The sequence below is a fragment of the Scyliorhinus torazame genome, chromosome 5 (genome assembly GCF_047496885.1).
Source record: "Scyliorhinus torazame isolate Kashiwa2021f chromosome 5, sScyTor2.1, whole genome shotgun sequence".
Lineage (NCBI taxonomy): Eukaryota > Metazoa > Chordata > Chondrichthyes > Carcharhiniformes > Scyliorhinidae > Scyliorhinus > Scyliorhinus torazame.
Window position 1 is genome coordinate 150209032 of NC_092711.1, and position 71175 is coordinate 150280206.

The 71175-nt window shown below is 48.2% G+C and overlaps 2 protein-coding genes, 3 long non-coding RNA genes and 1 pseudogene across 5 annotated transcripts; 3 read left to right on the forward strand and 3 right to left on the reverse strand.

Moving 5' to 3' along the window:
- Positions 1 to 9687: 9687 nt before the first annotated feature.
- LOC140420089 (uncharacterized) lies at positions 9688 to 21801 on the reverse strand. Its single transcript, XR_011946182.1, has 2 exons — positions 21050 to 21801; positions 9688 to 14934 (listed from the first exon to the last, which is right to left on the reverse strand). It is a non-coding gene; the product is annotated as an uncharacterized lncRNA (long non-coding RNA).
- An 11-nt stretch (positions 21802 to 21812) lies between these two features.
- LOC140420090 (uncharacterized) lies at positions 21813 to 25176 on the forward strand. The gene is made up of 2 exons (XR_011946183.1): positions 21813 to 22055; positions 22923 to 25176. It is a non-coding gene; the product is annotated as an uncharacterized lncRNA (long non-coding RNA).
- LOC140420087 (uncharacterized) lies at positions 24036 to 34456 on the reverse strand. The gene is made up of 3 exons (XM_072504111.1): positions 34335 to 34456; positions 29341 to 31660; positions 24036 to 24137 (listed from the first exon to the last, which is right to left on the reverse strand). Exon 2 carries the CDS (start codon positions 31303 to 31305, stop codon positions 30262 to 30264), a length of 1044 nt encoding a protein of 347 aa, XP_072360212.1. The 5' UTR covers positions 31306 to 31660; positions 34335 to 34456; the 3' UTR covers positions 24036 to 24137; positions 29341 to 30261.
- Positions 34457 to 34566: 110 nt separating this feature from the next.
- LOC140420088 (uncharacterized) lies at positions 34567 to 37044 on the forward strand. The gene is made up of 2 exons (XR_011946181.1): positions 34567 to 34967; positions 36678 to 37044. It is a non-coding gene; the product is annotated as an uncharacterized lncRNA (long non-coding RNA).
- Positions 37045 to 43875: 6831 nt separating this feature from the next.
- Positions 43876 to 63385, reverse strand: LOC140420091 (uncharacterized). The gene is made up of 2 exons (XM_072504112.1): positions 63239 to 63385; positions 43876 to 51853 (listed from the first exon to the last, which is right to left on the reverse strand). The coding sequence occupies exon 2, from the start codon at positions 51521 to 51523 to the stop codon at positions 50681 to 50683; it is 843 nt and encodes a 280-aa protein (XP_072360213.1). The 5' UTR covers positions 51524 to 51853; positions 63239 to 63385; the 3' UTR covers positions 43876 to 50680.
- Positions 63386 to 67340: 3955 nt separating this feature from the next.
- LOC140420092 (josephin-2 pseudogene) lies at positions 67341 to 70093 on the forward strand (annotated as a pseudogene).
- Positions 70094 to 71175: the final 1082 nt, after the last annotated feature.

A 71175-nucleotide genomic window follows, 5' to 3' on the forward strand; every position in this document is an offset into this window, starting at 1 on the left:
CCAATCCTTTCTCTAGTTACCCTCTTGCTCCTTATATATGAATAAAAGGCTTTGGGATTTTCCTTAACCGTTAGCCAAAGATATTTCATGATCCCTTTTAGCCCTCTTTATTGCGCGTTTGAGATTTGTCCAATTTCCCGATATTCCTCCAAAGCTTCATCAGTTTTAAGTCGCCTAGATCTTATGTATGCTTCCTTTTCATCTTAGCTAGTCTCACAATTCCACCCGTCGTCCATGGTTCCCTAATCTTGCCATTTCTATCCCTCATTTTCACAGGGACATGTCTGTCCTGCACTCTAATCAACCTTTCCTTAATAGACTCCCACATTTCAAATGTGGATTTACCCTTTAACAGCTGCTCCCAATCCACATTCCCTAGCTCCTGCCGAATTTCGTTATACTTGGCCTTTCCCCAATTTAACACTCTTCCTTTAGGACCACTCTCGTCTTTGTCCATGAATATTCTAAAACTTACGGAATTGTGATCGCCATTCCCAAAGTAATCATCGACTGAAACTTGAACCACCAGGCCGGGATAATTCCCCAATACCAGGTCCTGTATGGCCCCTTTCCGAGTTGGACTATTTCCACACTGTTCTAAAAAAAACCTCTCCTGGATGCTCCTTACAAATTCTGCTCCATCTACGCCTCCAACACTACATGAGTCCCATTCAATGTTGGGGAAGTTAAAATCTCCCATCACAATCAACCTATTGCTCCTACATTTTTCTATAATCTGTCTACATATTTGTACCTCTACTTCTCGCTCGCTTTTGGGAAGCCTGTAGTAAAGTCCCAACGATGTTACTGCACCCTTCCTATTTCTTCGCTCTACCCATATTGCCTCAGTGCTCGAATCCTCCATCGTGCCCTCCTTAATCACAGCTTTGATATCATCTCTGACCAGTAATCCAACTCCTCCACCCCTTTTACCTCCCTCTCTATCCCTCCTGAAGCATCTATACCCTGGGATATTTAGTTGCCAGTCTTGCCCTTCCCTCAACCTAGTCTCAGTAATACCAATAACATCATATTCCCAGGTACTAATCCAAGCCCTAAATTCATCTGCCTTACCTGCTACATTTCTTGCATTGAAACAAATGCACCTCAGACCACCTGTCCCTTTGCGTTCATCATCTCTTCCCTGTCTACTCTTCCCCTTAGTCACATTGAGTTTATTATCTAGTACCTTACTGGCTTTAGTTGCTGCCTCTTTATTGACCTCTAACTTCCTAATCTGGTTCCCATCCTCCTGCCACATTAGTTTAAAACCTCCCAACAGTGTTAGCAAAAGCACCCCCTTGGACATTGGTTCCAGTCCTGCCCAGGTGTAGACCATCCGATTTGTAATGGTCCCACCGCCCCCAGAACCGGTTCCAATGTCCCAAAAATCTGAACCCCTCCCTCCTGCACCATCTCTCAAGCCACGTATTCATTCTGACTATTCTTGAATTTCTTCTCTGACTGTCTCGTGGCACTGGTAGCAATCCTGACATTACTACCTTTGAGGTCCTACTTGTTAACTTATCTCCTAACTCCCTAAATTCTGATTGTTGGACCTCATCCCGTTATTTACCTATATCGTTGGTGCCTATATGCACCACGACAACTGGCTGTTCACCCTCCCCCTTCAGTATGTCCTGCAGCCGATCTGAGACATCCCCGACCAGTGCACCCGGGAGGCAACATACCATTCGGGAGTCTCGTTTTCGACCACAGAAACGCCTGTCTACTCCCCTTACGATTGAATCCCCTATAACTATACCCCTGCCAGTCTTTTTCCCGCCCTTCTGTGCAGCAGAGCCAGCCACGGTGCCATGAGCCTGGCTACTACTGCCTTCTCCTGGTGAGTCATTTCCCCCAACAGTATCCAAAACGGTATACCTGTTTTGGAGGGAGATGACCGCAGGGGACACCTGCACTGCCTTCCTGCTCTTTTGCTGCCTTTTGGTCACCCATTCCCTGTCTCCCTCACCAACCCTAATCTGCGGTGTGACCAACTCACTGAACATGCTATCCACGACCTCCTCAGCATTGCGGATGCTCCAATGTGATTCCATCCACAGCTCCAGAGCCGTCACGCAGTCTAACAGGAGCTACAGCTGGACACACTTCCCGCACATGAAAGAATTAGGGGCATCAGCCGCGTCCCTGAACTCCCACATTGAGCACGGGGAGCATAACATGGGTCTGGGATCTCCTGGCATTTTTACACTTTTACCTTAACTGATTTCAAATATAATATCAAATAATGAATAAGTGAAAGGAATAAAGATTTTACTTATCAATCACAATACTTACCAACACACGAAGAGTTTAATTTCTCCCAGCTACTGCTAATTGGAGCACTTTCCTTACCAGCCAATCCGGTCACTGCTTTGCTGTGATGTCACTCTTCAAGGTAAGTTTTTAAAGAGGAAAACTTACCTTCCCGACAGACCCCTGGCCACTGCTCCCGCCGACAATCTGAAGGTCGCTTCTCTGGCAGATGTGTCCCCGCTGCTCTCCTCGCGCTCTTTTATCCTGTGTCCCCACCGCTCTCCTCGCGCTCTTTTATCCTGTGTCCCCAGCGCTCTCCTCGTGCTCTTTTATCCTGTGTCCCCGCCGCTCTCCTCGCGCTCTTTTATCCTGTGTCCCCGCCGCTCTCCTCGCGCTCTTTTATCCTGTGTCCCCAGCGCTCTCCTCGTGCTCTTTTATCCTGTGTCCCCGCTGCTCTCCTCGCGCTCTTTTATCCTGTGTCCCCGCCGCTCTCCTCGCGCTCTTTTATCCTGTGTCCCCGCCGCTCTCCTCGCGCTCTTTTATCCTGTGTCCCCGCCGCTCTCCTCGCGCTCTTTTATCCTTTGTCCCCGCCGCTCTCCTCGTGCTCTTTTATCCTGTGTCCCCGCCGCTCTCCTAGCGCTCTTTTATCCTGTGTCCCCGCCGCTCTCCTCGCGCTCTTTTATCCTGTGTCGCCGCCGCTCTCCTTGCGCTCTTTTATCCTGTGTCCCCGCCGCTCTCGGTATGGGGGGGTAAGTCCCCGCGAGTGAGGAGGGTAATGCTTGAGCGGAGCCGGGGGGAGGGCGGGCTGGCACTGCCGAACTTTAGCAATTATTACTGGGAGGCTAACATAGCCATGGTTAGGAAGTGGCTGGGGGTGGGGGGTCGGCATACTGCCCCTCTACCGTTCCCGCCGGCGCAGTACTCCACCAGTCCCATGGTGGTGGCGGCCTTGAGAGTCTGGGGGCAGTGGAGGGGGCATGTGGGAGCATCGGTCTGGTCCCCAATCTGCGACAATCACCGAGAAACATAAAAACCGACTGGAAAAGCTCCTATAGGAATGTGAAAAGGAAAAGATTAGCAAAGACCAATGTGGGTCCATTCCAGACAGAGACAGGAGAGGTTATAAAGGGAAATAAGGAAATGGCAGAGAAACTAAATAATGTCTTCACGGAGGAAGATACAGAAATTGTCCCAAAAACACGAGAGAACCAAGGGACAAGTGAGCACGAGGAACTGAAAGAGATTAGTATTAGTGAAAAAGTAGTATTGGTTGAAAGTTAATAAATTCCCAAAAGCTGCTGCTCTACATCCCAGAGTGTTGAAAGATGTGGCTGTAAAGATAGTGGACACATTGGTGATCATCTTTCAAAATTCTATAGATTCTGGAATGATTCCTGCAGATTGGAATGTGGTAAATGTAACCCCACAATTTAAGGAGGGAGAGAAAACAGGAACCACAGACCCATTCGCCTGACATCAGTAGGAGGGAAAATGCTACAATCTATTATAAAGGATGTGATAACATACGAATTAGGAGCAGGAGTCGGCCACTCGGCCCCTCGAGCCTGCTCCACCATTCAATAAGTTCACGGCTGATCTGACTTTAACCTCAACTCCACACTCCAGCCGACCACCCGATAACCTTTCACCTTCTTACTTGGCAAAAATTTATCCAGCTCTGCATTAAAAATATTCAAAGGCTCTGCTTCCACTGCCCTTTGAGGACGAAAGTTCCAAAGACTCTCAACCCTCAGAGAAAAAAAGTTTTCCTCTGCCTTAAATGGGCAAGTTTTAACTTTTAAAGTGACTGCAATTTCTAGATTCTCCCACAAGAGGGAATATCCTTTCCACATCCACCCTGTCAAGTCCCTCAGGATCTTGTACGCTTCAATCAAGTCACCTACATTTCATCACTCACAAGTCCAGCCTTAAATGAGAGCAATACTGCACACAGTGCTCCAGATGTGGTCTCACCAATGTCCTGTATAACTGAAGCATAACCTCCCTACTTTTGTATTCAATCCTCCTCCCAATAAACAATAACATTCTATTAGCTTTCCTAATTACTTGCTGTACCTGTACACTCGCCTTTTGTGATTCATGCTCTTGGACACCCGGATCCCTCTGAATCTCAGAGCTCTGCAATCTCTCACCATTTAGATAATAAGCTTTTTTATTCTTTTGCCAAAATTGATAATGTCATGTTTTCCCACATAATACTCGATTGGGCAGATCTTTTCCCACTCACGTAACCTATCTATATCCCTTTGTAACCTCCTTATGTCATCTTCACAATTTAGTTTCCTACCTATCTTTATATCATTGGAACATAGGAGCAGGAGTTGGCCATTCAGCCCGTCGAGCCTGCTCCACCATTCAATACGATCATGGCTGATCATCCACTTCAATGCCTTTTCCCCACACTATCCCCATATCCATTTGTGTTATTGGGATTTAGAAATCTGTCAGTCTCTGCTTTAAACACACCCAATGACTGAGCTCCCACAGCCCTCTGGGGTAGAGAATTCCAAAGATTCACAACCCTGTGAGTAAAGAAATGTCTCCTCCGAGACCAATCCTAAGTGGCTTCCCCCTTATTTTGAAATTGTGTCCCCTGGTTCGAGACTCCCCAACCAGGGGAAACATCTCACCTGCACCTCCCCTGTCTATTCCATTCAGTATCTTAGAGGTTTTGGTGAGATTGCCTCTCATTCTTCAAAACTCTAGTGAATACAGCCCCAGTTTCCCCAATCTCTATTCATAGGACAGTCCTGCCATCCCCTGTGGTCTCTGGTTCCCTGTTTTCTCTCTCCCTCCTTAAATCGCGGGTTTGCATTTACCAGCTTCCAATCTAGAGAATTTTGAAAGATGATCACCAATGTATCCACTATCTCTCCAGCCAACTCTTTCAGCACTCTGGGATGTAAAGCATCAGCTTTTGGGGATTTCTGATTTATTTCTTTATTGCCACGTGTACCGAGGTACAGTGAAAAGTATTTTTCTACGTACAGTCCAGACAGATCACCCCATACAGGGAAAAAATACCATTTATTAACTTTCAATCACATTAATTTCTCCAGTACTAGTTTTTCACTGATATTAATCTTTTTCAGTTCCTCGGGCTCACTAGTCCTTTGGTGTTCTCATGTTTGGGGGAAATTTCCGTATCTTCCTCCGTGAAGACAGACTCACATTATTTAGTTTCTCTGCCATTTCCTTATTCCCCATTATAAACTCTCCTGTCTCTGCCTGGAATGGACCCACATTGGTCTTTGCTAATCTTTTCCTTTTCACATTCCTATCGGAGCTTTTCCTGTCGGTTTTATGTTTCTCGCCTGTTTGCTCTCACATTCTATTTTCTCTTTCTTTATCAGTCTCTTGGTTTGGTATTCAGCAAAGGAAGACCAAGTTCCAATCCTCAGGTTTACTATGATTTTGGCCACTTTATGAGCCTCTTCCTTTGACCTAATGGAATCTTTAACATTGCTTATTAGCCACGGTTGCAAAACTTCTGTTGGAGTTTTGTTTATTAAGGGAGTCTATATTTTTTGTAAATATGTAACAATTCCTCAAATATTTGTGATTGCCTGTCTATCGTCCGAGCTTTTATTGTAATTTCCCAATCTAGCACAGACAACTGTGAATACAGGCCCAGTTTCCCCAATGTCTCATCATAGGACAGTCCTCGGTGGTAAAATGTGCCGTGGCCTGTATTTTAGACTCGATAAAATCAGACACTTTAAATTAAAAATTGGACATTTTAAATCAAGCCACAGCCAGCTCCAGCAATCAGCCTGAATACACTGAACTCCGACAAGCTGCCAGCACATGTCTGGAGCTGCTCTGCTCCATCAATCACCAATCAAGAGATAATTGGCTCTATTCATCGATTGATTGTTTTGAATAGACAAAGTTACATAACAAACAACGCACCGGGAAATGGACTCCTGTGGACAGATTCCCGGTGTCCTGCTGAGTGGCCATTGGTAACTCCATTGGGTGGTGCCACTCCCACCCTGTGACCTCATCGGCTGGGGTCAGAGAACATTCTGGAAGGACACAGAAAGGGTATAACGATCGAACCCTCGGACCGCCCAGCAGTGAAGACTCCACGCAGAGGTAATCGAGCCGGCTGACCAGAGACGGAAAGAAGCAGCGGCGAGACCCATCTTCTCGGAAGAAGACCCCGAGGAGATTGAGATACAGAATCAAACCTGCAGCTCGAATGAGTTCATCGGCTCGGGTACTATTCAGAATCTTGGAACTGTAATTAGTGGGATAATTTAAGGGTAACTGTTTTACTGCTTGTGGAATAAAGTTATGTGATTTCTACACTCCGTTGTCCTTTGTTTACCTGGTCAATAAAGATACCTGGGTAAAACATTTGTTTAATAAACTGGTCGAAGTGTCTGAGGTTTTATAGACACAACACCTCCCATCCCCGGAACAAGTCTGGTGAACCTTCATTGCCCTCCCTCTGTGGCAATACCTTTCCGAAGTTAAGGGCAGTAAAACTGCACACATACTCCAGCTGTGGTCTAACCAACGTACTACACTATTGAAGCAAGTCTTCACTACTCCTGTACTCAAATCCTCTTGTGATGAAGACCAACATCCCGTCAGCCTTCCTAATAACTTGCTGCGCCTGTATGTTCGCCTTCAGTGACTTATTGATGAGGACACCCAGGTCCCTTTGTACATCTACACTTTCTAATCTCTGACCATTTCAGAAATACTCTGCTCATCGGTTCCTCCTACCAAAGTGATAATCTTACATTTTTCCACATTATATTCCATCTGCCATGTCCTTGCCCACTCACTAAGTTTGTCCAAATCCTCCTGTAGCCGTTTTACATCTTCCTCACAACACACATTCCCACCTAGCTTTGTGTCATCAGTGAACTTGGAAATATTCCATTTCGTCCCCACATCCAAATCATTATATAAACTATGAACAGCTGGGGCCCAAGTACTGATCTTTGCAGTAACCCACTCGTCCCAACTGCTAAGGTGAGAATGACCCATTTATTCCTCCTCTCTGTTTTCTGCTTGTTAGCCAATTCTCAATCCATGCCAGTATATTACCTCCCATCCCATGTGTTTTCATTTTGCTGACTAACCTCCTGTCGGGTGTTTATCATAAACCTTCTGAAAATCCAAGTGCGCCACATCCACGGACTCCCCAATATCAATTCTGTTAATAACATCCTCAAAAACTCCAAAAAGTTTGTCAAACATGATTACCTATTCCTAAATCCATGTTAGAAGTCTTACAACACCAGGTTAAAGTCCAACAGGTTTGTTTTGAATCACTAACTTTCGGAGCGCAGCTCCTTCATCTGGTGTTGTAAGACTTCTTACTGTGCCCACCCCAGTTCAACGCCGGCATCTCCATATCATAAATCCAGGTTAATTATTATTATCCAGGTGTCCATTTATCACATCCCTTATAATAGATTCTGGTATTTTCCCAATACTGATGTCAGGCTAACAGATCTGCAGTTCACCATTTTCTCTCTCCCTCCCTTCCTTCCTGAATAGTGGGGTGACATTTGCTGCCTTCAATCTGCAGGAACTATTCCAGAATCTATAGAATTGTGGAAGATGATCATCAATGTATCCACTATCTTTATATCATCATTTTTGACTGGTCCTGAGACACATAAGTTTGGATTTCTGGTGCAGAGTAAAGTATAACTGTGGAGTGGAATTTTAGATTGTGTAAAAGGACAAAGTTCTATTTTATAAATAAAGATGGAGGTTTCTGGCAAAAATAGTGTTGAGTTAACGTTGCTTCTAAGGCATCACAGTGGTGCAGTGGTTAGCACTGCTGCCTCATGGCGCTGAGGACCCGAGTTCAATCCTGGCCCCGGGTCACTGTCCGTGTGGAGTTTGCACATTCTCCCCGTGTCTGCGCGGGTCACACCACCACAACCCAAAGATGTGCAGGATAGGTGGATTGGCCACGCTAAATTGCCCCTTAATTGGAAAAATTAAAAACAAAATGTTGCTTCTAGTTTGTTTGCTGCAGTAAAAGCCATAAAACCTTAACTCCTGTTGTGTGATCCTTTACATTGTTGACTTGGAATTGATTTTTTTTTAAAGTTATTGATCTGTACAGAGATCCTAATCCACAAGTTTTGACTTCCCATTTGAGCCTCAGGCAGTTTTCTGGCTCACTATTCTTGTGTCAGTGACAGCCAGGAGATGGAGCTGAGGGCTGAATTTAAGTTACCAATAACGGGGCCTGCACCCCAGTTGGGAAACTGCAATGGGCGTCGCACTAATAGAGAGACAGGAAGGTGTTGGAGGACTGACTGGGAAATGGGCCTCCAACCAATTAGGACACAGAAGGAGGTGACCAGGGCTGGTAGTGACCCCCCGGTATTCAGTGCCCCGGTGTCCAAAGTGGGGAGTCACGGGAACAGAGTAAAGAGAAACCACTTGGGTTCTGAACATTGTGAACATCCTTTTACTCTGCTTGCTATTTATTCTCAAGTAATTTTCTGTTAGTTTTTTTATCCATGTTGTTTCATTAATAAACAATTAACAGTAAAAATATTTGATTTTGTTGGATTTTTCATGATTAGATTGATGTAGTTCAGGGAAAGTGGGTGAGAGGTTGACAGGCTCTTTAACAGAAAGTGAGTCCCTCTAAGGCGATTGGCAAAGGAACCAGAGGGGTAGAGGAGATGTGATTTTTCTTTTGACATGCAAAATGGGGTTCAGGTTCTGATTGACTCATTTATTGAGGCTCCTTGAGGGAGTAACATGGGATGTCAACAAAGGGGAACCTGCAGATGTGGTTTATTCAGGTTTCCAGAAGGTATTTCCCAAGGTGCCACATCAAAGGTCTCTGCACAACATAAGAGCTCATGGTGTAGAGGGCAACATGTCAGCAGGGATAGAGGATTGGTTAGCTCATAGGAAGCAGAGAGTGGGTATAAATGGGTCATGTTTGGGTTGGTAAGATGTGACAAGTGGAGCATCACAAGATCAGTGCTGGGCCCTCAACTATTTACAATCTATATTAATGAGTTGAATGTGGTTAAATTTGCTGATGACACAAAGAGGGATTGGAAATTAATTTGTCAAGTGGACTTGGAGAATACAAAGGACATCAAATAGGTTAAGTGAGTGGGAACAAATTGACAGATAGAGAATAACTTGGGAAAATGTGAATGTGTCCACATTATTTAAATGGGAGAGAGATTACAGAACTCTGAGGCGCAGAGGGATCTGTGTGTCCTGATACAGGAATCACAAGTTAGTTTGCTGTGTTACGACACCCTGGGCTAGTGCGCTGTCAATTCCAGCCCCACGTGCCCCAGAGTCACAGCACTAGTCAATTAACCAATAATTCTTACAAAAATACCCTATGTCTTTGGCCCTTGGCTGCCCAATAATCAGTCACCATGGTTGCAAATGTAAATACGATTACTGTTTATTTATAACAAGAACAATAATAAAATATGCAGCAAACACAACTGATTTACAATAAGCCAATTCCTAATTCCCACTTTAACCTGCCCCCAACCTCTACACACACAGAGACATACAAACACCGAGGGGTGGAAAGGGATAAGATCAGAAGTGAAAGAAATTCTTTTTTTCAGATGATGATTTTTAGCACACTTTACTTCACAGCAAGCTTGCAGGTTAAAGTCTTTAGTTTACAGTCTGTAGTGATCTTCTCTGTAGGTTAATTTGTTCACGTTCTTTGTAGTTTAGAAATGCAGTACTCACACTTTTCTGGAGACACACCTCACCTCTGTTCAAACTTTTCTTTCAGTTTGTGGTTTGTATTCAGGTCTCCGTGGTTTCAGGAATATAGCACCCACAGGCTATCTGGGAAGAGAGATAGCACTCACAGCTGCCTTCTGGAGAGAGAGTTAGTCAGTTCTGCCTCTTGTGCTGCTAGAATCAAACTGAAAGCTTGGGACTCTGAAAAACATCCCAGTGGGATAGGATCCAATCACCGCCTGTTACCTAGGAGCACAGCCGTTTGGACCAATTCATTGGCCACCAGCGAATCAATCAAACCGAGTCCCAACCCCAATTCTCACACTGGTGCCGAAAGATCTTCAGCTCCAGTTTAAACCAGTACAGGCACCTGGATTCTTCTGCTTGAATTAAAGATACAGGCTGCTTGCCTTAAAGTGACATGTCCATTAATCATCCATGGACCAAAAATGTAACGGCAGAAATTACAGCTGGTACAGCAAGTGATGAGGAAGGTGAATGGAATATTGTTATTTATTGCAAAGGGACTGGAATATAAAAGTTGGGGTGTTTTGCTGCAGTTGTACAGGGCCTTGGTGAGACCATGGGCTGGATTCTCCACTGACGGGATTCTCCATTGCACCGGCAGCGCACTCACACCCGGGGATTTCCAGACGACAGGCTGGCAACAATGGGAAACTCATTGTCCGTCTGGCAGGACGGAGAATCCTGCGACTGGTGAGGGCGCGCCACAGGACGGGGAATCTCGCCCCATATTTAGAGCACTGTGTACAGTTTGGGTCTCCTTATTTCAGAAATAAGATAATTGCATTAGAAGCAGTTCAGAGGAGGTTGACTCCCAGATTCTGGAATGAGGGGGTTATCGTCTGAGGAAAGGTTTGACAGGTTGGGACTGTATCCATTACAGTTGAGAAGAATGAGAGATGATCGTATTGAAACACGTGAGATCCTGAGTGGAATTGACAGAGAGAATGCTGAGAGAATGTTTCCCTTGTGGCAGAGACTAGAAATCGGGGAGACCCGGTTAAAATCTGAAATGTCCAAGCAGCCACTCAGTTCAAGGGCAATAAATTCTGGTCCAGCGACTTCCACATCCCATTCAGAATTTACAAAACTCTCTCCACAAAACCTCACTCAATTTCACTCCATTATTGTCCAGTTCTGGCTCCGCCTGGGGTAACATCTACTCCATATTTTCTTCTCCTGAAGGAGCACCATGAGTTCCAGGTTACTGGTACATTAGGACAGATGCTTCAAGCAACAGATCAAACATGGATGTAAAAGATTCTCCAGCTCTCTCTTTGTGGACAGTTCTTACTCAGTATTATTTCGCCCAAGCCCTTCATTGTCCCATTATCGCTTTAATTTCACTCCCACTTTGCCCATGTCCAGTGTGTTTAATTCTATCCGGATTGTTTTAAAGTCAGTTTCTCTCTGGAGTGTGTGTCAATGTCTTGATGATGTCACAATGGTGTCTCAATCCCCTGGCCACATTAACCATTTCATCTCCTGCTGTGTCTCCAGTTGCTGTGTGTGTTTGGGACCCGGTCTTCAGTCCATTTCACTGTGAATTTAGGCTTGTTATTTTTCACATGGAACAAATCACAACTGCACACCCACACCGGGATCCCAAAATCATGTCACATTTTTTTAACTCTCAGATGCGCTGAAGATCAAAGTGAGTGTCTGTCTGTCTTATCTGCCCTGTTATGGTGCTGATATTTCATGTTGTGGCTGGGCTTTCAAATGTGGATTTCTTTAAAACAAAGTTCATGGGCCAGGATGTAAATATTTCCAGGAGAAAGTGATCAATTTATTAATCCCATCTAAACATTCCAGACTTTCACTGGAACACAGGTGGATACCAGATTGATATAGGTTTGCCTTTCAGTCGTCAATGGTCAGACGCTCTGTACCATTTTCCAAACTGGACTATTTGACGAACTGCGTGTTTTAATTAACATCCCTCTTTCCTCCAGTTGCTCTACTGTGGGTAAAATCCCTTCGGTTGAGGACGGGTTGATGGGTATCGTTTGGTACATGGTGGAACATTACCAGTGAATGATGCTGGTTCCATCTGTAATTGGCCACAATCATTCTTATCTTTTGCCACATTGGATGTTCATAAAGCTGATCTTTCCTGATGGTTCTGATTGGCCATGTTACTTTCCCATTTTCAAAGTTTAAGGGAGAATTCAATTAGGATCAAATATCCAGACCCAGAATAGCCTGGTCCACTGGGCCTATCCAGACTGAAGATATCAATTCACGTGAACCAAATTCTATTGACATGGGTTGAGTTCTTTTAATAGTATAATTATAATCTTTATTATTGTCACAAGGAGGCTGACATTAACACTGCAATGAAGTTACTGTGAAAATCCCCCAGTCGCCATATTCCGGCACTTGTTTGGGTACACCGAGGGAGAATTCAGAATGTCCAATTCACCGAACAAGCATGTCTTTCGGGACTTGTGGGAGGAACCCGGAGCACCCGGGGGAAACCCACGCAGACACGGGGAGAACGTGCAGACTCCGCACAGACAGTAACCCAAGCCTGGAATCGATCCCGGGTCCCTGGTGCTAACCACTGTGCTACCGTGCCACCCCATTAATAGATTGTAGCATTTTCCCACCTTCTGATGTCAGGCTAATGGGTCTGTGGTTCCCCGTTTACTCTCTCCCTCCTTAAATTGTGGGGTTACATTTACCACCTTCCAAACTGCAGGAACCATTCCAGAATCTATAGAATTGTGAAAGATGATCACCAGTGTATCCACTATCTCTACAGCCGCCTCTTTCAACACTCTGGGATGTCGAGCATCACGTTTGAGGGTTGATTAACTTTCAACCACATTAATTTCTCCAGGACTACTTTTTTACTTATTAATCTCATTCAGTTCCCAATCCTCAGGCTTACTACTATTTTGGCCACTTTATGAGCCTCTTCCTTTGATCTAATGGAATCTTTAACTTTTCTTGTTAGCCGCGGTTGCATCACTTTTCCTGTTGGATTTTTTTCCCTAAAGGAATCAATTTTGGTGTATATATGTGAAATGAGTTGCAAAAGTCCCAGAAGACCATAGGCTGCTCTCCCCTTTGAGAGAGCGAGAGAGAGAGACAACTGGTGGTTTAACCTGAGGGTCACCACACCTCAGGCGAGGGGCAATGTTGCGAAGGTGGACCCTTCATGGATAACCTCAGCCAGTACGACAGTTGAATCCCTGCTATTGGAGTCACTCTGCATCATGAACCAGCCATCCAGCCAACTGAGCTAACTGACTCCCCCAGTAGATGAATAATAATGCCTGAAAATATTAGCTATTGCCTGTCTCCCATCATACCATTTAATGTGGTTTCCCAGTCTACCTCAGACAACATGTCCCTCATACCCTGATTGGGTGTTCACCCAGATAAATTAAACAAAAAACATGTAACCACCAATGTCCATCTTCATGGCAATGTGGCATGATTTACGGGGATCCAAACAGAAATGCAAACTGAATATCTTCTCTCTTCGAAACACCCCTTCACGCTGTGATCCATGTGAAATTTGAAACCAGGTATTCGCAACAAGGCTCAAAGAGCATCAGCCATCTGGAGGCAAAGCCATAGGACTGCCAAGTCGAGCAGAACAAAACCCTACAACCCTCCCCATTGACCAACTGACAGAATGAACAAAATACAGTCCTGGATGTAACTGAGAGCAGAAACAATAACAGCAATAGCCCCTGTAATCACTTGTGAACTTGGTGTCTCAGCAGGTGCGATGAATCATGGATTCCCTTCCAACACTGAGCGGAGAATGACCTCTCACCAGTGTGAATTCGCTGGTGTGTCTGCAGGTGGGATGGATCATTAATTGCCTTCTCCTACTTAGAGCACATGATTGCCTTCTCCCCATTGTGAACTCGCTGGTGTCTCTTCAGGTTCGATAAGTCAGTGAATTCCTTCCCACACAGAGAGCAGGTGAATGGCCTCTCCCCAGTGTGAACTCGCTGATGTGTCCGCAGTTTGGATGACTCACTGAACCCCTTCCCACACTGAGAGCAGATGAACGGTCTCTCCCCAGTGTGAATTCGCTGGTGAGTCCACAGGTGGGATAACTGGGCGAATCCCTTCCCACAATGAGAGCAGGTGAATGGCCTATCCCCAGTGTGAACTCGCTGATGTGTCTGCAGATTGGAGAACTGAGTGAATCCCTTCCCACACTGAGAGCAGATGAACGGTCTCTCCCCAGTGTGAACTCGCTCGTGACTTTGCAGGTGGGATAACTGAGTGAATCCCTTCCCACACTGGGAGCAGGTGAACGGTCTCTCCCCAGTGCGATCTCGCTGGTGACTCTGCAGGTGGGTTAACTGAGTGAATACCTTCCCACACTGAGAGCAGGTGAATGGCCTCTCCGCAGTGTGAATTCGCTGGTGTTTCTTCAGTCTGGAGAACAGAGCGAATCCCTTCTCACACACAGAGCAGGTGAATGGCCTCTCCCCAGTGTGAATGCGTCGATGAGTCTCCAACTCAGATGGGAATCTGTATCCCTTCCCACAGTCCCCACATTTCCACGGTTTCTCCATGTTTTGGGTCTCCTCGTGTCCCTCCAGGATGGACGATCAGTTAAGGCCTCGTCCACACACAGAACACGTGTCCGGTCTCTCCCCGCTGTGAATGGTGCAATGTTCGTTCAGGCTGTGTAAATGTTTAAAGCTCTTTCCACAGTCAGTGCTCTGGAACACTCTCGCTCGGGTGTGTGTGTCTCGGTGCTTTTCCAGTCACATTGATGTTTAAAATATTTTGATGCTGACAGATTCGGCAAACATTTCTCCTTCTAGATCCAAAGGCCGGTGACATTCAGATCCCAAGGTATCGAGTGACTCTGTGGGACCGAGACGTGACAATTGAGATTTCTGTCTGGAATTCCTCCTCTTGTAATATCTGTAAAAGGAGTTTTCTCAAAGTCAACACTCAGTACAGGATAGAAATTCAGAACAGAGAATTCTAGTTTCTATGGAACATTCCTTCCTCTCATTCCCCAATATCTCGTCTCCAGGGAGCGGGCTCGGAGGGGCAGGGTATCGGAGCAGTGACTGTAGGAAGGATGAGCTAGCTGACCACTGCACCCCGGTACAGGAGGCCATTCAAGCGGGGGGAGGAAGTGGTCTGGGGATTCTATAATTAGGGGAACTGATAACATCCTTTGGAAGCAGGACCGAGAGTCCCACATGGTATGTTGCCTGCCCGGTGCCAGGGTGAGGGGCATCTCTAACCGGCTTGAAAGGATATTGGAGAGGGAGGGGGAGGATCCAGTTGTTGTGGTCCACATTGGGACAAACAGTATCAGCAAGACTAGGAAAGAGGACCTGTTTGGGAATATCAGAAATTAGGAACAGAATTAAAGAACAGGTCCCAAGGATTATAATCTCTGGATTATTCCCTGAGCCACGTGCAAATTGGCATAGGGATGAGAAAATTAGAGAAGTAAACACGTGGCTAAAGGAGTGGCGCAGGAAAGAGGGGTTCCATTTCATGGGGCACAGGCATCAGTATTGGGACAGGAGGGATCTGTGCCGTTGGGACGGTCTCCACCTGAACCGGTCTGGGGCCAGTGTCCTCGTGGAAAGGATAAATAGGGAGGTCAGAAGGACTTGAAACTAACAAATGGTGGGGGAGGGGAAGGCCTCAGGGGAACTCAATACAGTTCCAAAAACAAGTAGCAGGATGGTCTGGACTGGCTACCAAATATACCGGTTATAAAGTTTACAGGAGGGACAGAGAATATGGCAGAGTGGGTGGAGTAGCCTTACTGATTAGAAATACCATCACCTCAATGGTGAGGATTGGATTTGTCTATTGTCACATGTACCGAGATACAGTGAAAAGTATTGATCTGCGTACAGTTCAGACAGATCATTCCATACATGAGAATACACAGGGCAAACATCAATACACAATGTAAATACATAGACACAGGTATCGGGTGAAGCATACAGGAGTGTAGCACTACTCAGTGGAGGAGATGTGTGAAGAGGTCAGGTCAGTCCATAAGAGGGTCGATTAGGAGTCTGGTAACAGCGGAAAAGATGTTTTTGAATCTGTTAGAACATACAGTGCAGAAGGAGGCCATTCGGCCCATCGAGTCTGCGCCGACCCACTTAAGCCCTCACTTCCACCCCATCCCCATAACCCAATAACACCTCCTAATCTTTTTGGTCACTAAGGGCAATTTATCATGGCCAATCCACCTAACCTGCACGTCTTTGGATGTGTTCTCAGACTTTTGTATCTCCTGCCCGATGGAAGAAGTTGGAAGTGTGAACAAGCCGGGTGGGAGGGGGCTTTGATTATGCTGCCCTCTATCCCAAAGCAGCGGGAGGTGCTGACAGAGTCAATGGATGGGAGGCGGGTTTGCGTGATGGACTGGGCGTGTTCACGACTCTCTGTCGTTTCTTACAGTCTTGGACCGAGCAGTTGCCAGGCCAGGCTGTGATGTTACCAGGTTGGATGCTTTCTATGCTGCATCTGTAAAAGTTGGTAAGATTCAATGTGGACGTGTCGAATTTCCTTAGTTTCCTGAAAAAGTATAGGCGCTGTTGTGCTTTCTTGGTCGTAGTGTTGACGTGGGTAGACCAGGACAGGTTGTTGGTGATGTGCACACCTCGGAATTTGAAGCTGTAGTCAATGAATAGGAGTCTGATGTCGGAGTCCTTGCTGTCGAGATGCTCCAAGTGAGTGTAGCGCCAGGGAGATGGCATCTGCTGTGGAGGATATAATGAGGGGAAGGATCCAGCGGAGACCATGGGCTGGATTCTCCGTCGGTGGGATCCTCCGTTTTCCAGCAGCGCACTCATGCCCGCGGACTTCCCGACAGCATGGGGGTGCCCACAACGGGAAACCCCATTGGCCAGCTGCCAGGACGGAGAATCCCCTCCCACATGGGTGGAACTGAGGAACAAAAAAATCTCAAACTGTAATGGGTGTTGTGTATCGACCGTCTGGTTAGCTCGGAGGTGCTAGATTGTATAAAGGCAGAAATTAGGCGAGTGTGTAGCAAAGGCAGAGTAGTATTAATGGGGGATTATAACTGACACACAGATTGGGAGAGGCAGACAAGCAACTGTCAGAAAGGGAGTGAATTTCTGGAATGTGTCTGGGATAGTTTCCTGCAGCAATATGTTCCAGATGTAACAAGGGGACAGGCAATATTATATTTAGTTATGAGTAATGAGCCCAATTTAATTAGCAGCCTAACTGTGCAGGAACATTGATCAAATAGTGATCACAACATGATTGAATTCAGTGTAGTGTTTGAAAGTGAAAAGCACATTACAGACAGTAGAATTTTAGACTTGGGTAAGGCTGACGTTAACGGGATGAGACAGGGACTGTCCTCGGTAAACTGGGGAGATCGGTTACTGGGTCAAACAACTGAAGATAAGTGGAGAATATTTAAAGAAACATTTAACGAGATACAGAGCAAGTATATACCCCTGAGAGGAAAAGGCTCCATTTCACAGAAAAAAAACAGCCACGGACAAATAAAGAGGTTAGGGACAGCTTAAAACTAAAAGAAATAGCGCACAAAAATACAAGACACAGGACAGATCCAGACGAATGGGATAGGTACAAGGACCAGCAAAGGATCACAAAGCAGCTTGTAAGCGCAACTAAAAGGGATTATGAAAGGAAACCTGCAAGGTTCATCAATATCAATGAGAAGAAATGTTTCGTTATATAAAGGGAAAGCGGGTGGTGAAGAGCAATGTAGGCCCAGTAGAAGCTGGAAATGGAGATATTGTCAGTGATAATGGGGGAATGGCAGACACGCTGAACAATTACTGTGCCTCAGTATTTACAGTTGAAAAGGAGGATAACTTGCCATAAGTCCCGAAAAAATTAATAGTTGATAGAGGACAGGGACTTGATACAATTAACATAATGATACCGATACCATCACTAACTAGGAAACTAATGGAACTGAAGAGTGACAAATCCCCAGGACTTGACGGTTTCCATCCGAGGCTGTTGAAGGAAGTCAGGGAGCACATTGTAGATGCCCCAACGATAATTGTCCAGAGTTCCCTAGATTCAGGAGTTGTCCCTCTGGATTGGAAAATTTCACTTTTTGAAGTGCGGATACACCAGCGAGTTCACACTGGGGATAGGCCATTCACCTGCTCTTAGTGTGGGAAGGGATTCACTTTTTAAGAAGGGTGAAAGGGGAAAAACAGGGAATTACAGACTAGTTAGCCAAACATGACATGGTAGCACAATGGTTAGCACTGTTGCTACACAGCCCCAGGGACCCAGGTGCGATTCCCGGCTTAGGTCACTGTCTGTGTGGAGTCTGCACGTTCACCCCGTGTCTGCGTGGGTTTTATCCTGGTGCTCCCACAAGTCCCCAAAAGCCGAGCTGTTAGGTGAATCGGACAGTCTAAATTCAGTCCCTCAGTGTTAAGCCTACTTGTGACACTAATAAAGATTGTTATGAACATCTATGGTGGGGAAACTGCTGGAATGTATAATCAGGGATAGGGTAACTGAACACTTTGAAAAACATTGTTCGATCAGGGACAGCCAGCCTGACTTATTTTACTGAATCTTTTGAGGAGGTGACTAAGGTAGAGGATAGGGGAATGTCTATGGATGTCATTTATACGGACTCCCAGAAGGCATTTGATAAAGTCCCACACAAGAGACTGTTAGCTAAGGTGGAAGCCCTCGGAGTTGAGGGCAAATTATTGACACGGTTAGGAAATTGGTTGAGTGGCAGGAGAGTGCAGGGATATGGGTATTTAATACGGGACAATGAAGAGTATAACACCGAGTTGTAGACAAACAAAACTGATTTTATTTAACATTAACTATATACACAGCTCCAGTTGCTGAGTTAGGAGAGATTACTCAAATTTGACCTGTTGCACTTTTCAGGATTAATTTCAATTTGCCACTGTTCTGCCATCTAACCAGCCCGTCCATATCATCCTGAAATCTGAGGCGTTCCTCACCATTTCCCACACCCCCAATTTTTGTGTCATCTGCGATCTTATCATATCTCCAACATTCACATCCAGATCATTGATGTACGCTCCGAACAACATGGAACCCAACACCGATCGCAGCGGAACACCATTGGACACAGGCTTCCAGTCACAAAGACAATCTTTGACCATCTCCCTCTGCCTGCTGCCAGGAAGCCAATTTTGGTATCAATTTGCCTGGAGCCCATCTTGACCAGTCCCCCATGTGAGACCTTGTCACAAACCTTACTGAAGTTTTTCCGGGCTACATGTGGACAGCACGGAAGTACAGTTGGTAGCACTTTGCTCCACAGTGCCATGGTTCCAGATTTGATACCCGGCTTGGGTCAGTCTGTGTGGAGTCTGCACGTACTCCCCGTGTCTGTGTGGGGTTCTTCCGGGTGCTCTGGGTTCCTCCCACAAGTCCCGAAAGACGTGCTTGTTAGGTGAATTCGACATTCTGAATTCTCCTGAGTGCACCTGAACAGGCGCCAGAATGTGGCGACTAGGGGATTTTCACAGTAACTTCATTGCAGTGTTAATGTAAGCCTACTTGTGACAATAAAGATTATCAACTGCACTACCCTCAACGACACGCTTAGTCACCTCCACGGAAAATGCAAATGAAATAGAATCCACAGAATCCTTCTGCACTGACCCTCCGATAGAGCATGCTACCCAGGTCCACTCCTCCTCTCTATCCCCTTAAACCCACCTACCTTTTGGACACTAAGGGACAATTGTTCATGGCCAATCCACCTATCCTGCACATCTTCTGGACTGTGGGAGGAAACTGGAGCGTCCGGAGGAAACCCATGCAGACAGGGGGAGAACGAGCAAATTCCACACAGTGTATACCTTAGATCTCTTCCTTTCCAATTCCCCACCCTCTTCCTTCAAACCAACTTTCCCTTTCTGATTTCCTGCTTTCAGGGACTCAAAGACTTAGAGTCAGAGAGTTTTACAGCAGAGAAAGATGCTCTTCGGCCCATCGTGAAAATGCTGCCTGTTCAGCCACAGCAGGTCAAGGATGAAAAGAGAGAGCAACAGCTCAGCACTTCATGAAGACAGGTAGCCATTTGATATGACCCTCACTGCTACCAGCTCAGATACAACACTACACAAACTTAGCAGCCACTATAGAGTTGGGATCAGCTGTGGTGACACACTGGACTGGATCCAGGACAGGGTGAAATATAGTTTGCTTGCCAGTTCACTGGAGGGTGTGGTCAGAGATGGGTGCTGCTTCGGGTGGATCAGATGAGGATTTTAATAGGCACTGATGAGGGTGTATATTGAGATGCTGGGTGGATTGTCTGGCTTGTCTGACAGTCTCCTCTTCACTGTCAAGCAGCATGTAGAGGTCTGGCTCCAAGTCTCCAAATTGGCAGAGGACATTGTGCAGAACGTGCCCTGTCCACAACCTCAGCTCCATCTCCTTGTTCTGGTGCAGAACCAGAGGCACTGCTATTGCTGCTCTGAAACCTGTTACAGTCTTTGTTTGGGTAGGTCTTTATAAGACATAATCTTCCTTTGACAAAGCCATGCTAACTATCCTTTTTTAAAATAAATTTAGAGTACCCAATTATTTTTTTTCCGATTAAGAGGCAATTTAGCGTGGCCAATCCACCTAACCAGCACATCTTTGGGTTGTGGGGGTGAAACCCACGCAGACATGCTGACTATCCTTAATTAGTTCTTGCCTTCGCAACAGAGATTAATTCTGTCCCTCAGAATATTTTCCAATCATTTCCTGACCACTCAAGTTAAACTCACTGGTCTGTAATTTCCTGGATTTTCCCTACTTCACTTCTTGAACAATGGAACCACATTATCGGTCCTCCAGTCCTCTGGCACCGCTCCTGTGGCCAGAAAATTTTTAAAATTGTCAGAGTGTCTGCAATCTCCTGTCTTGCTTCCCACAGCAGCCTGGGAAACATCTCATCTGGGCCTGGGGATTTAAACAAGTCACCAATTGAAGGACAGAATAAGCACATAAATTTAATGGGGAGAAAAGGAAGTGTTTTACTTACAGAGGTGAGAGGAAGTTTCAGTCTGTGTGAAGCTGGAGGAACAACAGGTTTGCTGGGCAGACAGTGAAGGAAGCTCCGTGCAGCCAGTGACACAGGCCCCAGACTGATTGGCTGAAGGATCAGCGCCTGTCCAGTCCTCCACAGGTTCCTATTGGCCAATCTCCCTCATGGAAACAATGAGGGGCGGATCTCGGCCCACGTGAGGTGGGCGGGTATTTGACCTCCCGATGCTGAGCTGTTGTCCAATCCGGAGTATTTTGTTTCTGTGACCAGGGGTGTTGCTTCCAGTGTGCTGGGAACGCCCCTCTGAGTCATTGTGACGTCCCAAAGAAGCCCTGCCTGAATCACTCTGTTCCGCGGTGACGTCTCCGGGTTCCAGTGCGCAGGCCCAGCGGGCGCACACGAGCCCCGACCCCTCCTTTTGTTCCCCCTCCCCCTTCACATCCCGCAGACAAGGTTTCCAGGCAACCGGCTGACGCTTCCGGCCAGAGCGAGAACTCGTCCAGTGATCTCCATCTCCACCCAGCCCGGGACTGCGCATGTCCAAGGGAGATAGGGAACTGCGCAGTGCAGAGGAGAGCCCACCCTCTGACCTTCCTGCTCAGGTATTGGCTCTTGAGAAACTGAGAGGCCCGAAAGGACTTTGGTCCTCCAGCCAATCAGAGCACTGCCTTTGTGTGAATGAAGATTGAATGAAGCTTCACACAGACTGAAACTTCCTCATGTCTTCAACATCAATGAGTAAAACACTATTTTCTCCCCCTTTCCATTTCTTTTCTCATTCTGACCTTCAATTGGTGCCTTGCAACAACTGAAGGGAAAGGAAGTGAATCCAGGGAGGGTGCAAACTCTGTAAAGCTTGGCCCAGGTCTCTCTCTCTCTCTTAAAGACATTGACATCCTTTGCTCCCTCAGCTTGACACAATTATTTGGCTAAAAGGATGGTCTCTTTCCCAATGTTCACAATTAAAGGGCTGGTTTCCCCAGGAGATGGCTGACATTTAAGGGTCAGTAAATTAATATTAGCCAGAGATATGTCTAGTGTTGTTATATGGTACAGATTAGATATATTATTTATGGTTCTGTAAAGTACATTTATTATTTCTAGTAGCGTAATATTGTACTGTAACTACATCATATATTTTCAGTAATCTGTCACCTCACAGGGTTGTTAATCTCGGGATTTCTCTTCCACAGGGACCAGTGGAGTCTAGAGGTCATTGAATATATTCAAGGATGAGTTAGACAGATTTATTTTTTCAATTTAAAGTGCCCAGTCTTTTTTTTTCAATTAAGGGCCCCCATCCCTTGGACATGTGCAGTTCCAGGCCATCTGCCTGCATGGCAGATAGAGCAGTTTCTCCAGCACGGGGGAATTGTGGGAGCTGTGGCCGCCCTCACTTGTTTGGAGCCCAATATCTAATCTCCTGGGACTGGGATGAAAAGTGGGGGTGGCATTGACCTCAACCTGACACAAAGTACATGCAGGTAGTCACTGGATTTGATTGTGACCCCCCCCCCTCCCCCCTCCCAAAACATTGAAGTCACCAAGGAATATGAGGGTAGTGTGGGTAAATGGTGCTGAGGTCGATTGGCCATTGAGCTCATTAAAGGATGGGGCAAGTGGGCCAAATGGCCGACTGCAGCTCCTATTTGTTATGATCTCTGTGTCCAGGACAGGAAGCAGTGAGCATAGATCTGTCAATCAGCCTGAATCAGCAGCTTCAGGAGAATTGGGAGGGAGAATGGAGGGAGAGTGTGTGGGATGGATGGGGAATGAGAGACGGAAGAATGTTCCATAGGAACCAGAATTGTCTGTTTTGAATGTCTATCCTGTACTGACAGTGCTGACTTTTGTAAATTGTTTTTCCAAGAGATTAGAAGTGGAGGAATTTCAGAGAGAAATCTCAAACGTCACATCTAGATCTGACAGAGTTATTCGATTCGTTGGGATCTGAATATCTTCGGCATTTGAATCTAGAAGGAGAAATGTTTGCTTGAGCTGTCGGCATCAACAGATTTTCAACACCATTGTGACTGGAAAAGCACCGAGACACACACACCCAAGTGAGAGTGTTCCAGAGCACTGTCTGTGGAAAGAGATTTAACCAGTTACGTACCCTGAAAAAACATTGCAGCATTCACAGCGGGGAGAGACCATACATGTGTTCTCTGTGTGGGTAAGGCTTCAATTGTCCAACTTCGAGAGACACAAGGAGACCCAAAACATGGAGAAACCATGGAAATGTGTGGACTGTGGGAAAGGATTCAAGGCCCCATCTGCACTGGAAGCTCATCGACACTGGGGGAAGGCCATTCACCTGCTCTCTCTATGGGAAGGGATTCACTCAGATATCCAGCCTGCAGGCACATCAGGGACTTCATACTGGGGAGAAGCCGTTTACCTGCTGTCAATGTGGGAGGGAATTCAGTGATTCCTCCACCCTGCAGAGACATCAGCGAGTTCACACTGGAGAGAAACCATTCACCTGCTCTCAGTGTGGGAAGGGATTCACTCAGTTATCCAGCCTGAAGTTACACCAGCGAGTTCACACTGGGGAGAGGCCGTTCATCTGCTCTCAGTGTGGGAAAGGATTAAATTACTCATCCACACTGTGGAGACATCGACGAGTTCACACTGGGAAGAGGCCGTTCACTTGCTCTCAATGTGGGAAAGGATTCAGTGATTCATCACACCTGCTGAGACACCAACAAGTTCACAAGTGATTACAAGGGTTGGAATTTGCTGTTATTGTTTCTGCTTCAATTATATCCAGGACTGCATTTTGTTCATTCTGACAATTGGTCAATGGGGAGGGTCGGAGGGTTTCTTTCTGCTGGACTGGCCGATCTCCCGACTTTGCCTGCAGTGGGCTGTTGCTCTTTGAGCCTGGTTGCGAATACATGGTTTCAAATTTCACAAGGATCTGTTGTACCAAAACCATAGTGTGTCTTTAACCCTTATACGATGGACAAATGACCATAAGTTGTATCATACAATAATATACTTTATTTACGATCACACAATTGTTACTGTTAATCAATCACACACACATGCAAGTTGAACTCTAAACTAATGCACACAAGACCTTAACTTAACTTTCAAGTGACTGGCAAGTACGGGGCAGACATGGCCTTATCTGGAGTCCGCAGTCTGGCAGTGTTGAAAGTCTGTTGCTGGTCGTTGTTATACTCGGCTCTGGTCCTTCCATCGATGGCGTGGATGGTCTTCCTCTTCGGCTGGTGAAAGGTCACCGATGTTTGTTACTGTTGAGAGCTGCTGTCGAGAGAGCGAATGGTGGGCTGCGCAGCACCTTTTATCCCCAGGAGTTTGAGCCCCTTTGGGCGGTCCCAGGTGAAGGCCCAATCAATCGATCAGGGCTTGATCACCTTGATCGATAATGCCCAATTAAGTCCGCTACCTTGTCCGCGGGGCTTGTCCCGACCGGCCATGTCCGTTGGTGTCCGAGGCACATAGGCCTTCCCAAATGAGGAAAACGGACGCCACCAAGTCTGCCACTTTGTCAATTTCCATTTAAGCCCATTGTCCCGGGGTGGCCTTTCAATGGCCTTTTTCCTGGGCTGTTAGCAAAAGTCTGGTCTGCAGCTTTTTGTCTATTTGGATACTGCAGCCTTGTAGAAGCCAGGTATTTCGAATACAACTAGTATAGGTAAAAGATAGCTGTTTAATCATGAGTGTTGAGCCCCAATTTTAAATACCCATTTATACAGCATAATTCACTTTTACTGAGGTCCGTTGTTCTGGCAAATGCATATTTTCAGAGTCAGTGTGACATTAAAACAGCACAGTTGCAAGATAATTTGACACTGCTTGTGCTAATTGTCAAGGACAAGGACTGAATACCATAGCAACAGGAAGGCACCATTGTTCACAATGCAGATAACAGCTGTGTCAGAAAAGCTAATGTTGCACATTGAAGATGGACGGCTTGCCATCAAATCAAATGTGTTTGAGTCTAACCCAAACCAATTAGGATTATATTGGGGTTGTGATTAGATGACTTAAGACAGATTTGAAAGTGTATAACTGAAAAGTTTCCGCCCGCCATTTTAGTGTTGTCTGTCCTTAATTTCTGTCTTTGATTCTGTCAGTGAGTCTTTCTGTAGTGTCTTTGTGTTGTGTTGTCTTTCTGTTAGTTTAGTCAGTTTTGTCCTTAATAGTCTTTCTGTTAGTTTAGAGATGTCTTTTGGGGGTTCTGTCAGTCTGTGTCAGTGATGTAATGCACTTTTGACTTTGAGTTTAGCTGAAGATTAGCTTTCTCTCTCTCTCTTCATGTTTCATTGCCAGACTTTGACCGTTTAAAAGTTACTTTCGAGCTGTCTGCCTAAGCAAAGAAAGATAATGCCTGTAATTCTCTGAAAGCTTCGAATTGTCTACGAATTGCCTTTTAAATGACTTTCAAATTGTAATCAAGTGACTACAAATAAAACAATTATTTTTGGCACCTGAGAAGTTTTAACTGAAATTTCTGCTGAGTTCCAGTATTCGCAAAGTGCTACTGGTAACCGAATAGCAGAAATGATATAAATTCCTTCAACTTTACACAGTCGAATAATACAAGGAATCGAACAACTTGGCATAGTCCAGAAATATTACAAATCTTACAACTTGTCGTATTGCGCCAGGACTTTGATTCATCAACTAAGCTTCCCCCAACTTGGTGTAGTTCGACAGGTTAAGATCCATAAATTACAGATTCTTACAAGCCTGTCTGTCCCAGTACTTGGCCACTTTTCCCAGCATCCTTTGCCAGACTCCACTTTAGGCGGCCACATATCCCTCCTCTTGATCCTGAACGCGAAGCGTGGTAGATCACAGACTTAGAACCAATACCTGCCCAGCATCCCCAGTCACCTGTCTATTAAGTAAGGCCCTAACACTAAACTCAGTTACATATTACAGATACTACTCAAATTGAACCTTACAATTACACACTTAACTATATGGGCAGCTGCTGCTCTACATCCCAGAGTGTTGAAAGAGGTGGCTGGAGAGATACATTGGTGATTATCTTTCAAAATTCAATAGATTCTGGAATGGTTCCTGCAGATTGGAAGATGGTAAATGTAACCCCAATATTTAAGGAGGGAGAAAGAAAATGGGGAACCACAGACCCATTAGTCTGACATCAGTAGGAGTGAAAATGCCAAAATCTATTATAAAGGATGTGATAACATACGAATTAGGAGCTAGAGTAGGTCACTCGGCCCCTCGAGCCTGCTCCACCATTCAATAAGTTCCCGGCTGATCTGATTGTAACCTCAAAACGACATTCCCGCTGACCCCCCCGATAACCTTTCACCCCCTTGCTTATCAAGAATCTATTCAACTCAGTCTTCAAAATATTCAAAGACTCTGCTTCCACTGCCCTTTGAGGAAGAGAGTTCCAAAGACTCATAACCCTGAGAGAAAAAAGTTCTCCTCTGCCTTAAATGGGCAAGTTATTACTTTTAAAGTGACTCCAATTTCTAGATTCTCCCACAAGAGGAAACATCCTTTCCACACCCACCCTGTCAAGGCCCCTCAGGATCTTATGCGGTTCAATCAAGTCACCAAAACTCAGTTGTACACAAGCCCAGCCTGTCCAATCATTCCTCATAAGACCAGCTTCCAATTCCAGATGTGAGTCCAGTAAGCCTTCTCTGAACTGTTTCCAACACATTTACATCATTCCTTAAATGAGAGCAATACTGTACACAGTGCTCCAGATGTGGTCTCACCAATGTCCTGTAAAACTGAAGCATAACCTCCCTACTTTTGTATTCAATTCCCTTTTTGTGATTCATGCTCTTGGACAACCAGATCACTCGGAGTCTCAGAGCTCTGCAATCTCTCACTATTCAGATCAAAAACTTTTATATTCTTCTGGCAACATGGACAATTTCTAATTTTCTCACATTATTCTCCATTTGACAGATCGTTTCCCATTCATGTAACCTACCGCTATCCTTTGTAGTCTCCTTATGTCCTCTTCACAAATTACTTTCCTACCTATCTTTATACCATTGGAGGGTCAGAGCAGGAGTTGGCCATTCAGCCCATCGAGCCTGCACCGCCATTCAATATGATCATGGCTCATCATCCACTTCACGGTAGCACAGTGGTTAGCACAGTTGCGTCACAGCTCCAGGGCCCCAAGTTTGATTCCGTCTTGGGTCACTGTCTGTGCAGAGTTTGCATTTTCTCCCTGTGCCCGAGTGGGTTTCCTCCGGGTGCTCTGGTTTCCTCCCACAGTCCAAAGATGTGCAGGTTAGATGGATTGGCCATTCCCAGTTGCCCTGTGTCCAAAAAGTTTGGGTGGGGTCACTGGGTTACGGGGATAGGATGGGGTTGTGGACTTAGGTAGGGTGCTCATTCCAAGGGCCGGTGCACACTCAATGGGCCGAATGGCCTCCTTGTGCATTGTAAATTCTATGATTCTATGATTCAATGTCTTTTTCCCCACACTATCTCCATATCCATTTGTGTTATTGATATTTAGAAATCTGTCAGTTGGGTGGCACGGTGGCCTCACGGCACCAAGAACCTGAGTTCGATCCTGGCCCCGGGTCACTGTCCATGTGGAGTTTGCACATTCTCCTAGTGGCTTGTGAGTCTCAGATCCACAACCAAACGTGTTGTGCAGCATCGGTGAATTGGCCACGCTCCACTGCCCCTTAATTAGAAGAAAATAATTTATTAAACAAACAAAAAAAAAGAAATCTGTCAGTCTCTGCTTTAAACACACTCAGTGACTGAGCTCCCACAGCCCTCTGGGGTAGAGAATTCCAAAGATTCACAACCCGAGGAGTAAAGAAATGTCTCCTCCGAGACCCGTCCTAAGTGACTTCCCCCTTAGTTTGAAATTGTGCCCCCTGGTTCCAGACTCCCCAACCAGGGGAAACATCTCACCTGCACCCACCCTGTCTATTCCTTTATGGATTTTGTAAGTTTCAATGAAATACCCTCTCATTCCTTAGAACTCTAGAGAAAAGAGGCCTAGTTTCCCCAATCTCTCTTCCTAGGACAGTCCTGCCAAATCCGGAACAAGTCTGGTGAAACTTTGTTGCTGTTCCTCTGAGGCAATACCTTTCCTAAGGTAAGGGGAGTAAAACTGCGCACATTACTCCAGCTGTGGTCTAAGCATTTCATAATGATCAATGTCAAGGCCACTGGATGGTATTCACTGAGGCACATTGCCTGGTTCTTCTTTGGCACCGGTATGATGGTGGTCTTCTTGAAGCAGGTGGGAATCTCAGGACTCCGTCAGGACCCGCCGTTTTCCGAGGGTTCACTTTCAAGAAGGCCAATCTGACTTTGTACGCTGTGACGGTGGGCATGGGTGTGCCCAAGGCTGCTTGGGGCAGATGACAGGTTTGTTGGTTTCCTGCTCGAAATAAGCATAGAATGCATTGAGTTTGTCAGGAAGGGGTGCGCTGTTGCTAAAGATTCTACTCGGCTTTGCTTTTTAGCGCATTATGTTGTTTAAGCCTTGCCACAATCGATGAGAGTCCATGATTCTCGCTTAGTCTGGACAACTCTTCTGTTGTCTCTTGGCATCCCTGTTGGCTTTGCAGAGGTTGTACCTAGATTTTTTTGTATAGGTCACGGTTGCCTGACTTGAACGCCTCAGACGTGGCCTTCAGTCGGGAGTGAATCTCCCGATTAAACCATGGGTTCATGGGTAACGTATGTACTACCTTCTTTGACACACAATCTTCTACAGACTTGCTGATGAACTCTGATGGTGCTGGCATACCCGTTTAGGTTAGCTGCCGAGTTCTTGAATATGGACCAGTCGCGTAGGAGCTCTTCGGTTGCCTCGGACCAGCATTGCACGACCTTCTTAACCGGATTCTCCCGCTTAAGTTTCTGCTTAAGGAGCGCCATCTTGTGGTCCGATTTTCCGAAGTGCAGTCAGGGGATGGATCATCAGGCGCCCATGATGTTTGTGTAGCAGTGGTCAAGGATGTTGGGGCCACTGTTGGGACAGGAGATGTATTGGTGGAATTTTCATAGATTATCATAGAATTTACAGTGTAGAAGGAGGCCATTTGGTCCATCGAGTCTGCACCGGCTCTTGGAAAGAGCACCCTACCCAAGGTCAACACCTCCACCCTATCCCCATAACCCAGCAACCCCGACTAACACGAAGGGCAATTTTGGACACTAAGGGCAATTTATCATGGCCAATCCACCTAACCTGCACATCTTTGGACTGTGGGAGGAAACCGGAGCACTCGGAGGAAAGCCATGCACACACTGGGAGGATGTGCAGACTCCGCACAGACAGTGACCCAAGTCGGAATCGAACCTGGGACCCTGGAGCCGTGAAGCAATTGTGTTATCCACAATGCTACCGTGCTGCCCACTCTTGAGGTTGGCCTGGTTGAAGTCCCGGCCACGATGAACAAGGCCTCCGGGTATTCTGTTTCATTGTTATTTATAGCGGTTACAATTCATCAAGCGCCTTCTTCACTTCCGCCTGGGGTGGGATGTAGACCGCCGTGATGATGGCAGGAGTGAACTCCGTGGAAGGCAGTATGGGCGGCACTTCACAGTCGGGTATTCCAGGTCCGGGGAGCAGTAGTTCGCCAGGGTCGCTACGTCCGAGCACCAGGAGGAGTTGACGAGGAGACAAACCCCTTCACCCACTCCAGGTTCAGTCCTGGATGTGATTAACAGCAGGAATAACAGCAGAATCTAACCCATCATCACTTGTGAACCATTTGGTGTCTCAGTATGTTGGAGGACTGAGTGAATCGCTCCCCACAGTGAGAGCAGGTGAATGGCTTCTTTCCAGTGCAGTGAGAGCAGCTGAACAGTTTCTCCTCAGTGTGAATGCGCTGGTGGGACATCAGTACCCGAGAGCTTTTAAACCCACTCCCACAGTCGGAGCATTTAAAGAGTCTCTCATTGGTGTGAGTCACATTGTGGCTCAGCAAGTGATGACCGAGTGAATCTTTTCCCAGTTGGAGAGGTGAACGGGCTCTCCCCGGTGTGACCTCGCTCGTGTTTCATCAGGTTGGTGGAGGTTCTAAAGCTCTTTGTGCAGTGAGAGCAGCTGAACGGTCTCTCCTCAGAGTGAATGCGCTGGTGGGACATCAGTAGCTGAGAGCTTTTGAAACCCCTCCTGCAGTCAGAGCATTTAAAGGGCCTGCTCTTGGTGTGAGTGACATTGTGTTTCAGCAGGCTGGATAATTGAGTGAATCTCATATCACACACAGTGCAGATGAACGGCTTCTGCCCGGTGTGAACTCTCTGGTGTCCCTGCAGGTGGGGTAACCGAGTGAATCCCTTATCACACACAGTGCAGATGAACGGCTTCTGCCCAGTGTGAACTCTCTGGTGTCGCTGCAGGCTGGATAACCGAGTGAACCCTTCCCACAGTCAGAGCAGTTGAATGGCCTCTCCCCGGTGTGAACTCGTTCGTGTCTCCGCAGGGTGCCAATGTCAGTGAATCCCTTTTCACACTGAGAGCAGGTGAAAGGCCTCTCTCCAGTGTGAACTCGTTCGTGTTTCCGCAGGCTGCCAACGTCAGTGAATCCCTTTTCACACTGAGAGCAGGTGAAAGGCCTCGCCCCAGTGTGAACTCGTTCGTGTCTCCGCAGGTTCCCAATGTGAGTGAATCCCTTTTCACACTGGGAGCAGGTGAAAGGCCTCTCCCCAGTGTGAACTCGTTCGTGTCTCCGCAGGTTGCCAATGTCAGTGAATTCCTTTTCACACTGAGAGCAGCTGAAAGGCCTCTCCCCAGTGTGAACTCTTTCGTGTCTCCGCAGGTTGCCAATGTCAGTGAATCCCTTTTCACACTGAAAGCAGGTGAAAGGCCTCTCTCCAGTGTGAACTCGTTCGTGTCTCCGCAGGTTGCCAATGTCAGTGAATCCCTTTTCACACTGAGAGCAGGTGAAAGTCCTCTCCCCAATGTGAACTCGTTCGTGTCTCCGCAGGCCAACAATGTCAGTGAATCCTTTTTCACACTGAGAGCAGGTGAAAGGCCTCTCCCCAGTGTGAACTCGTTTGTGTTTCCGCAGGCTGCCAATGTCAGTGAATTCCTTTTCACACTGAGAGCAGGTGAAAGGCCTCTCCCCAGTATGAACTCGTTTGTGTCTCCGCAGGTTGCCAATGTTAGTGAATCCCTTTTCACACTGAGAGCAGGTGAAAGGCCTCTCTCCAGTGTGACTGCGTTGATGCCTTGCGAGCTCGTGTGGGGCAATGTATCCCTTCCCACAATCCTCACATTTCCATGGTTTCTTCATGGTCCGGGTGATCTTGCGTCTCACCGCGTTGGACCATCAGTTGAAGACTCGTCCACACACAGAACACCTATACAATCTCTCCCTGCTGTGAATGGTGCCGTATTTTTTCAGACTGTGTCACTGGTTAAAGCTCTTTCCACAGTCAGTGCTCTGTAACAGTCTCACATGGGTGTGTGTGTCTCGATGCTTTTCCAGTCACACTGATGTTTAAAATCTCTTGAAGCAGACAGAATAGACAAACATTTCTCCTTCTAGATTCAAAGGCCGATGATCCCAAGAATGGAGTGACTCAGTCAGTTCTTGACGTGATATTTAGTTGGAGATATCGGCTTCAAATTCCTCTCGTTCGAACTTCCTGCAAACAGATTTTACAATTGTAATCATTGTTAGTACAGGATAGAAACTCAGAACAGACAATTCTAGTTTCTATCGAACATTCTTTCCTCTCTCTTTCCCTGAAATGCTCTAAATCTCAATCCCACACAATCTCCCTCCATTCTCACTCTGCTATAACTAATATTCGCCCTCCAAATTCTCCTGAAGATGCTGATCCAGGCTGATTGACAGATCCAAGCTCACTGTATCCTGTCCTGGACACAGAGACCTGTATTCACTTACTTTCCCTTCCAATTTTCCTGAAGGTGCTGATCAACAAATCTAAACTCACTAAAACCTGTACAAGAGTAGAGATTCTCCATACATTCTCCTGATTAGAGATAGGGAAATTCTGAGGAAGAATTTTATTTAGTCATGGAGTAGTCATGACAGGGAACTCACTGCCCACAAGGGTTGCGGAAGTTGAGATGATCAATAATTTAAAATAAAATAAGATGGTTACTTGAAGAAAATAAACTTGCAGGGGAACAGGGATATCGAGGGGGAATGGGACTGACTGGATTGCTGTGGAGAGTCAGCATTGACTTGAGTTACCAAATGGATTCCGTCAGTGCTGCAATGGCTGTATGACTGGATATATATAATGTAGGTACAGTACTATATCACAAAACTGAAATAATAATACATATATTTTATTACAGAACCATCAATAATATATATAATACGTACCATATAACACTAGACATATCTCTGTCCGATATTACATTTTTAAAAATGTATTTACGGGATGTGGACAATGCTGGTTAGGCTGGCATTTATTGCCCTTCCCCAGTTGCCCTTCTGAAGTAGCGGTGAGCTGCCTTCTTGAACTGCTGCAATCCTTGAGGTGTAGGTACATCCCCTGTGCTGTTGTTTTTAAATTTGTTTTTTTATAAATTTAAAGTACCCAATTCATTTTTTTCCAATTAAGGGGCAATTTAGCTTGGCCAATCCACGTCCCCTGCACATCTTTGGGTTGTGGGGGCGAAACCCACGCAAACACAGGGAGAGTGTGCAAACTACAAACGGACAGTGACCCAGAGCCAGGATCGAACCTGGGACCTCGGCGCCGTGAGGCAGCAGCGCTAACCATTGCTCCACCATGCTGCCCTACATCCCCTGTGCTGTTAGGGAGGGAATTCCAGGATGTTGCCCCAGGGACAGTGAAGGAACGACAATATATTTCCAAGTCAGGGTGGTGTGTAACTTGGAAGCGAACCTCCAGGTGGTGGGGTTCCCAGGTATCTGCTGCTCTTATCCTTCTAGATGGTAGTGGTTGTGGGTTTGGAAGGTGCTGTCTGAGGAACCTTTATGAGTTACTGCAGTGTATCTTGGACATGGTACACACAGCTGCTACGGTTTGTCGGTGGTGGAAGGTTTGAATATTTGTGGAAGGCGACGCAATCAATGAGGCTGCTTTGTCCTGGATAGTGTCGAGCTTCTTGAGTGTTGTTGGAGTTGTACTCAACCAGCAAAGTGGAGCGTATTCCATTACACTCCTGACTTGTGCTTGTAGATGTCTGGTAGACAAGCTTTGGGGCATCAGGTGGTGTGTTACTCGCCGTAGGATTCCCAGCCTTTGACCTGACCTGGGAGCTACAGTATTAATATGGCTAGTCCAGTTCAGTTTCTGATCAATGGTACCCCCAGGATGTTGGTTGTGCGGGTTTCAGCGATGAGAATGCAACAATGTCAAACGGTGGTGGTTAGATCCTCTCTTGTCGGATATGGTCATTGCCTGGCACTTGTGTAGCGCAAATGTAACTTGCCACTTATCAGCCCAAGTCTGGATATTGTCCCGGACTTACTGAATTTGGACATGGACTGCTTCATCACCTGAGCAGTTGAGAATGGTGCTGAACATTGTGCAGTCATCCGCAAACATCACCACTTCTCACCTTATGATGGAAGGGAGATCATTGATGAAGCAGCTGAAGATAGTTGGGCCTAGGATTCTGCCCTGAGGAACTCCTGCAGTGATGTCCTGGAGCTGAGATTATTGACCTCCAATCACCACAACCATCTTCCTTTGGGCCAGGTATGACTCCAACCAGTGGAGAATTATCCCCTGATTGCCACTGACTCCAGTTTAGCTGGGGCCCCTTGATGCCACTCTGTCAAATGCTGCCTTGATGTCAAGGGGAGTCACTCTCACCTTACTTCTGGCATTCAGCTCTTTCGTCCAAGTTTGAATCAAGGCTGTAATGAGGTCAGGAGCTGAGTGACCCTGGCGGAACGCAAACTGAGCATCCAGGAGCAGGTTATTGCAGAATAAGTGCCACTTAATAGGACCTTTGATGACTCCTTCCATCACTTTGCTGATGATGGAGTGTATTCTGACAGGGAAATAATTGGCGGGGTTGGATTTGGCCTGTTTACTGACCCTTTAAATGCCAGCCATCTCCTGGAGAAACCAGCCCTTTAATTATGAACATTTGGAAAGAGACTATCCTTTTAGACAGACAAATAAATGTGTCAAGCTGAGGGAGCAAAGGATGTCAATGTCTTTGAGAGAGAGAGACCTGGGCCAACCTTTGCAGAGTCTGCACCTCCCTGGATTCACTTCCTTTCCCTTCAGTTGCTGCAAGTTACCAATTGAAGGTGAGAATGAGAAAAGAAATGGAAATGGGGAGAAAAGAAAGTGTTTTACTCACAGATGTTGGAGACAGGAGTCTGTGTGCAGCTCAAACTCATTCAGGGTTGGGGGAACAACAGCTTTGCTCGGCAGAAACCTCCATGTGCAACATCCGCATTGAGACAATAGGGGAGTTCTGATTGGCGGAGGGGCAGAGTCTTTCGGGTCCTCCAAGTATTCCCATTGGCCAACGCCTGAGTGGAAAGGTCAGCGGAAGTGAGCTCCACTGCGCATGCGCGGCGTCCCCTCTCCCCTGAGATATGCGCAGTCCCGGGTCAGCGGAGGGGGAGATCACCGACGGCCGGAACTGTCAGCCGGTTGCCTGGAAACCGTCTCGAGGATGTGTTGGAGGAGAGGGAACAAAGGGTGGGGGCGGGGTTCGCGTGTCCGCGCGCCGGCGTGTGCGCACTAATGCAGTGACGTCACCCCGGAGCGGATTGATTCCTATTGGCTGATTTAGAGGATTAGCTCCTTTGTGATGTCACAATGTGGAGGTTGAACAATGGGTTTCAGACTAAAACTTCCTCCTCTGGACAACATCTGGGAGCAAATCAATGTCTCCCCTTTCAGAAGTTCATAATGTGGAGATGCCGGCGTTGGACTGGGATGAGCACAGTAAGAAGTCTTACAACACCAGGTTAAAGTCCAACAGGTTTGTTTCGATGTCACTAGCTTTCGGAGCGCTGCTCCTTCCTCAGGTGAATGAAGAGGTATGTTCCAGAAACATATATATAGACAAATTCAAAGATGCCAGACAATGCTTGGAATGCGAGCATTAGCAGGTGATTAAATCTTTACAGATCCAGAGATGGGTTAACCCCAGATTAAAGAGGTGTGAATTGTGTCAAGCCAGGACAGTTGGTAGGATTTCGCAGGCCAGATGGTGGGGGATGAATGTAATGCGACATGAATCCCAGGTCCCGGTTGAGGCCGCACTCATGTGTGCGGAAGTTGGCTATAAGCTTCTGCTCGGCGATTCTGCGTTGTCGTGCGTCCTGAAGTCCGCCTTGGAGAACTTGCCTGGTGATTGTCACGCGATGTCCGTTCATTCGCTGTCGCAGCATCTGCATGGTCTCGCCAATGTACCACGCATCGGGACATCCTTTCCTGCAGCGTATGAGGTAGACAACGTTGGCCGAGTCGCACAAGTACGTACCGCGTACCTGGTGGGTGGTGTTCTCATGTGCAATGGTGGAATCCATGTCGATGATCTGGCACGTCCTGCAGAGATTGCCATGGCAGGGTTGGGTGGTGTCGTGGTCACTGTTCTGAAGGCTGGGTAGTTTGCTGCAAATAATGGTTTGTTTGAGGTTGCGCGGTTGTTTGAAGGCAAGTAGGGGATGACCTTGGCAAGATGTTCATCTTCATCGATGACGTGTTGAAGGCTGTGAAGAAGATGTAGTTTCTCCGCTCCGGGAAAGTACTGGACGACGAAGGATATTCTGTCGGTTGTGTCCCATCTTTGTCTTCTGAGGAGTTCATAGGTATAGGAGCAGAATTAGGCCATTTGGCCCATCGAGTCATGGCTGATCTCATCCTGGCCTTATCTCCACCGTCCTGAGAGTTCTTCAGAACCCTTCAACCCGATTAAAAATCTGTCCAACTCCTCCCTAAATTTACTCACTGTCCCAGCTCCACCACACTCTGGGGTAGTGAATTCCACAGATTCACAGCCCTTTGGGAGAAGCAGTTTCTCCTCAACTCTGTTTTGAATAGAGCTGCACTGTGGCCCAGTGGTTAGCACTGCTGTCTACGGTGCTGAGGACCTGGGTTCGATCCCGGCCCCAGGTCACTGTCTGTGTGGAATTTGCACTTTCTCCCCATGTCTGCGTAGGTTTCACCCCCACAACCCAAAGATGTGCAGAATAGGTGGATTGGTCACACTAAATTGCCCCTCAATTGGAAAAAAAATAATTGGGTACTCTTAAAAAAAAAAATTTTTTTTTAATTAAAACTTTTGAATTTGCTACCGCTTACCATAAGACTATTACCTCTCGTTCTGGAATGCCCCACAAGAGGCAGCAGCCGCTCCAAGTCCACTTTATCTTTCCATTTCTTTTCTCATTCTGAGGGGACATTGGTGACTTGCAGCAGCTGAAGAGAAAGGAAGTGAATCCAGTCTGTATGTTCCACACATTTTGAGTTCAGTAATATAGACATATTTATGCCTGGCAGTCTGCATGGAGATTTTCAGGCCTCTCCAAAACAGGAAGCAGTGAGCAGGGATCTGCCAGTCAGACTGAATCAGCACCTTTAGCGAATTAGGAGGATGAATATTACAGAGTGAGAATGAAGGGAGAGTGTGTTGGATGGAAACTAGAATTGCCTGTTCTCAATTTCCATTTGTAAATTCCTTTTACAGGATATTAGATGAAGATTTTCAGAAAAAAACCTATCGCCACTTCAGGATTTGGAAAAGTCACTTGGTTTATCGGGACCTGAATATCATCAGGAGAACCATCACTGCAAAAGACACTTCTGGGGTGAAGGTTTACCAGTCAGGCAAAGGAACAGAATGGAAATAAACACAGGAATGAAGAATCACATTGGGCTGGTTCCAGGAGAATTGAGTGACAACTTCAGCGACGTAACCATGGAGTGTGATTTTTGATTGCCTTAAAAGTAAAAGGGCAACATTCTCTTTATAGTTCAAGGGATACGTTCCCTATAAAAATAGTGTTTAGGCATTGTTGTTTCTAGTTTGTTGCAGTAAAGTCATAAAACCTGAAGTTTTTGTCTTACGACTCATTAATTTGTTCACTCGGTTTAGAATTTATCTTTCAAAATTCCTGATCTTTTCAGAGATCTTACACAGTTGGTTTTGAGTCACAAGTTTCAACTTTCCATTTAAGCCTCAGGCAACTTGCTGTCTCTCTGTTGTTCGTGTCAATGACAGCCTAGTAACAGAGCTGAGGGCTGGAGATGCTGTGACCCCTTGTCGGAGCTGGAATCAGTAGAAAGAAGAACCATAGTTTCTGGCTGAGCTTTGTGTGAGCTGTCTGACCATGATGATATATACAATAGCTAACCAGGTAATATGTTGTGATGATGGTTTAGAAACAGACCCTGGGTAGATGAGTTCACTGAAGCTGTGGACTTGTCAGCTGTACAGTGAAACCAGGCATCCAACAGCCACAGAGACTTCTAATATTGGACACTGGGTTTAACCCTGTTCTGTATCAAACAGACCTATCTGATACTGGGGGTGATACAGTTAATCTGACCCTGAATTCATTCAATTCCAAAAGTGAATAACATTGATTCAAGTACAGTGATTACTCTGTTAATCTGTGAACAAAGTGGTGTCAGTTCATGCGGATCTCTGTCTGAACTCAATTTCATTACTTATTTTTGTTACCGACTAGGGTACCTATCTCTCTCTCTCTCTCTCTCCCTCTCCTGCCTCTCTCAGTGTCTGGCGCTACTCCCTCTGGTGCCTCTCTCTCCCTCTGCTGCCCCTCTTGCCCTCTGTCTCTCTGTTATCTCTCTCCTTGTCTCAGTCTCTGGTGCTCCTCTCTTCTCTTTGGTGCCTCTCTCTCCCCGTCTCTCTCAGCTGCCTCTCTCTCTTCAATGCTTAGGAAGGCAGGTAGGGGCAGCACAATGGCACAGTGATTAGCATTGCTGCTTCACGGCGCCGATGTTCCAGGTTTGATCCCAGCTCTGGGTCACTGTCCGTGTGGAGTTTGCACATGAAATGAAATTAAAATGAAAAATGAAATGAAAATGAAATGAAATTCACCCTTGTTTGCGTGGGTTTTGCCCCCACAACCCAAAGATGCACAGGATAGATGGATTGGCCACAGTAAATTGCCCCGTAATTGGAAAAAATTAATTGGTTACTCGACATTTATATTTAAAAAAAGGAAGGCAGGTGGGATAGTTTCCTTTAGGAGCCGAGGGCCAAGAATATAAGAACAGGGAGATTGTGCTGGAACTGTATCAAACACCAGTTAGACCACAGCCGGAGCACTGTGGACATTTCTGATCACCACATTACAGGAAGGATGTGATCACACGAGAGAGGCTGCAGAGGGGATTTATGATGATGTTACCCAGGATGGAGAATTTTAACGAAGAGGAAAGATTGGAGAGGCTGGGGTTGTTCCCATTGAAACAGAGGAGGCTGAGGGGAGATTGAATTGAATTGTGTATAATTCTGAGGGGCTCAGATAGAGTGAATATTTCCCTCAGCAGAGCCCAACCCCTGCAGTCAAACATGAAGTCGCTGGTGTGTCAGGAAGTGGGATGAGTGAGTGACTCTCTATCCGCACAGAGAACACGGAAACAGCAGCTCCCCAGTTTGAACTCGCTGGTGTGTCAACAGGCTGGGGGATTGGCTGAATTCCTTCCCACTCCTGGAACATTTTTCAATGTCCTCTCCCCAGTGCCAGCAGGCTGCCTGACTGAGAGAAGCTCTGTCCACAGACAGAGCAGATGAATGGCCTGTCGTTAATATGTTGATGCTGGTGTCATATTGATATTGTTCATTTCCGGGGACTTCCGGTGACAATATGTCGTTGGATGTCGCACGTTAGGTGGCTCCTGTGAGAGTCTCGGATTTTTGGACATTTATGTCCGGTTTAGGGACAGTTTTTAGATGAGTTGTTGAGGGAAGTCATAAGGACGTTGAGGAATGTTGAAGTCCCAGAGGAAAGGTGCTGGAAAGAAGGGGGCGAGCGAAGGTCCGCCGGCGAGTGCTGCTGTGAGTCCTGCAGGAAGGAAGATGGCGGGGGCTGGGTCGTCGGGTGGGGCTGCTCCCCTCACCGGGGAAACTCTGACCAAGGTGATGTCAGAGCTTCAGACATAAGTAGATATTACCCCTTTGAACTGAATTGGCCACATTCCTCTCGGAGGTCTGTTCTATTCTCTGAGCCATCACCCATTTGTCCCGGTTGATCCTCGGTCGTCGCTGAAATGAAATCTTCGAGGCTTGGTTCTTATTCTCCTTCTGACCCGTGTCCCACACAGGACAAATTTACTCTACTTTGAACTGTCTAATGACATTTTTCTTCTAACCCTAGATCCATTCTTCAGACATTGGGGTTAAAGGTGTCAACTCAGGTTCTGCTCGGCATTTCACAATCTTTTCCATCAGTGCATTGCAGACTCTGGTCACTGGTCAAAAGGTACCAGGCCTCATTTCAAGTTGACCAATACCTTCCCATCATGCCTGCAATCAGTCATTTTAGCACAAACAGGGTCTTATCGCTACAGTCAAGTTTGAAAGGCTGTTTGCCAAGCATTTGGAGGTGCTTTGGAGGGAGATGGCGGCTTCACTTTAGAGTGGGTGAAGGAGGCGATTGCCCTGGTAAAGGCGGCAGAGAAGAAGACGTCGGTCAAGGTGCGGGAGCAAGGAGAGAAGTTGAAGGGGGTGGAGGAGACACTGTTGCAACACAGCAACCAGTTCACCTCGATGGGGGAGGAGCTGTGGAGGGTGACAGAGGTCAACAAAAGGCTCAGAGCTAAGGTAGGGGACCTGCAGAACTGGTCAAGGATGCAGTATTTGAGCATTGTGGGCCTGCCTGAGGAGTGGAGGGCCTTAGGCCGACCGAGTACTTTGCAAAGATTTTTGCTGAGTTGATGGGGGAGGGAGAAGAACCCTCCGCTCCAAGTGGGACAGGCCACATCGGTCACTCAGGCTGAAGTCTGGAGTGAATGGGCCATCAAGGGCAGTTATAGTCTGCTTCCACAGCTACCACGTGAAGGAGAAGGTTTGAGCTCGGCAACCTAGCAATGCCATATAGGCACCCTGGCGGTGCCAGCCTGGCACTTCTGGGGTGCCCTGGTAGCACTGTCAGGCTGGCAGGAGTACTGCCAAGGTACCACTTGGGCAATGCCAAGGTGTCAGACTGGCAATTTGCTCGCAATGGGGATCAAGCCCGGGGGTGCACTGCCCATGTGAGGTGGTGTGGGGAGGCCCGAGGACCCCCTTATAGGTGAGTTGGTCCGGGGGTCGAGTCAGGGGGTCAAGAGCTCAGGACGCCATTTAAAAATGGCATCCCGATCTCATGCTGCACGGAGGAGATCCTCAGTGCAGGAATAATGCTAAGTGCAGCCTCGGGTGGCCTTCCCTACCAGAGCAGTAAAAAAGAGCAGAGTGCCATTAGTTAGCGGATATGAAGTGGGAAAGTGTTGGGAGATGCAGATACCAAGATCTGACGGAGTAGTTGGTGAGAAGGCAGGCGGCCTTTGGACTGAGATTTGGAGTGGTCTACCCAGCAAAGCTGAGAGTCACTCATAACTCGAAGGACTTTTATTTTGAGGCGGTGGAGGCGTTTGTTAAGGCTGAAGGACTGGGACTGAGATGAGAGTTGGGATTTGGGCTTGGTTGGTGGGGACGGGGATTGTGTTCTCTTATTGAAGGTTTTCTATTTGACTGGGGTTTGGTTTCTGTCGCTTAAATGGCGGGGGGGGGGGTATTTATCTACGCGTGTTGTGTTTTTTTTCCTTATGGGTGCGGTTCTATATTGTTTCTTGGTTTCAGGGAGGTGGGTTTTGAGCACGTGGGGCTGGGTTACTGAGGAGGGGGTGGCGAGGAGGGGGGGGGGGGCTCTGGCAGGGGTCACCACACGAGGAAACGCCGGGTGATTGGAGAACGGGTGTGTGATGGGGAAGAGCCGCAGACATTGGAGCCTGGTCAAACAGGTTTCAATGGACCTGGGAGGTGTGAATGGTGGGGGGAGGGGATCGATACTGGGTGAGGCGTTTGCAAGAGGAAGTGGATGGGGGGATTCTAGGAGGGGGGTGAGGGGACTACATACATGCTACTGCGCCCCCCCCCCCCCCCCCCCCCCCCCCCCCCGTTCCATCCCAGTCCCAGGCGTTTGGAGACTGGGCTCCGGATGAGTAATGGCGCCCAGAGCTTCCACAATCCGCCGCGCCCGGGAAACCGCTCTATCGGCCGCACGGGCCTGTGGCCCAGGACTGCGCATGTCCAAAGGAGAAGGAAACTGCGCAAGTGCAGAAAGAACTCGCCCTCTAACTTCTGACTGAAATTTTTTTAAAAAATAAATGTTTTATTAAAGTTTTTCCAATCAGCGTTTTTACATAACAAAAATAGAAATACAGATGGTAATAAAAAATAACAATAAACATAGCCCAAAGCTTACAATAAAATTACTTACAAAACAGAAAAAAAGTTTTTTTGAACAGAACAAGGTGGGTTTTGTCTTCATGCCCAACTCACATTATATCAACAGTACCCCCCCTGCCTGAACCCCCACCCCCCCTCCCCCCGGATGCTGCTGCTGACACATATTGCTCCCCTAGAAAGTCCAAGGAAAGGTTGCCACCGCCGGGAGAACCCCATCAAGGACCCTCTCAAGGCGAACTTGATTCGCTCCAGGCTGAAGAACCTCGCCATATCGCTAACCCAAGTCTCCACGCTCGGGGGTTTCGAGTCCCTCCACATCAACAGAATCCGTCTCCGGGCTACCAGGGAGGCAAAGGCCAACACCTCGGCCTCTTTCGCTTCCTGCACTCCCGGATCCTCCGCCACCCCAAATATCGCTACCGTTGGACTCGCCTTCACCCAGGCATCCAAAACCCTAGACATTACCCTTGCAAACCCCTGCCAGAATCCTTTAAGCGCCGGGCATGCCCAAAACATATGGGCATGATTCGCCAGTCTCCATGCACACCTCGGGGACCTGTCCTCCACCCCAAAAAACTTACTCATTCTTGCCGCCGTTATATGCGCCCGATGCACCACCTTAAACTGGATTAAACCAAGCCTGGCACATGATGAGGAGGAGTTCACCCTGCCCAGGGCATCGGCCCTCATCCAGCTCCTCATCCCATTTTCATAGAATTTTTATCATAGAATTTACAGTGCAGAAGGAGGCCATTCGGCCCATCGTGTCTGCACCGGCTCTTGGAAAGAGCACCCTACCCAAGGTCAACACCTCCACCCTATCCCTATCCCCATAACCCAGTAACCCCACCCAACACTAAGGGCAATTTTGGACACTAAGGGCAATTTATCATGGCCAATCCACCTAACCTGCACATCTTTGGGCTGTGGGAGGAAACCGGAGCACCCGGAGGAAACCCACGCACACACGGGGAGGATGTGCAGACTCTGCACAGACAGGGACAAGCCGGGATCGAACCTGGGACCCTGGAACTGTGAAGCAATTGTGCTATCCACAATGCTACCGTGCTGCCCTAACTTATCCGTCAACTCCCCCACTGAGGCTTCCTCTACCTCCTGCAGCTCCTGATATATGTCCGACACCTTCCCCTTCCCTACCCAGATGCCAGACACCACCCTATCCTGGATCCTACGTGGGGGCAGCAGCGGGAATGTCCCCACCTGTTTTCTAAGGAATTTCCGAACCTGAAGGTACCTGAACGCATTCCCCGGGGGCAGGCCAAACCTCTCCTCCAGCGCCTGCATGCTGGGGAATGCCCCGTCTATAAACAGGTCCCCCATCCTCCTAATACCTGCCCTATACCAGCCTTGGTACCCCCCATCCATCCTACCCGGAGCAAATCTGTGGTTATTCCGTATCGGGGTCCACACAGAGGCCCCCTCTTCTCCCCTGTGTCTCATCCACTGCCCCCAGGTCCTCAGTGCCGCCGTCACCACCGGACTTGTGGTGTATCGCGCCGGCGAGAACGGCAGGGGAGCCGTGACAACTGCCCCTAGACTGGTGTCTCTACACGACGCCGCCTCGAGCCGCCCCCTCCTCCATCATCCATTTCCTAATCATGGCCACTATGCTCCAAGAATACCCTTTTGACTCACGGGGTTTTATTCGCCCACACAAATCCGGTAACAATCTTATTCACCCGCTGAAAGAAGGACTTGGGGATGAAAATGGGGAGGCACTGAAATACGAAGAGGAACCTGGGGAGAGCCGTCACCTTCACAGTCTGCACCCGTCCCGCCAGGGAAAGCAGGAGCATATCCCACCTCTTAAACTCTCCCTTCATCTGCTCCATTAGCCGGGTTAAGTTGAGCCTGTGCAGGGCATCCCAGTTGCTGGCCATTTGTATCCCCAAGTACCAAAGGCTCTTCTCCACTATCCTGAGCGGGAGCTCCCTCAATCTCTCCTCATGACCCCTACCGTGGACCACGAACAGCTCACTCTTCCCCACGTTCAACTTATACCCCGAGAACCTCCCGAAGTCCCCCAGGATCCGCATGACCTCCCCCATCCCCTCTAACGGGTCCGAAATATACAACAGCAGGTCATCCGCGTAGAGGGAGACCCGGTGCTCCTCCCCTCCCCGCATCAGCCCCCTCCAATCCCTCGAAGTCCTGAGCGCAATGACCAACGGCTCAATTGCCAGGGCAAACAGCAACGGGGACAGGGGACACCCCTGTCTCGTCCCTCGGTGCAGCCTGAAATATTCCGACCTTAGCCGGTTTGTGGACACACTCGCTACAGGGGCCTGGTACAGCAGCTTGACCCACCCTGTAAATCCCTCCCCGAATCCAAACCTGCCTAGCGCCTCCCACAGATACTCCCACTCCACTCTGTCAAAGGCCTTCTCCGCGTCCATCGCAGCCATCACCTCCACCTTACCACCCCCCCCCCCCCCTCCCCCCCCCATCCAAGGGCATCATGATGATATTCAGGAGCCTCCTCACGTTCGTGTTCAGCTGCCTGCCCTTAACAAAACCCATCTGGTCCTCCCCAATCACTCCCGGGACACCGTCCTCTATTCTGGTGGCCAGAACTTTTGCCAACAGCTTGGCATCTACATTCAGGAGCGATATCGGCCTGTGGGACCCACACTGAAGCGGATCCTTCTCCTTCTTCAGGATGAGCAAGGTCAATGCCTGCGACATTGTCGGAGGGAGGGTCCCGTTCTCCTTTGCCTCATTGAAGGTTCTCAGCAGGAGCGGGCTCAGCAGCTCCGAGAACTTTTATAAAATTCTACAGGGAAGACGTCCGGGCCCGGGGCCTTGCCCGACTGCATGCTTGCCAGCACCCTGACTACCTCCTCCAACTCAATCGGGGCCCCCAGTCCCTCCACCCGCTCTGCTTCCACCCTTGGGAACCTCAACCGGTCCATGAACTGCCTCATCCCTGCCCCCTCCCCGGGGGGTACCGACTCGTATAATTTCCCGTGGAACTCCCTGAAGACTTCATTAACCCTCTCTGGGCTCAGCACCATGTTGCCTTCCCTATCCCGCACTCCCCCAATCTCTCTGGCCGCGTCCCTCCTGCGCAGCTGGTGCGCCAGCATCCTACTCGCCTTCTCCCCATACTCATAAACTGCCCCCTTCGCTTTCCTCAGCTGCGCCTCCGCCTTCCCAGTGGTCAGCAAGTCAAACTCCGCCTATAATGTCCGGCGCTTGTTCAACAGCCCCCCCTCTGGGGCCTCCGCGTACCTCCCATCTACGCGGAGTATCTCTCCCACCAGTCTCTCCCTCTCCACCCTCTCCTTCTTCTCTCTATGGGACCTAATGAGATTAACTCTCCCCTAATGACCGCCTTCAGAGCCTCCCAAACCACTGCCACCTTCACCTCTCCGGTGTCATTCGCTCCCACATAATTCTCAATACTCCTCCTTATCCACCCGCACATCTCTTCGTCCGCCAGCAGCCCCACATTCAGTCGCCAGAGAGGGCGCTGACCCCGTTCCACCCCCAGTCGTAGGTCCACCCAGTGCGGGGCATGGTCCGAGACCGCAATGGCCGAGTATTCTACCCCTCCAGGCTCGGGATTAACGCCCTACTCAACACAAAGAGGTCTATTCGCGAATAGACTTTATGGACATGGGAGAAAAAGGAAAACTCCTTCGGCCTTGGCCTCGTAAACCTCCAGGGGTCCACTCCCCCCATCTGGCCCATGAACTCCCACAAGGCCCTGGCCGCCGCCAGCCTCTTTCGCGTTCTGGACTTGGAATGATCCAAGCTCGGATCCAAGACCATATTAAAGTCCCCTCCCATAATCAGGTGACTTATCTCCACGTCCAGGATCCTACCCAACACGCACCTCATAAAGTCCGCATCGTCCCAGTTCGGGGCATATACATTCACTAACACCACCCGGGCCCCCCGCAGCTTGCCACTCACCATTATATACCTGCCTCCCTTGTCCGCCACGATGCTCCCCGCCTCAAACGCCACTCGTTTACTGACCAAAATGGCCACCCCTCTGGTCTTGGAGTCTAACCCCGAGTGAAACACCCATCCTTTCCTTAGCCTCGTCTGGTCTGCGAGCTTTAAGTGCGTCGCTTGCAACATGGCCACGTCCGCCTTCAACCCCTTCAAATGCGAGAGCACGCGGGACCGCTTGACCAGCCCATACAGGCCCCTCACGTTCCACATGATCAGCCTGGTCAGGGGGTTAACCACCCCCCCCATCCCGCCGACTAGCCATCGCCCTTTTTCGGCCAGCCGCGTGCCCCAGTCTCCCTCCTCCAGCTCTCCCCCCGGCGGCACCCCCGCCCGACTCTCCATCCATACCCCTCACCTGGCTGGCTTTGATCTTTATGTCGTCACTGTCTACAGGAATAGTGCCAGAAGACTGGAGGATAGCAAATGTTGTCCCCTTGTTCAAGAAGGGGAGTAGAGACAACCCCGGTAACTAGACCAATGAGCCTTACTTCATTTGTGGGCAAAGTCTTGGAAAGGTTTATAAGAGATAGGATTTATAATCATCTAGAAAGGAATAAGTTGATTAGGGATAGTCAACACGGTTTTGTGAAGGGTAGGTGGTGCCTCACAAACCTTATTGAGTTCTTTGAGAAGGCGACCAAACAGGTGGACGAGGGTAAAGCAGTTGATGTGGTGTATATGGATTTCAGTAAAGCGTTTGATAAGGTTCCCCACGGTAGGCATGGGATTCAGGGTGATTTAGCAGTTTGGATCAGAAATTGGCTAGCCGTAAGAAGACAGAGGGTGGTGGTTGATAGGAAATGTTCAGCCTGGAGTCCAGTTACTAGTGGTGTACCACAAGGATCTGTTTTGGGGTCACTGCTGTTTTTCATTTTTATAAATGACCTGGAGGAGGGCGTAGAAGGATGGGTGAGTAAATTTGCAGATGACACTAAAGTCAGTGGAGTTGTGGACAGTGCGGAAGGATGTTGCAGGTTACAGAGAGACATAGATAAGCTGCAGAGCTGGGCTGAGAGGTGACAAATGGAGTTAAGTGCAGAAAAGTGTGAGGTGATTCATTTTGGAAGGAGTAACAGGAATACAAAGTACTGGGCTAATGGTAAGATTCTTGGCAGTGTGGATGAGCAGAGAGATCTCGGTGTCCATGTACATAGATCCCTGAAAGTTGCCACCCAGGTTGATAGGGTTGTCAAGAAGGCGTTAGCTTTTATTGGTAGAGGAATTGAGTTTCGGAGCCATGAGGTAATTTTGCAGCTCTACAAAACTCTGGTGTGTCCGCATTTGGAGTATTGCGTGCAGTTCTGGTCGCCGCATTGTAGGAAGGATGTGGAAGTATTGGAAAGGGTGCAGAGGAGATTTACCAGAATGTTGCCTGGTATGGAGGGAAGATCTTATGAGGAAAGGCTGAGCGACTTAAGGCTATTTTCGTTAGAGAGAAGAAGGTTAAGAGGTGACGTAATTGAGGCATAGAAGATGATCAGAGGATTATAAAGGGTGGACAGCGAGAGCCTTTTTCCTCGGATGGTGATGGCTTGCACGAGGGGACATAGCTTTAAATTGAGGGGAGATAGATATAGGACAGATGTCAGAGGTAGGTTCGTTACTCAGAGAGTAGTAGGGGCGTGGAATGCCCTGCCTGCAACAGTCGTGGACTCGCCAATATTAAGGGCATTCAAAAAGTAATTGGATAAAAATATGGATGATAAGGGAATAGTGTTGATAGGCTTTAGATTGGTTTCACAGGTCGGCGCAACATCGAGGGCCGAAGGGCCTGTGCTGCATTGTAATGCTCTATGTTCTATGATTGCCAGGTCTCTGACTTCGGGGGCCTCGAGTCCCTCCATGCTAGTACTTTCCGCCTCTGGGCCACCAGGGAAGCAAAGGCCAGAACGTCTGCCTCTTTCTCCTCCTGGATTCCCGGATCCTGCGACAACCCGAAAATCGCCACCTCTGGACTCATTGCCACCCTCGTATTTAATACCTTGGACATGACGTCGGCAAACCCCAGCCAAAATCCCCTCAGCCTTGGACATGCCCAGAACATGTGGACATGGTTCACTGGCCCCCCGCGCACTTCGCACAGCTGTCCTCCACCCCAAAGAATCACTGTCATATGAGCCCGGTGCACAACCTTGAATTGAATCAGGCTGAGTCTGGCACAAGTTGCGGTTGCGTTGACTCTACTCGATGCATTCGCCCAAAGGCCCTCCTCGATCTCTCCCCCCAGCTCCTCCTCCCACTTTCGCTTCAGCTCCTTGGTCTGCATCGCCTCTAATCCCATAAGCTCCTTATAAATGTAAGAAACACTCCCCTCACCTATCCATCCTCTAGAAACCACCCTATCCTGAATCCCCCTTAGCGGCAGGAATGGGAAGGTTGGTACCTGCTTCCGCAAAAAGTCCCGCACCTGCAGATATCGAAATTCATTACCCCCCGCCAATGCAAACTTCTCCTCCAGCGCCCTCATATTCGGAAAGCTCCCCTCTATAAACAAGTCCCCCATCCTCTCAATCCCCGCTCTCTGCCAAATTCGGAACCCCCCGTCCATCCTCCCCGGGGCAAACCGGTGATTATCACAGATTGGGGACAAGACCGATTCTGCCACTGCTCCCACACGTCCCCTCCACTGCCCCCAGACTCTCAAGGCCGCCACCACCACGGGGCTGGTGGAGTACCATGCCGGCGTGAACAGCAGAGGCGCAGTTACCAGCGCCCCCAGACATGTGCACATGCAAGAAGCCGCCTCCATACGCACCCATGCCGACCCCCCCACCTTCCACCAGCCACTTCCTAATCATGGCTATGTTAGCCGCCCAGTAATAGTTGCTAAAGTTCAGCAGCGCCAGCCCGCCCTGACCCCGACTCCGCTCCAGCATTACCCTCCTCACTCGCAGGGACTTGTCCCCCCATACAAAGCCCGCTCTAACTATATTGACACACTTAAAAAAGGACCGCGGGATGAAGATGGGGAGACATTGAAAAACAAACAGGAATCTCGGGAGGACCGTCATTTTCACCGCTTGGACTCTGCCCGCCAGAGACAACTGGAGTGCATTCCATCTCCGGAAGTCATCTTTCATCTGATCCACCAACCGGCCAAGTTCAATTTGTGTAGCCGGTCCCAATCCCTCGCCACCTGGATACCTAGGTACCTGAAACTGTCCCCCTACCACTCTAAACGGCAGTTCCCCCAGTCGCCTCTCCTGGACTACAAACATCTCGCTCTTCCCCATATTAAGTTTGTACCCCGAAAAGCAGCCGAATTCCCCTAAAATTCCCATAATTTCTTCCATCCCCTCAATTGGATTCGAAACGTACAAAAGCAGGTCGTCCGCATACAGCGAGACTCTGTGCTCCCCCCTCCCCTGGACGAGCCCCTTCCAGCCCCTTGAAGTCCTCAGAGCAATTGCCAGTGGCTCTATAGCCAGTGCAAACAGCAGTGGGGAGAGGGGACATCCCGGTCTCGTCCCCCGGTGTAGCCTGAAATATTCCGAAGTCGTCCTGTTTGTCCATACACTTGCCACAGGAGCCTGGTACAGCAACCTGACCCAGTCAATAAAGCCCCTCCCAAATCCAAACCACCCCAGGACCTCCCAAAAATAATCCCACTCAACCCGTCAAAAGCTTTCTCCACATCCATTGCGACCACTACCTCCACCTCCCTACTTTCCGGGGGCACCATGATCACATTTAACAGCTTTCTTACATTGGCCACCAGCTGCCTGCCCTTAACAAACCCCGTCTGATCCTCCACAATGATGTCCGGTACACAATCCTCAATCCTGGAGGACAAAATTTTGGCCAGCAGTTTGGCATCTACGTTCAACAGGGAAATCAGCCCGTAGGACCCACATAGCTCCGGGTCCTTGTCCCGATTCAGGATAAGCGAAATTGTGGCCTGTGACACCATCTGGGGCAGAACCTCCCTCTCCCTTGCCTCGATAAACACCTTCATCAGCACCGGTCCCAATATCCCGGAGAACATTTTATAGAACTCCGCTGGGTACCCGTCCGATCCCGGGCCTTACCCGGCAGCATGGCCTTCAGACCCTCCACTATCTCTTCCAACCTGATCGGGGTTCCCTGTCCTACTACCAGCACCCGGTCCACCTTCGGGAAAGTCAGCCCCTCCAGGAAGTGCCTCATCCCCTCCGGCCCCGCAGGGGGTTCTGACCTGTACAACCTGCTGTAAAAATCCCGAAGCGTCTTACAACCCCTACCGAGTCCCCAACTAAGTTTCCATCCCCGACGCTAACTTTCCCTATTTCCCTACCTGCCTCCCGCTTTCTAAGCTGCTGTGCAAGCATCCTGCTGGCCTTCCCACCATGCTCGTATATCGCCCCCCTCGCCTTTGAGCTATTCCACTGCCCTCCCTGTGGTTAACAAGCCAAACTCCGCCTGTAGCCTCCGCCGTTCCCTTAAATGCCCTCTCTCTGGAGTCTCCGCGTACCTCCTGTCGACTTGTAGAATCTCTTTTACTAGTCGGTCCGTCTCTGCCCTGTCCCTGTGAGCCCGGATCGAGATCAGCTCTCCTCTCACCACTGCCTTCAGCGCTTCCCAGACCACCGCTGCTGAGACCTCCCCTGAATCATTTACCTGCGGGTAATGCAGCATGCATTTCCTCAGCCTCTCGCACACAGCTTCGTCCGCCAACAGCCCGACATCCAACCTCCATTGCGGGCGCTAATTGTTATCTTTACTCACCTGCAGGTCAACCCAGTGTGGAGCATGGTCCGAGATCGTAATCACCGAATACCCAGTGTCCACCACCCCTGCCAGCAAGGCCCTACCCAAAACAAAGAAATCGATCTGAGAGTATACCTTATGTACGTGGGAGTAGAAAGGAAACTCCTTCACCCTCGGCTGCCTAAATCTCCATGGATCCACCCCACCCCATCTGCTCCATGAACCCTTTCAGTTCCTTTGCCATTGCTGGCACCCTGCCCGTTTTCAAGCATGATCGATCCAGGCCGGGATCAATAACTGTATTAAAGTCCCCTCCCATGATCAGTTTGTGCAAGTCCAGGTTCTATTTTCTCTTTTATCAGTTTCTTGGTCCTCCTTTGCTGAATTCTAAAACAAGTTCCCAATCCTCAGGCTTACTACTATTTGGGCCACTTTATGATCCTCTTCCTTTGATCTAATGGAATTGTTAATATTTCTTGTTCGCCACGGTTGCATCACTTTCCCTGTCTCAGAATCCCCGAGAGAGAAAGAGAAGAGAGAACAAAATGCAGCCCTGGATGTAATTGAAGCAGAAACAATAACAGCAAAATCCATCACTGTAATCAATTGTGAACTTGTTGGTGTCTCAGCAGGGACGAGGAAACACAGAATCCCTTCCCACACTGAGAGCAGGTGAACGGCTTCTCTCCAGTGTGAACTCGCTGGTGACTCTGCAGGCTGGATAAGCGAATGAATCGCTTCCCACACTGAGAGCAGGTGAACGGCCTCTCCCCAGTGTGAACTCGCTGGTGTCTCCGCAGGTTGGAGAAGTAAGTGAATCCCTTCCCACACTGAGAGCAGTTGAACGGCTTCTCCCCAGTGTGAACTCGCAGGTGTTTCAGCAGGCTCGATGAAGTAGTGAATCCCTTCCCACACTGAGAGCAGGTGAACGGCTTCTCCCCAGTGTGAACTCGCTGGTGTGTCTGCAGGCTGCTTGACTGAATGAATCCCTTCCCACACTGGGAGCAGGTGAACGGCCTCTGCCCAGTGTGAATTCGCTGGTGTGTCTGCAGGCTGCTTGACTGAGTGAATCCCTTCCCACACTGGGAGCAGGTGAACGGCCTCTCCCCAGTGTGAACTCGCTGGTGTTTCTTCAGATTGGATAACGCAGTGAATTCTCTCCCACACGGCGAGCAGGTGAACGGTCTCTCCCCAGTGTGAATTCGCTGGTGTGACTTCAGGCTGTCCAACCGAGTGAACACCTTCTCACACTGAGAGCAGGTGAATGGCCTCACCCCAGTGTGAACTCGCTGGTGTTTCCTCAAATTGGATAACTCAGTGAATCCCTTCCCACACTGAGAGCAGGTGAATGGCCTCTCTCCAGTGTGACTGCGTCGGTGAACTTCCAGCACAGATGGGGATCTGTATCCCTTCCCACAGTCCCCACATTTCCACGGTTTCTCCATGTTTTGGGTCTCCTCGTGTCTCTCCAGGTCAGGTCAGTTGAAGCGTTGTCCACACACAGAACACGTGTACGGTCTCTCCCCGCTGCAAATTGTGAGATGATTTTTCAGGCTGTGTAACTGGTTAAAGCTCTTTCCACAGTCAGTGCTCTGGAACACTCTCACTCGGGTGTGTGTGTGTCTCGGTGCTTTTCCAGTCACACTGCTGTTTAAACTTTGTTGAAGTCAACAGGTCGGGCAAACATTCCTCCTTCCCGATGTAATGGCCGATGAACCGAGTGACTCTGTCAGATCCAGACGTGATGTTTGAGATTTCTGTCTGTAAATCCTTTCCTTTGGAGTTTACAAAAGACATCAGTCAGTCCAGGATAGAAATTCAGAACAGATTATTTTAATTTCTATGAAACATTCTTTCCTCTCTCATTCCCCAAAAGCTGTAAATCTCCATCCCACACACTCTCCCTCCATTCTCACTCTGCTGTATCTAATATTCACCCTCCCAATTCTCCTGAAGATGCTGATTCAGGCTGATTGACAGATCCATGCTCACTGCTTCCTGTCCTGGACACAGAGACCACAACAAATAGGAGCTGCAGTTGGCCATTCAGCCCATCAAGCCTACTCGACCATTCAATGAGATCATTGGCCGATCTACCTCAGCACCAGTTTTCCACACTATTCCCCCATATCCCTCAATATCTTCAATATCGAGAAACCTATCCCTCTCGGTCTAAAAATACTTGAAGACTGAGGCTCCACAGTCCTCTGGGGTAGAGAATTCCAAAGCTTCACCACATTGTCTTTGAATTCATTGCCGGGGGCAGCATGGTGGCGGTGATTAGCACTGCTGCCCCTCAGTGCCGAGGACCTGGGTTCGATCCTGGCCCCGGGTCACTGTCCATGTGGAGTCTGCACATTCTCCCTGTGTCTGCATGGGTCTCACCCCACAATGTAAAACAATGTGCAGGGTCGGTGAATTGGCCACGCTAAGTTGCCCCTTAATTGGAAAAAAAAGAATTGGGTACTCTAAATTTATTCTTTTTGAAGGACAACCGAGTTTTGCAGCCAGAGGTGTAATTAAAGCATCGTAAAAAGTGTGGGCTAATGGAATGTTGTTTGGATGAAGGGGATTCCCTGTGGAGTTAATTCGATTTCAGCTTGGTAAGATGGTGTCAGTACTGGGAGGAGCCACTGTTTCAGGCTTTTTGCAGCAAAGCAGTGTTTTAGTTGAGAATTAGTTCAAGATGTGAGCAGAGGTCAAGCATCTAAGCTCAGTTGAAAATATATGTTTGCAGCTAGATTGGCAGGTTCTTTCCAAGCAGTTCAGAAGAGTGTCATTCGAAGGCGAGCTGAAACAAGCTGAAACAGCTTCCCAGGTTTCTTCATGGTTCTGACAGGATTCAGATCTTGTCTTTCAAGTGGTGACACAAGATCTCTCTTTTTCAAAGAACATCTGTGTAAAGCATGTATTGCTGAGGGCTAACTGTGTTTAACGGTGGATTGAGAGCTGAGATGGTGTTTTTGTTGTTTGAGTGGGAATAAAGGTAGCAGTTAAGGGTTACTGTATTCACTGTATTGATTAGCATCGTTTAAGGGCTAATTGTCAGCTGTTTTCTGGTGTGATCTTAAACTTATTTTAATATTGTGCCAGTAATAAAGTTTGTTTTCATATAGCACAGCCCTATTTTTTGTGAAATCACTCCTGGAGTGAGGTATCCTTTCCTCACAGTCTTACAAAACACAAATAAAATATTGGGGTTTGTGTCCAGTATCCGAGCCACTATTGGGGTCTAGTCTGGGGTCATAACAGTGAGGAGGTGGGTTATATGGATGTTTAGCGAACTTCGTACCCGAGGAGCAGAGATTTTACCTTCTTTCCAGCCCCACAGCAATGTCAGACTAGAATCAACAACCTTTTTGTGCCGAGGACGATCCTACACCTGGTGTCCACTTGCACCACAGGGAGCATCGTAATCGCAGACCTTCCCCCGTTTGTCTGGAGTTTCTGCTAAAGGGCTCACCCCCAGGTCGAGAATGTGGAGGTTTGGAGCCTCCCCGAGTTCATTTTTCTGCACTTTCGGGAAGAGTTTGAGTTCCTCCTTTTGGTTAACTCGACCCCTGGGATTTCCCCGCTCCATTTTGTGGGATACGTGTAAAGTTTATGCTCAGGGCTGGTCATTTCTTACACTGCTAATAAAAGGTGCAGGATGCTGGAGAACCAGCGGCGTCTGGAGGTTTGTTTGGCGAAGATGAGGAGAATTATAAGAAGCTTCCTAGTAAGCTATTGCTGAAGGAGGTTAACGCAGCAAGAGTGGTTTTGGGCTCCCTGTTTACTCAGCAGGCCGAGAAAAGTTGAACGTTTGTGAGGTCGAAGTTTTCGAGTTTGGGAATAAGCCGAGCAAATACATGGCCTGTTTGACAAAGAAAAAGGCCGACTTTAGAGCGAATCCCTCTGTGTGGCTTGGGGGATGGAAAAGGGTCATGAAGACGGAGGAGATAAACAGGGATTTGGGGAATTCTATGCAGGATTACACAAGTCTCAGCAGTCTGGTGATGTGTTGATGGGTGTGGAGCATTCTTTCTCTTCCCTGAAGCTTCTGGAGGCCTCAGAAAATCTTCATGAGACAGCTGGTTTGTAATGCAGAACAAGGCCAGCAGCGCGGGTTCAATTCCTGTACCGGCTAAGAATTCTGAATTCTCCCTCTGTGACCCAAACAGGCGCCTGAATGTGGCGACTTGGGGCTTTTAATTGCAGTGTTAATGCAAGCCTACTTGTGACAATAAAAGATTATTATATTATTTCTAGGGAACAGGTATCAAAGGCCAAGAAGGAGATGCAGCCGGGTAAAGCCCCGGGACCGATGATGGCTGTGGGTGTGACTTTTATCAGTGGACTGAGGATTTGTGTTGGACCCATTGGTAGATATGTGTTGTTACTCTTTTGACTTGGGGATGCTGCCACCGACTCTTCGTGAGGTGAATATCTCTTGGATTCTGAAGGTGGGCAAGGACTCAGAGGAGTGGGCCTCTTATTGGCCAATCTCTCTTTTGAACGTGGACTTGAAACTGCGATCTTAAGTTTTGGCGATAAGGCTGGAGGACATCCTTCTGACAATCGTGCGGGAGGACCAGACTGGGTTTATAAGGGGAAGATTTTCCAGTAACAATGTTGGAAGGTTGCTGAATGTGATTCAGGCTTTTCATAAATATGCATTGGATGGGCTGGTGATCTCCTTCAATGCAGAGAAAGTTTTTGCTTGAGTTGAGTGGAATTATCTGGTGTATCCACTGCGAGGCTTCAGGTTGGGTGAGGATTATATTGAGTGGATTCAATTGTTACATCACAGACCGGCAGCGGCGGTGCTTACCAATGGTATAAGATGTTGAATTTTGAGCTTCAGAGAGGGACTAGACTGGGCTGCCCTCTGTCCTCCTTGCTGTTTGCGTTGGCCATTGAGCCCTTGCCAGAGGATCTGATCTAATATCCTCCGAGGGGTGGAGTGAGGCAGAACAAGATCACTCTGTGTGCAGATGACGGGCTGCTGTTTGTGTTGAACCCAGTGTTTCAGTCCCAGACATTATTGGAGTAGTGGATAGATTTAGTGACTTCTCTCGTATCGAGATCAATTTTACTGAGTCTGAGCCCATGCCGGTGGGAGGGGTTGAGGGGTCAGCTCCCTCCTCTGGCTATCTTCCCCTCAGATGCCCCCCCACGCCATTTAAAATCCAGGGAATGTCAATGGCCCCCCCCCCCTCTTTCAGACAGCTATGTGGGGCCAACTTTCCACAGCTGATGATGACTATTAGGTGGGACCTTGCCCGGTGGTCGGCTCTTCCGATTTCATGGCGAGGGAGGATCGCCTTCATTAAAATGAATGTGTTGCCCAGACTGTTGTACCCTCTGCAGATGCTGCCTATACTGCTGTCAACCAGAGTCGTTAGGGGAATTAAACAAATCAGGACAGGACCTACTCAGTTAATGGTAGGGAGTTGGGGAGAGTTACAGAACAAAGATATCCAGGAGTACAGGTTCATAGCTCCTTGTAGGCGGAGTCGCAGGTGGACAGGATGGTGAAGAAGACATTCAGTATGCTCAGTTTTATTGGTTAGAATATTGAATACAGGAGTTGGGATGTCTTATTGAAGTTGGACAAGACATTGGTAAGACCGCACATGGATAGGCTGGGACATAAATAAGGTATATAGTCAACATCTTTTCCCTAATGTAGAGGAGTCTAGAACTAGAGGGCATAGGTTTAAGATGAGAGAAGAGAGATACAAAAGAGACCAGAGGAGAAGTTTCTTCACACAGAGGGTGGTGAACATCTTGACTGGGCTGCCAGAGTCAGTGGTAGAGGCGGGTACAATTTTGTCCTTTAACAAGCAGTTAGACAGTTACATGGGCAGGCTTGGTATAGAGGGATATGGGCCAAATGCTGGCAAGTGGGACTAGTTTAGTGATAGAGACTGGGCGGCATGGACAAGCGGGGCCGAAAGGCCTGTTTCCATGCTGTAAATATCTATGACTCTACCTGGAACAAAAAGAAACCTTGCCTCAAGTTTGTTGAGCTCCAATCACCAGGAGCTCAGGGAGGGTATGGTCTCCTGAAAATCAGGCTTCATCAATTGGTCTCTCGTCTTAGGTTTTTAAGGGATTGGGTTAGGATGGAACCAACATTCATTTGGCTCAATACAGAAGCAGACCAGTCAGTTCTCCCTCGATCCAAAACCAGCATAGGCTGATTATGGAATGCATCTCCATGCAATTTTTAATGTCTGTAATTCATTCTGAGTCTGATGCATTGGATAAAGTATGGGACTCATATCTCAAATACATAGGCTCCAATTTGACTGACTTGCTCCTTCTGGACTTCCCATGAGTGAATTCAATTTAACTTAGGCCGGGAGTAGGGCACAGTGGTTAGTACTGCTACCTCAGCGCCAGGGACCCAGGTTCAAATCCAGCCTTGGGTAGCTGTCTGTATGGAGTTTGTGTATTCTCCTTGTGTCTTTGTGTGTTTCCTCCGGGTGCTCTAGTTTCCTCCCACTGTCCAAAGATGTGCAGCAAAAGTGGATTGGTCATGCTAATTTGCCCCTTAGTATCCAAGATGTGTATGTTAGGTGAGTTGACCATGTTCAATGCACCGGGTTAAGAGGATTGGATGGGGAGTGGGCTTCAGTGAAATGCTCTTTCTGAGGCTCAGTGCAGATGCGAAGGGGCGAATAGCCTTCTGCACTACAGGAGTTCTATGTCATCTATGTTGTGTTATTCATTTTAATTTTATTATGCTGTTTGTCTGTTGGTGATATTTTTGGGTTTACAAACTGAATTGTTATATAATCTTACCCTCTTTCCCCACTCACTGCTCTTTTTTTTTTATTAAATATTTTATTGAAAATTTTTGGTCAACCAACACAGTACATTGCGCATCCTTTACACAATATTATAACAACACAAATAACAATGACCTATTTTATAAACAAAAAATGAATAAATAATAAATAACAAAAATGAAAACTAGCCCTAATTGGCAACTGCCTTGTCACAAGTAACACTCTCCAAAAATATAATTTAACAGTCCAATATATAATTATCTGTAGCAACGACCTATACATACTACACAGTATATATTAACAACCCTGAGAGTCCTTCTGGTTCCTCCTCCCCCCCCCACCCCTCCCCCCCCCCCGATCCTGGGCTGCTGCTGCTGCCTTCTTTTTCCCATTCCGTCTATCTTTCTGCGAGGTATTCGACGAACGGTTGCCACCGCCTGGTGAACCCTTGAGCCGACCCCCCTTAGGACAAACTTAATCCGCTCTAGCTTTATAAACCCCGCCATGTCATTTATCCAGGTCTCCACCCCCGGGGGCTTGGCTTCTTTCCACATTAGCAATATCCTGCGCCGGGCTACTAGGGACGCAAAGGCCAAAACATCGGCCTCTCTCGCCTCCTGCACTCCCGGCTCTTGTGCAACCCCAAATATAGCCAACCCCCAGCTTGGTTCGACCCGGACTCCTACTACTTTTGAAAGCACCTTTGTCACCCCCATCCAAAACCCCTGTCGTGCCGGGCATGACCAAAACATATGGGTATGATTCGCTGGGCTTCTCGAGCACCTTGCACACCTATCCTCCACCCCAAAAAATTTACTGGGCCGTGCTCCAGTCATATGTGCCCTGTGTAATACCTTAAACTGAATCAGGCTTAGCCTGGCACACGAGGACGACGAGTTTACCCTGCTTAGGGCATCTGCCCACAGCCCCTCCTCGATCTCCTCCCCCAGCTCTTCTTCCCATTTCCCTTTTAGTTCATCTACCATAGTCTCCCCTTCGTCCCTCATTTCCCTATATATATCTGACACCTTACCATCCCCCACCCATGTCTTTGAGATCACTCTGTCCTGCACCTCTTGTGTCGGGAGCTGCGGGAATTCCCTCACCTGCTGCCTCGCAAAAGCCCTCAGTTGCATATACCTGAATGCATTCCCTTGGGGCAACCCATATTTCTCGGTCAGCGCTCCCAGACTCGCGAACTTCCCATCCACAAACAGATCTTTCAGTTGCGTTATTCCTGCTCTTTGCCACATTCCATATCCCCCATCCATTCCCCCCGGGGCAAACCTATGGTTGTTTCTTATCGGGGACCCCCCCCAAGGCTCCAGTCTTTCCCCTATGCCGTCTCCACTGTCCCCAAATCTTCAGTGTAGCCACCACCACCGGGCTTGTGGTGTAGTTCCTCGGTGAGAACGGCAATGGGGCTGTCACCATAGCCTGTAGGCTAGTCCCCCTACAGGACGCCCTCTCTAATCTCTTCCACGCCGCTCCCTCCTCCTCTCCCATCCACTTACTCACCATTGAAATATTAGCGGCCCAATAATACTCACTTAGGCTCGGTAGTGCCAGCCCCCCCCATCCCTGCTACGCTGTAAGAATCCCTTCCTCACTCTCGGGGTCTTCCCGGCCCACACAAAACCCATGATGCTCTTTTCAATCCTTTTAAAAAAAGCCTTCGTGATCACCACCGGGAGGCACTGAAACACAAAGAGGAATCTAGGGAGGACCACCATCTTAACCGCCTGCACCCTCCCTGCCATTGACAGGGATACCATATCCCATCTCTTGAAATCCTCCTCCATCTGTTCCACCAACCGCGTTAAATTTAACCTATGCAATGTGCCCCAATTCTTAGCTATCTGGATCCCCAGGTAACGAAAGTCCCTTGTTACCTTCCTCAATGGTAGGTCCTCTATTTCTCTACTCTGCTCCCCTGGATGCACCACAAACAACTCACTTTTCCCCATGTTCAATTTATACCCTGAAAAATCCCCAAACTCCCCAAGTATCCGCATTATTTCTGGCATCCCCTCCGCCGGGTCCGCCACGTATAGTAGCAAATCGTCCGCATACAAAGATACCCGTTGATCTTCTCCTCCCCTAAGTACTCCCCTCCACTTCTTGGAACCCCTCAACGCTATCGCCAGGGGCTCTAGCGCCAGTGCAAACAATAATGGGGACAGAGGGCATATCCCTGCCTTGTCCCTCTATGGAGCCGAAAATATGCAGATCCCCGTCCATTCGTGACCACGCTCGCCACTGGGGCCCTATACAACAGCTGCACCCATCTAACATACCCCTCTCCAAAACCAAATCTCCTCAACACCCCCCACAAATAATCCCACTCCACTCTATCAAATGCTTTCTCGGCATCCATCGCCACTACTATCTCCGTTTCTCCCTCTGGTGGGGCCATCATCATTACCCCTAACAACCTCCGTATATTCGTGTTCAGCTGTCTCCCCTTCACAAACCCAGTTTGGTCCTCGTGGACCACCCCCGGGACACATTCCTCTATTCTCATTGCCATTACCTTGGACAGGACCTTGGCATCTACATTTAGGAGGGAAATAGGTCTATAGGACCCGCATTGTAGCGGGTCCTTTTCCTTCTTTAAGAGAAGCGATATCGTTGCTTCAGACATAGTCGGGGGCAGTTATCCCCTTTCCTTTGCCTCATTAAAGGTCCTCGTCAGTACCGGGGCGAGCAAGTCCACATATTTTCTATAGAATTCGACTGGGAATCCATCCGGTCCCGGGGCCTTTCCCGCCTGCATGCTCCTAATTCCTTTCACCACTTCTTCTACCTCGATCTGTGCTCCCAGTCCCACCCTTTCCTGCTCTTCCACCTTGGGAAATTCCAGCCGATCCAAGAAGCCCATCATTCTCTCCCTCCCATCCGGGGGTTGAGCTTCATATAATTTTTTATAAAATGTCTTGAACACTCCATTCACTCTCTCCGCTCCCCGCTCCATCTCTCCTTCCTCATCCCTCACTCCCCCTATTTCCCTCGCTGCTCCCCTTTTCCTCAATTGGTGTGCCAGCAACCTGCTCGCCTTCTCCCCATATTCGTACTGTACACCCTGTGCCTTCCTCCATTGTGCCTCTGCAGTGCCTGTAGTCAGCAAGTCAAATTCTACATGTAGCCTTTGCCTTTCCCTGTACAGTCTCTCCTCCGGTGCTTCCGCATATTGTCTGTCCACCCTCAAAAGTTCTTGCAGCAACTGCTCCCATTCCTTACTCTCCTGCTTCCCTTTATGTGCCCTTATTGATATCAGCTCCCCTCTAACCACCGCCTTCAACGCCTCCCAGACCACTCCCACCTGGACCTCCCCATTATCATTGAGTTCCAAGTACTTTTCAATGCACCCCCTCACCCTTAGACACACCCCCTCATCTGCCATTAGTCCCATGTCCATTCTCCAGGTGGGCGCCCTCCTGTTTCCTCCCCTATCTCCAAGTCCACCCAGTGTGGAGCGTGATCCGAAATGGCTATAGCCGTATACTCCGTTCCCCTCACCTTCGGGATCAATGCCCTCCCCAGCACAAAAAAGTCTATTCGCGAGTAGACTTTATGGACATAGGAGAAAAACGAGAACTCCTTACTCCTAGGTCTGCTAAATCTCCACGGGTCTACACCTCCCATCTGCTCCATAAAATCTTTAAGTACCTTGGCTGCTGCCGGCCTCCTTCCAGTCCTGGACTTCGACCTATCCAGCCCTGGTTCCAACACCGTATTAAAATCTCCCCCCATTATCAGCTTTCCCATCTCTAGGTCCGGAATGCGTCCTAGCATCCGCCTCATAAAATTGGCATCATCCCAGTTCGGGGCATATACGTTTACCAAAACCACCGTCTCCCCCTGTAGTTTGCCACTCACCATCACGTATCTGCCCCCGTTATCCGCCACTATAGTCTTTGCCTCGAACATTACCCGCTTCCCCACTAATATAGCCACCCCCCGTTTTTCGCATCTAGCCCCGAATGGAACACCTGCCCCACCCATCCTTTGCGTAGCCTAACCTGGTCTATCAGTTTCAGGTGCGTTTCCTGTAACATAACCACATCTGCCTTAAGTTTCTTAAGGTGTGCGAGTACCCGTGCCCTCTTTATCGGCCCGTTCAGCCCTCTCACGTTCCACGTGATCAGCCGAGTTGGGGGGCTTCCTACCCCCCCCCCTTGTCGATTAGCCATCACCTTTTTCCAGCTCCTCACCCGGTTCCCACGCAGCTGTATCTTCCCCAGGCGGTGCCCCCCCGCCCATCCTCTCCCATACCAGCTCCCCCCTCTCCACAGCAGCAGCAACCCAGTAATTCCCCCCTCCCACCGCCCCCGCTAGATCCCCCGCTAGCGTAATTACTCCCCACATGTTGCTCCCAGAAGTCAGCAAACTCTGGCTGACCTCGGCTTCCCCCCGTGACCTCGGCTTGCACCGTGCGACGCCCCCTCCTTCCTGCTTCTCTATTCCCGCCATGATTATCATAGCGCGGGAACCAAGCCCGCGCTTCTCCCTTGGCCCCGCCCCCAATGGCCAACGCCCCATCTCCTCCACCTCCCCTCCTCCCCCCATCACCACCTGTGGGAGAGAGAAAAGTTACCACATCGCAGGATTAGTACATAAAACCCCTCTTTGCCCCCCACATTCGCCCCACCACTTTGTTTGAACGTTCTTTTTAATAACCCGCTCATTCCAGTTTTTCTTCCACAATAAAAGTCCACGCTTCATCCGCCGTCTCTAAGTAGTGGTGCCTCCCTCGATATGTGACCCACAGTCTTGCCGGTTGCAGCATTCCAAATTTTATCTTCTTTTTATGAAGCACCGCCTTGGCCCGATTAAAGCTCGCCCTCCTTCTCGCCACCTCCGCACTCCAGTCTTGATAAACGCGGATCACCGCGTTCTCCCATTTACTGCTCCGAGTTTTCTTCGCCCATCTAAGGACCATTTCTCTATCCTTAAAACGGAGGAATCTCACCACTATGGCTCTGGGAATTTCTCCTGCTCTCGGTCCTCGCGCCATCACTCGGTATGCTCCCTCCACCTCCAACGGACCCGCCGGGGCCTCCGCTCCCATTAACGAGTGCAGCATCGTGCTCACATATGCCCCGACGTCCGCTCCCTCCACACCTTCAGGAAGACCAAGAATCCTCAGGTTGTTCCTCCTTGCGTTGTTTTCCAGTGCCTCCAACCTTTCCACACATCGTTTCTGATGTGCCTCCTGCATCTCCGTCTTCACCACCAGGCCCTGTATATCGTCCTCATTCTCGGCTGCCTTTGCCTTCACGACCCGAAGCTCCCGCTCCTGGGTCTTTTGTTCCTCCTTTAGCCCTTCGATCGCCTGTAATATCGGGGCCAACAGCTCTTTCTTCATTTCCTTTTTGATCTCTTCCACACAGCATTTCAAGAACTCTTGTTGTTCAGGGCCCCATGTTAAACTGCCACCTTCCGACGCCATCTTGGTTTTTGCTTGCCTTCCTTGCCGCTGTTCTAAAGGATCCACTGCAATGTGGCCACTCTCTCCTCCTTTTTCCATCCATATCCAGGGGGGATTCCCTTCTGGTTTACCGCACAGTGTTTTTAGCCGTCAAAATTGCCGTTGGGGCTCCTATCAAGAGGCCAAAAGTCCGTTTCACAGGAAGCTGCCGAAACATGCGACTCAGCTGGTCATCGCCGCACCCGGAAGTCCCCACTCACTACTCTAACCCGTTAACTGGTTCTTCAATTGATCTGGCATTTCATCTCGAGGCTCTGGTCCCTCAAATATCCTGTTCCAAATTAATTCTGCAATGTGTTGCTTGGATTGATGTTGGCAATATCTCCTATTCCGCTTTGTGCCCATTTGCCACAATTTTTTTCTGTTACTCTGTTGCATTCATTGTTTGAAAATTATTTAAAACTTAACAATTTATTAAAAATCTGTCCAACTCATCCGTGAATATATTCAATGACCCCCCACACCCCACTGGTCCCTGTGGAAGAGAAATCGAGGCTAATAACCCTCCAAGGGAAGAGATGACTGGATTTACTTTCTTACAGAACCATAAATAATATATCTAATCTGTACCATATAACAACACGAGACATATCTCTGTCTGATATTAATTTACTGTCCCCTTAAATGTCAGCCATCACCTGGAGAAACCAGCCCTTTAATTGTGAACATTGGGAAAGAGACCAACCTTTTAGCCAGACAAATAAATGTGTCAAGCTGAGGGAGCAAAGGATGTCAATGTCTTTAAGAGAGAGAGAGAGACCTGGGCCAAGCTTTCCAGAGTCTGCACTCTCCCTGGATTCACTTCCTTTCCCTTCAGTTGCTGCAAGTGACCAATTGAAGGTCAGAATGAGAAAAGAAATGGAAAGGGGGAGAAAATAAAGTGTTTTACTCACAGATGTTGGAGACAGGAGGAAGTTTTCAGCTGTGTGAGGCCCCAGTTTTGCTCACTGGATGGTGGAAAAGAGTCCTTCCGGTTCACCAACTCTTCCCATTGGTCAACAACCTTCCTCCGCCCCACTCATTCTTCCTCCTCGAGACAAGGTTTCCAGGCAACCAGCTGCGGCCAGAACAAGAATACTCTTTGTGATTTCCCCTCCCCCCGGCCCGGGGCTGAGCATGTCCGCGGAAGAGGAGAGATTGCGCATGTGCAAGGGACAGTTCAACCCTGAGCTTCCTGCTGAGGCATTGACCAATGGGAAGGGTAGGATGACCGGAAGTACTCTGGTCCTCCAGCCAATCAGCGCGGGCTTTGTGTGAATGGTTATTGAGCTTCACACAGACTGAAACGTCCTCCTGTCTCCAACATCGTGAGTAAAACACGTTCTTTTCTCTCCCTTTCCATTTCTTTTCTCATTCTCACCTTCAATTGGTCACTTGCAGCAACTCAAGGGAATGGATGAGAATCCAGGGAGGGTACAGACTCTGGAAAGCTTGGTCCAGGTCCCTCTCTCTCTTAAAGACATTGACATTGACATCCTTTGCTCCCTCAGCTTGACTCATTTATTTGTCGAGACCCTCTCTGAAGCTCAAATACGACAACTATAAACCATCCATGAGCCCTGCCCCTGACCAGCCTGTAATGTAACAGGGGCCGGTTTAGCTCAGTTGTTTGGACAGCTGGTTTGTGATGCAGAGCGAGGCTTCAATTCCCGGCTGAGGTTATTCATGAAGGCACCACCTTCTCAACCTTGTCTCTTGCCTGAGGTGTGTTGACCCTCAGGTTAAATCACCACCAGTCAGCTCTACCCCTCAAAGGGGAAAGCAGCCTATGGTCATTTGGGACCTTGGCGACTTTACCTTTAATCTAACAATTGAATCCACTCGATATAATCCTCACCCAATTTGAAGCCTCGAACCGTATGCACCAGATAATCGACTCGAGCAAAAGCTTTCTCTGCATCGAAGGAGATCACCAGCCCATCCACTGTGTATTTCGGAAAAGCCTGAATTATATTCAGCAACCAACTGGAAAGTCTTCCCCCTTATAAACACCGCCCCGCATGATTGTTGGAAGGATGTCCTCCAACCTTCGCGCCAAAACTTTAGATCGTAATTTGAAGTCAAAATTCAAAAGAGATATTGGCCAATAAGACGCACACTGCTCTGGGTCCTTCAGAATCAGAGATAGTAGCCTCCCGAAGAGTCGATGGCAGCATCCCTGAGTCAAAAGAGTGACAATACATACCCATCAATGGGTCCAACAACAAATCCTCAAGCCCCCTATAAAACTCACACCCACAGCCATCCGCTCCTGGTGCTTTACCCAGCTGCAGCTCCTTCATGGCCTTTGAGACCTCTTCCCTAGAAAGGGGAGCATTAAGAGGCTCACACTGGCTTTCTGAGGCCTCCGTAAGCTTCAGGGAAGAGAATAAATGCTCCATATCCAGCAACACTTCACCAGACTTCAGAGACTTTATAATCCTGCATAGAATTCCCCAAATCCCTGTTTATCTCCTCTGTCCTCAAAACCCTTTTCTCTCCTCCAAGTCGCACAGAGCGAATTGTTCCAATGTCGGCCTTTTTCTTTGTCAAACAGGTCAAGTATTTGCTCGGTTTATTCAAACTCGTACAATGTCTGCCTCGCAAACCTTTCTCGACCTGCTGCATCAGTAGGGAGTCCAAAGCCACTTTTGCCGCATTAACCTCCTCCAGCAATAGCTTATACGAGATCTCCTTATAATTCTGCTCGGCCTTCGTGAAACAAACCCCAGACGTTGCTGGTTCTTCAGCATCCGAGCATAAACTTTACATGTCTCCCATAAAATGGAGGGGGGAATACCAGGGGTCGGATTAACCCAAAGGAAGAACTCCAACTCGTTATTAAAATGCTTAGTAAATGAAGTATCTCTTATCAGAAAGGCAGCAAACCTCCACATTCTCGACCTGGGGGTGAACCCGCGAGTAGAATTCCAGAGAAACAGGGGGATGGTCCACAATCAATGGTCACGACGGTGCAAGAGGACACCAGGTGTAGGATCATCCTTGACATAAAAATGTTGCTGATTCTAGTATGACATTGATTAGGGCTGGAAAGAAGGTAAAATCTCCTCCCCTCAGGTGCAAAGTTCTCCAAACATCTACATAACCCACCTCCTCACAAGTAAAGGCCGACGCCCTAGCTTGCGGGGTGGGGGTGGAGGGGGAGGGGAGGGGGGGGGGGGGGGGCTGGTAACCGGGAGCTTATCTACCAGCGGATTTAAGGGGCAGTTGAAGTCACCAATCACAAAAGAGTTAGTTGAAGCTAACTCTGCAAAATGCACAATGGCCTTAGTAATGAACTCCAGGGAGTAATTCAGGGATCCATAAACATTCATTATTGAAGCAACATCTCCATGCACCGAACCTCTAATGATCACATATCTACCTCCTTTGTACTTGGTGCAGGTTTCAACCTTCAAAGGGGTATTTTGATTAATAAGGATTGCCACATCCCTGCTACTTGATGAAAAGGAGATGAAAAAACCTGCCCCACCCAATTCCGCCTTAATGTAAAGTGTTCCTTATCATCCAGATGAGTTTCCTGTAATAAAGCTATGTCGACTTTCTCCTTAAAAAAGGAGAGGATAACCATAGATTTGAGCCAGGGAAGTGGGATTGGAAATTTTCAGAGATGGGATTGGAAAGGAATTAGGACACTAAAAGATTTATTTCTTGGGGGTCGTTTTGCAGGATTGAAGGAGCTGGGAGCGAAGTATGGGCTGGAGCAAGGGGAAATATTTAGATATATGCAGGTTCGAGACTTTGCCAGAAAGGAGATACAGAGCTTCCCAGTAGAGCCAGCTTCCACATTGCTGGAGGAGGTGCTGACGACAGGTGGACTGGGGAAGGGATAGTATTGGTGGTTTACGGGGCTATTTTGGAGGAGGAGAAGGCGCCTTGTGTATTTATGTTTGCCCTATGTATTGTTCTCATGTATGGCATGATCTATCTGAACTGTACACAGAACAATACTTTTCACTGGATCTCGATACACGTGACAATTAACAAATCCAATCCTCACCATTGAGGTGATAGTATTTCTAATCAGTAAGGCTACTCCACCCCCTCTGCCGTATTCTCTGTCCCTCCTGTAAACTTTATAACCGGTGTATTTGTCCAGTCCAGACCATCCTACTACTTGTTTTTGGACTGTGTTGAGTTCCCCTGAGACCTCCCCCTCCACTTATTAGTTTAAAGTCCTTCTGACCTCTCTATTTATCCTTTCCACGAGGACACTGGTCCCAGATCGGCTCAGGTGGAGACCGTCCCAATGGTACAGATTCCTCCTATCCCAATACTGATGCCAGTGCCCCGTGAAATGGAACCCCTCTTTCCCGCACCACTCCTTTAGCCTCGTGTTTACTTCCCTAATTTTCTCATCCCTGTGCCAAATTTGCATGTGGCTCGTGTAATAATCCAGAGATTATATCCTTTGAGTATCTGTACTTTAATTTTGTTCCTAGTTCCTGATTTTCCCCAAACAGGTCCTCTTTCCTACTCTTGCTGATGTTGTTTGTCCCAACGTGGACCCCAACAACTGGATCCTCCCCCTCCCTCTCCAATATCCTTTCAAGCCGGTTAGAAATGCCGTTCACACTGGCACCGGGCAGGCAACATACCATGTGGTCCTGCCTACAAAGGATGTTATCAGTTCCCCTAATTATAGAATTCCTGACAACTACCACTTTGTCTCCCCGCTTGGATGGCCTCCTGTACCAGGGTGCAATGGTCAGCTAGCTCATCCTTCCTACAGTCACAGCTCCGATACCCTGTCCCTCGGGGCCCGCTCCCTGGAGACTCGGCTGCAAATCCTCGAGATAAGGTTTCTGTACTCACAGCTCCGAAACTCCATATCTCTGAGTCCGCTCCCTGGAGACTAGGTCTGGGGAATAGATATTGGAGTTGAGGTACTGGGGAATGAGAGGAACGAATGTTCCATAGAAACTAGAATTCTCTGTTCTGAATTTCTATCTTGTACTGAGTATTGACTTTTGTAAACTCCTTTTACAGATATTACAAGAGGAGGAATTACAGACAGAAATCTCAATTATCACGTCTCGGTCTTACAGAGTCACTCCTTGGGATCTGAGTATCATCGGACTTTGAACCTCGAAGGAGAAACGTTTGCCCGATCTGTCGGCATCAAAAGATTTTAAACATCAGTGTGACTGGAAAAGCACCGAGACACACACACCCGAGTGAGAGTGTTCCAGGGGACTGACTGTGGAAAGAGTCCAAGTCTTGGTCCTAGAGGAGCTCCCGCCGGTGGCCACTGTCAACGCCGCTTTCGGGGGTTTCGCGTTTTTTTGCTCCCCCCCCCCACGATTTCCGGCAGCCTTTGGGGCTGTCCCGGGCGTCCAGCCGGGCCGGTTTCAGAACCGGCGAGGAACCCCACGCGAGTGTCTGGCGGCCGGAGCTGAGGTGTCGGGCCCGGGACGCACGCATTTGGAGCAACGGGGGCGGAGCCAAACTGAGGATGAGGCGGCAGGCCCGAAGCCAGGGCGCAATGTAGTGGAGATGTTCCACACCGGGTGGCTCCCGCCTAGAGTATGTTTTTTTAAGAAGTCGGAAGTCCGGCCCCAGGGGGCGTTTTGAGGAATATTTTAAAAAACTTTTTTTGGAAGAAATTTTTTGTTTTTAGATTGAAGAAAGAAAAACAATAAGTCGTTAAAAGATGCAAAAAGGGCTCTCTGTCCGGGCCTGGGCGGGAATGGCGCATCCTCGGGGTTGGTGGTGACTCACCCAGCAGCCTGCCCTCTCTCCCCGGGTGTGGGGATGTCAGAGCCCCCCCCCCGGGTGTGGGGATGTCGGAGCCACCCCCCGGGTGTGGGGATGTCGGAGCCCCCCCCTCCGCTGTACCACGAGCGGCAGCACCTGGAGCTCTGCGCCCTCCACGCCCTCAACAACCTCCTGCAGCAGCCGCTCTTCACCCAGCAGCAGCTGGATGGGCTGAGCGGCCGGCTGGCTCCCGACTCTCTGGTGAATCCACATCGCAGTTTGTTAGGAACCGGGAACTATGATGTCAACGTCCTCATGGCCGCCTTGCTAACTCAAGGTCTCGCTGCGATTTGGTGGGATAAACGCAAGTCGCTCAGCAGCTTGGTGCTGAGCCGGGTCCATGGCTTCATCCTCAACATTCCCTCCAACATGACGCTGGGTTTTGTCTCGCTCCCCATCCAACGCAAGCACTGGGTGGCAGTCAGGCAAATTAACGGGGCCTACTACAACCTGGACTCCAAACTATAGGCCCCGGTTCCAATCGGGAATGAGGAGGAACTGAGGAAGTTCCTGCAGGATCAGATCACCCAGGATCCCTGTGAGCTGTTGCTGGTGGTGCCGAGGGAGATGGAGGAGGACGGAAGCTGGCTGCTCGCTCCCTGAACGCGAGACACGGGAGATCGGACAGCGGGAGCGGTGAGGGGGGAAAGTCTCGCCGCCGATGGCGGGCTGACTCAGACCTCCAGCTGAGATGGATTAAGCCAGCGCGCTGGGGAGGTGGAAAAAATAATTGGAAACTCTAAATTTATTTAAAAAAGAACTTGAAATGTTTAAAGAGACAATATCAGCAGGACTGTTATTGAATCATTGCCTCTATCATTTCCTATATTGCTCCTTCGTCATAGTTTAAGTTCATTGATCAGACTGAAACAAACAGGAATGGGATTTTAATACATAATATTATGCAATGTTGCTTGATGGTACAGTTAGAACTCAGCTCAATTCCTCGAGGTCACTCTCTCATTGGGAATATCACATCATTAAATAAAAGAATGACAATGTTAGGGGTGAAAATATTCACACGATGACCTGAGTATAAGTAAAAAAAGCAGTTTATGATGTCAGAATTCTGGGTGGGAAGGTCTCAGACTCCACAGCCTGTGACAGCACCTTCTTTCACTTGAGCTAAAGCTCACATGGGTTAATATACAGATTCAATGGGCGGAATTAGTTGTTTTCTCATTTACATACAATCAATCAACTATATTCAAGTCACACTTTTTACATGCAGTCAATCAATTTTCCTGGCATACCCAATTATCACATATATGGTTAAAGTGGGTGTTGTCTTACCCGCCCCTAACTTCATACAGAAGTCATTCAAAACTAACTAATGTGCCCTGTCTCCAGCCTTAGACCTTGAGCTTATCAAGGATACATTGCAAGTCTTGTTCTGTGAAGCTGTTATCAGCGGCTGTTGGGACACTCTCTATACATACCCACGCTTGGGTCTCATGAGACAGTTTACAGGGGATGTGGCTTGTTCAGCCATTTTATATCACAAAATAGCTAACAGCCATTTTGTGTCTTTTCTGATGTTAACAGCATTGTGTGTACACTATCTATTTCTACAAATTGCCTCTTCTAAACATGCATCTAAGCCAATGAGTACCTTTTGTTTCATCAGAACTATTTAAAAGTAATATGGGAGCACAGATGTAGTTACAGTGCCACCTATAATTTATATCATAGTCCAGTATCACAAAATGCCCTCCAACACTTCCCCCTTTTGGTCATGAAAGATGTTTACAGAACTCCAACCATATTCGGGTGTCCGACCAGCCAATGTTGGAAACGGGTGCGGAGGCAGATGTTGTAGCCCTCGCCTCGTTGATCGCCCGAAGGCAAATCCTGATGGGTTGAAGAGCAGCCTCTCCACCCTGTGCCCTGGCGTGGCGGGGGGACCAGTTGGAATACTTGACTCTTGAGAAGGTTAAGTTTGAACTGAGGGGAAGGATGGAGGGGTTCTACAATTCATGAGCATTATTCATTATGCCCTTTCAAGAACTGGATAACATCGAACATTAGTTGGGGTGGTGGGTGGGAGGGTTGGGGAGGGGGAGGGGGGCTGTGTGTGTTAATGGCGACGATGGGTGATTCCCGATTCCTTTTTGTCATTTGTTTATGTGAACATGCGGGCGAATGTTTGGGGTTTGGTGGGAGGATGGGATCATTGTTATTGATATGGGGATTGACATATTTGTTACTGATTATTGTTGGGTGTAAATCTGGGAGAAAATGTGAGAAAAGAGGAGAATAAAAAAATATCTTTTTTAAAACTCACTCTCAACATTTTTTATCACCCAAATGTACTGGGGAGTTAAAATTGGATTGCTGCCAAACGCGTTTTATCTTTGTTTTGGAACAGACTGACCTAAACATGGGTTACTTACTTTCAAACCTATCTCTTAAATCCAAGTGGTTGGAATTTTATTTAAATCAGAGTTTCACATTAGATGAAGTTTAGTTTCCTATCCAAACTAATTATAAACATTTTTTTAGAACTAAACACAATAAAAAAGCTCTTATTAGCATCTCATTTGGAACAGTAAATTCATTTGTTACATTTTTAACTAAAACTGTTGCTAACTCGCCAGGACAAGGGAGGGGAGAATATATGACTGTAATGTTTAGGGCAGCCTCCCCCTTGGTAATCGCAGGAGGAGCTGTACTTGTCCTTATCTACTTGCTCTGAAAGGCCTTGGTTTAAAGTTTGCAAAAATGCTTTTTCACAGACGGAGTTTTTCTTTGAGACACAAGCCTGTATTTCATTTCCAGCTGTCCAGCTGAATGGTTTCATTTTATCGCTCAGTTTCCTGTGTCTTCAGGCAGGTAAAGTGACACCATTGCTATTTCTCAGCAAATTTGTGTTCCTTCAGGATTAGTCTTACCCTGTGGGTTTACTAAATGTCTCTCCTTTTCCTTCAATTCTCAGTATCTATTGGTTCTGGCCACAGGGAGATGAGGCTCAGTATCCTCGGCCCAAGGGCGGTTGGTGATTGTGTTTTATCCACTGGGGCGGTGAAGGAATTTATAATTTATAGGGATCTTAACCTGTCGAACTACACCAAGT

What these genes read in the sequence shown, in the direction of transcription:
- LOC140420087 (XM_072504111.1), bottom strand. Translation starts at nt 31,305, where the DNA reads ATGAAGAAACCATGGAAATGTGAGGATTGTGGGAAGGGATACATTGCC.
- LOC140420091 (XM_072504112.1), bottom strand. Translation starts at nt 51,523, where the DNA reads ATGGAGAAACCGTGGAAATGTGGGGACTGTGGGAAGGGATACAGATCC.